General features: G+C 47.0%; 2 protein-coding genes across 3 annotated transcripts in view; one reads left to right on the top strand and one right to left on the bottom strand.

The window, feature by feature from the left end:
• The first annotated feature begins 28244 nt into the window (after positions 1–28244).
• Positions 28245–47448, top strand: HRK (harakiri, BCL2 interacting protein). 2 transcript variants are annotated; one of them, XM_025403400.1, is made up of 5 exons: positions 28245–28693; positions 31099–31185; positions 32839–32948; positions 41424–41566; positions 47225–47358. In XM_025403400.1, exon 1 carries the CDS (start codon positions 28362–28364, stop codon positions 28635–28637), a length of 276 nt encoding a protein of 91 aa, XP_025259185.1. In that variant the 5' UTR covers positions 28245–28361; the 3' UTR covers positions 28638–28693; positions 31099–31185; positions 32839–32948; positions 41424–41566; positions 47225–47358. The 2 variants fall into 2 exon arrangements, with proteins under 2 accessions (XP_025259185.1, XP_025259184.1); XM_025403399.1 differs by lacking the exons at positions 31099–31185; positions 32839–32948; positions 41424–41566 and having other exon boundaries at positions 47225–47448.
• Positions 47449–55299: 7851 nt separating this feature from the next.
• Positions 55300–56862, bottom strand: part of RNFT2 (ring finger protein, transmembrane 2) — a 110227-nt gene continuing 108664 nt past the window's right edge. The window contains exon 12 of the mRNA XM_025402154.1: positions 55300–56592. The gene's annotated coding sequence lies outside the window, so the exon portion shown is untranslated. The remainder of the gene's footprint in view (positions 56593–56862) is intronic.

Below are 56862 nucleotides of genomic sequence, written 5' to 3'. Positions count from 1 at the left end.
AAAATAAAATCCGAAAGAGAAACCAGCCAAGGGAAGGTCAGATCTTAGGAGAGAGATTTCCAGAAGGAAATCCAAGGGCTTTAAGATGGGAAAGAAAGTGACATACGATGGCATTCCACTTAAAAATGTTTTCTTTGCACCTGAATTCCCTCAGCCGGGAAGTTTCCCCCCCCACCTTGACCTAGTTAACTCCTACACATCTTTCATAGCTCAACTCACATTTCACTTAATCTTCCAACCTCCACTCAAGAAACATCAGGTATCCCTGTTATTCATTCTCACAGCATCCTGTACTTCTCATCATAATCCATAACACAATTTGTAATTTTATTTTTATGTGTATATATATATATATATATATATATATATATATATCCCTTCCCTTCTAGATTGGCAACTCTTAGCTTTGAGGCTGGTGATTAATACATGCTCAATAAATGTTTTGTTTTGTTTTGTTTTGTTTTTGAGATGGAGTCTCGCTCTGTCGCCTAGGCTGGAGTGCAGTAGCGCTATCTCGGCTCACTGCAAGCTCCGCCTCCCGGGTTTACGCGATTCTCCTGCCTCAGCCTCCCGAGTAGCTGGGACTACAGGCGCCCGCCACCACGCCCGGCTGATTTTTTTGTATTTTTAGTAGAGACGGGATTTCACTGTGTAAGCCAGGATGGTCTCAATCTCCTGACCTCGTGATCTGCCCGCCTCAGCCTCCCAAAGTGCTGGGATTACAGGCGTGAGTCGCGGTAAATGTTTACTGAATGAATAACAACGCTTTAAGATGAGAACTATTCTTGTCCCCCACTTTACAAATGAGGAAACTGAGGCATAAAAATTTGGCAAACTTGTCCAAAATCACACAGCTGGTAATTTGCAGATCCAGGACTCTATTTTTTTTTTAAACTCTAGACATGACCTGTTAATCATTAAATTATACAGCCCACATGCCTACGCCAGCTAAGAATCACATGGCTGCCTCTAGTTACCATGATTTTTTTTTTCAATGTAGTAATAGTAATGGCATGACCTGGGCTCTACAGTCAAACAGACAGATTCAGGTGGGAATCCCAGCACCCCCATTTATTCACATCTCATTTCTTCTTGCAATGCCACTTCTAGAAATTTACCCTAAGGGAAGAAAATTGAGCATGAGTCCAAAGAATACTTAGGTGAATATTTACTGAAACATTATTTATAGAACTGAAAATCAGAAGCAATCTAATTGCCGACAATAGACAAGACATTGATTAAATAAACTGTGCTCCGTTAGAATGTAAGAAAGATCCTGGCTGGGTGTGGTGGCTCACGTTTGTAATCCCAGCACTTTGGGAGGCCGAGGCTGGTGGATCACCTGAGATCAGGAGTTCAAGACCAACCTGGCCAACATGGTGAAACTCTGTACTAAAAATACAAAAATTAGCTGGGCGTGGTGGCACATACCTGTAAACCCAGCTACTCAGGAGGCTAAGGCAAGAGAATCGCTGGAACCCTAGAGGCGTAGGTTATAGTGAGCCAAGATCATGCCTCTGCACTCCAGCCTGGATGACAGAGCGAGACTCCATCTCAAAAAAAAAAAAAAAAAAAAACGGAAAAGAAAGACAGAAGGAAGGAAGGAAGGAAGGAAGGAAGGAGAAAAAGACCCTATCTAGAATGCCAGCTCCCTAAGAGTAGAGAGCTGATCTATTTTGTTAACTACTATGTTTTCACCACCCAAAACAGTGCCTGGAATATAGTAGCTGCTCAATAAATAATGAATAAATGAACTACTGTGCAGCTATTAAACGTTACATTGGAGAAGAAAATTTTATCACATGAAAAGAATTTCACAATATAGCAAGTGAAAAAAGTCAGGCTATATAATCATATATACAGTATAACCTGTGTTGCATCTTTTTTTTTAAGTGTGTATGTGCATTCTAAAAGGAAGAATATATACCCAAACATGCATGGAAGAAATTTCTAGAGAAGGTAAGATTATGGGTGATTATCATGTTCTTTTTCTTTATCTCTATATTCTAATTTTATTTTCCTTTTTTTTTTTCTCTCTTCCTTTCTTTTGAGACAGGATCTCGCTCTATCACCCGGGCTGGAGTGCAGTAGTGCAACCTCAGCTTACTGCAATCTCCACCTTCCAGGCTCAATCAATCCTCCTGCCTCAGCCTCCCGAGTAGCTGGGACTACAGGCATGCACTAACATGCCCAACGAATTGTTGTTGTTGTTTGTAGAGAGGGTTTCGCCATGTTGTCCAGGCTGGTCTTGAACTCCTGGGCTGAAACAATCTGCCTACCCCGGCCTCCTAAAATGCTGGGATTACAGGTGTGAACCAACATGCGCAACCGTATAGTCTAATTATCTACAGTGAATGTTGTCCAAGCCTGGGTTCTCACAGTAAGCAAGCCTGAGCCCTGGGTTTGTAGGGAGCTAGTTTATTTAGAGAAGTGATTCTAGAGCAGAGGCCTGGGAGACTAAGAAGAGTGAGACAAGGAAGAAGGGACAGTTAATTGAAAGAGCATCTTCGAGCCGGGAGTGGTGGCTCATGCCTGTAATCCCAGCACTTTGGGAGGCTGAGGTGGGCGGATTGCTTGAGATCAGGAGTTTGAGACTAGTCTGACCAACATGGTGAAACCCTGTCTCTACTAAAAATACAAAAATTAGTGGGACATGGTGGCAGGCGCCTGTAATCACAGCTAGTTGGGGTGCTGAGGTAGGAGAATTGCTTGAACCTGGGAGGTGGAGGTTGCAGTGAGCTGAGATCGCACCACTGCACTCCAGCCTGGGCGACAGTGTGAGACTGTCTCAAAAAAACAACAAAAAAAGAAAGAGCATCTTTGAGTTGTCCTACCATGGCAATTTAGGCTCATTCCACTAGCACCTTCTAAGGAGCCTTAGAACACAGCTCAGAATTGTCTTCCCAAGAGATAAGAACCAGAAGAGGGAAGCATTTGTCCAGTGACTCTCATTCCCTGCTAGAGAAAGGCTAAGCCAGGAGCTTTAACAACCTCCCACTTCTAGATTGTGTATAAGTGAATGGATTATCATGGATGTTCCATACCAAGGCAGCAGAGATGCTCTGGGGCAAAAGCAGGAGGTACTCTGTGCAGCTAACAGGAACGACCGTCAGGTTACACGTGTGCAAAGCCAGTTGCTACAGCAACGACTAAGGTAAAAGATCAGTCAAGTGATGCAAGATGGAACATAAGCATCCAATGCAAATAAGCATTCTCTCTCTCTCTTTTTTTTTTTTTTTTTTCTGTAAAGGTTTTATTATACACAGAAGGGGAAGAAGTCTCAGTTCTTCTTGGCAGCCGTTCACTTCCTGGAGGTTAAGCCCAGCCTCAAACTGGAAAATTTTAAACACTAAATTATGCTGGCCGGGCGCGGTGGCTCAAGTCTGTAATCCCAGCACTTTGGGAGGCCGAGGCGGGCGGATCGCGAGGTCAGGAGATCGAGACCATCCTGGCTAACCCGGTGAAACCCCGTCTCTACTAAAAAGTACAAAAAACTAGCCGGGCGAGGTGGCAGGCGCCTGTAGTCCCAGCTGCTCGGGAGGCTGAGGTAGGAGAATGGCGTAAACCCAGGAGACGGAGCTTGCAGTGAGCTGAGATCCGGCCACTGCACTCCAGTCTAGGTGACAGAGCGAGACTCCGTCTCAAAAAAAAAAAAAATTAAAAAAAAAATTATGCTGGTCAAGATCAATGTTTCCTGTTGCCCCTTTGAAAGAATTTTTACAGGGACAGTGCAGGCAGGCTAATGGGACCATTAGTCACCCAGAGAAAATGAAAGAGAGAGAGAAGCACGCTAAAAGGAAGGAAAATATTGTCTTTTTTTTAGTATTGCCTACCATTCCCTGACTATATTTATGTTGATTTTATATCTTTCCAGTAGTAAATTCCTGGACCTCCATTTCCTCAAATGAAAAGTAAGGATAGAAATATCTTTCTTTCAAAATACCTGTAAGGCTGATAAAATGCCTGTAAAACTCTTAGCATCCATAAAACATAATGTAGGCATTCAATAAATGATGTCTATGATCCATATTAATACAGTCTTGGCAGATAAAGATTGCATCTAACCTGTGCTCTGTAAGTCTTGTATTCCACGGGACTCCACCTTTTACCACATTGAGGGTATACTTTGCAAGCTCAATCTGTTAAAGTTCTTTGTCTGCAAGGAACAGACAGCAACTCCTGCTACCTTAAGAAAAAAGGAATTAAACTCAGAGGATGGCTCACCAAGTTAAACGAAAAGAGGAATAACCAGACCCTTAGAATGCCAAGAACCAGATCGGATTCAGGAATTTCATCATGGAAACTGAACCATCCTGTAGGATGGGATCGCTGCCTGTCTTCCATTTCCTAGGATTTGAATTCCCAGAGCAGAGGTTCTCAGAGTGTGGCCCCTGAACCAGCAATACCTGGGAGCTTGTTTGGAATGCAAATTCTCAGCTCAGACCACTAAATTGGAAAGGCTAGGGGTCCGACTCCAGCAATTCGTGTTTTTAACAATCCCTCCCTGTGATTCTGATGTGTAACCCAGTTTGAGAACCACTCTCCTGGAGAACCATCTGATTGGCCTAAGGGAGTCATATTCCCAGCCCTTGGGAGAGCAGGGAGGGGTTTACAATGTCCTGGATTTCCAGGATTTCCATGCCACCATGCCTTGCTAATTTTTAAAATTTTTTTTGTAGAGACGGGGTCTTGCTATGTTGTCCAGGCTGGTCTTGGACTCCTGGCCTCAAGCAATCTTCTCACCTCAGCCTGCTGAGTTGCTGGGATTTCAGGCATGAGCCACCATGCCCAGCCTGCCTCCCTCTTAGAAGAATACTTATGATTACGAAGGGCCCACCTGGCAATCCAGGATAACCTCCCCATCTCAAGATCCTTCATTTAGTGACATTGGCAAAAAACTTTTTTTTTTTTTTTAATTGAGACAGAGTCTCGCTCTGGAGTACAGTGGCACGATCCCAGCTCACTGCAATCTCCGCCACCCGGGTTCAAGCAATTCTCATGCCTCACCCTCCGGAGTAGATGGGATTACTCCGTGCCCACCACCACGCCCAGCTAATTTTTTTGTATTTTTACTAGAGACGGGGTTTCGCCATGTTGGCCAGGCTGGTCTTGAACTCTTAACCTCAAGTGACCCGCCTGCCTCGGTCTCTCAAATTGCTGGGATTACAGGCATGAGCCACCACACCTGGCCAACATTTGCAAAAATCTTTTGCCATTTAAGGTAACATTCACAGGTTCCACGGATTAGTACTTGGATATTTTTGAGGGGCCATTATTCAGCCTACAGCAGATGGACTTCAGTAACCACAGACTCATATGCCTACAGATGACCCCAGGAAACAAAAGTGGCTCAAATGGGCCAGGCGTGGACTGTAACAAGCTGGAGAATGGATGTCCATGTACAGTGCAAAGCCAATTTTTTGTTTGTTTGTTTGTTTGAGATGGAGTTTCGCTCCTGTTGCCCAGGCTGGAGTACAAAGGCACGATCTCAGCTCACTGCAACCTCCACCTCCCGGGTTCAAGAGATTCTCCTGCTTCAACCTCCCTAGTAGCTGGAATTACAGGCATTTGCCACTACGTCCAGCTAATTTTTTGTATTTTTAGTAGAGACGGGGTTTCACCATGTCGGCCAGGCTGGTCTCGAACTCCTGACCTCAGGTGATCCACCCACCTCGGCCTCCCAAAGTGCTGGAATTACAGGTGTGAGCCACCAAGCCCAGCCACACAAAGACAATATTACTCTCCTCTACTCAATTGTTGCATCTTAGCCCACATCTTCCAAAATTCAATGTCTTGATTTTTAATTATGAAAAATTATTATTGTTAGCAACTAATTTCATTTTTTAAACAAAGATGTTTATTTAAAAGTGTACATTGCATTCAGTAGCCTTCAAAGCAACCAGTAGCTGGGCGCAGTGGCTCATACCTATAATCCCAATGCCTTGGGAGACTGAGGCAGGAGAATGGCTTGAGGCCAGGAGTTCAAGACCAGCCTGGGCAACATAGTGAGGCCCCATCTTTACAAAATATTAAAAATTACAATTAACCAGGCATGGTGGTACATGCCTATAGTCCTAGCTACTCGGGAGATTGAGGCAAGAGGATTCTTAGAGCCCAGGAGTCTGAGGTTGCAGTGAGCTGTGATCATTCCATTGCACTCCAACAGAACAAGACCCTCTCTCTTAAAAATAAATAAATAAATAAATAAATAAATAAATAAATAAATAGCGGCCAGGCATGGTGGCTCACGCCTGTAATCCCAGAACTTTGGGAGGCTGAGGTGAGTGGATCACCTGAGGTCAGGAGTTTGAGACCAGCCTGGCCAAGTTGGTGAAACCCCATCTCTACTAAAACTACAAAAAATCAGCTAGGCATGGTGGTGTGTGCCTGTAATCCCAGCTACTCAGGAGGCTGAGGCAGGAGAATCGCTTAAACCCGGGAGGCGGAGGTTACAGTGAGCTGAGATTGCGCCACTGCACTCCAGCCGGGGTGACAGAGCAAGACTCCATCTCAAAAAAAGAAAAAAAAGCAAACAAGCAAAGAGTAGTTTATTCTTGAACAAGCCATGAGTTGAGTCAAAACTCCCTCCAACTTACATTGCTACTTCCTCCCCTCTTGTAAGTAGAGACTGAAGAATCACACCTCATTTGGGATCACTAATGTGTGAACATCAGGAAATTAATATGAAAATGAAAAATAAGAAATGGTGATGATTTCTAAGTACATTGTTTAGAAACATGAACAAAACATCACAATGATGTGAGTGGCCATTCTGAATGTCAGCCTTACCTGGATGCATCCCTTGCTGTAGACATGATTGCTCTGTTGCTGTTTTATGCTTTCATATTAGCAAAATACAAAATTCTGCAAAAAACATTTTTTTAAACTGGGCTTGAAATAAAAGAAAAACGATCTGTAGCAAAAAAAAAAAAAAAAAAATTTCCTTGTTCTTGAGAACTTTCCCATCAATAATTCCGTTTTTTAAAAATGCTGCACAGACGGGATTCAGCGTCAGCTGCCACTTACAGACTTAGTCATTCAAAAGAAGCTTGTCCCATATGGACCCAACTCCCTTCCCACCTCTCTTTCTCTCTCCTCAACCCCCTCTTGCTTTTATTAAAGCCCCTTCCCTTTTCATCTCTCCAGTCTGGTTCCAAAGTCTCTCCCTCTGAAAGTGTTACCCTCCCCCAGAGAAAAAAAACGGGTTCCATCGTCCTTGGGTCTCTCTTTCTCTCTGTCTCACCTCTCCCATCGTTTTATTTGTCTTGAGAATTCAATTCCAGCCTGATGCTCATGAGAGATACTTTGCTCAGTTACTGCTGGCGCCGAAGGAAGAGGCAATGGCTTGGGTCCCCAGGATAAGTGCCCAGACTCCAGCTCAGACCCTGGGACAGCAAAAGCCAGTCTCCTTGCCTGTCTACTTAAGAAGCAAGGCACCAGGACAAGCTTGTGCAGCCATCCTAGTCTGGGCTCACATGAAGCAAAGATATTCTTGTCATTAGCATGACTTTAATTCTCACTCCTATGAAACAAAGAACATCAAAAATTTTTATTGATTATTTATTTATTTATTTGTTTAGAGACAGCATCTCACTCTGTTGCCCAGGCTGGAGAGCAGTGGCGTCATCTTGGCTTACTGCAACCTCCGCCTCCCAGGTTCAAGCAATTGTCCTATCTCAGCCTCCTGAGTAGCTAGGAATACAGTTGCCCCACCAGCCTGCCTGGCTCATTTTTGTATTTTTAGTAGAGACGGGGTTTCACCATATCGGTCAGGCTGGTCTCCAACTCCTGACCTTAGGTGACCCACCCACCTCGGCCTCCCAAAGTGCTGAGATTACAGGCATGAATCACCCCGCCTGGCCTCAAAATTATTTTCTTTATTCCAAGTCATCGCTCCCAATTTATTAAATTCCAAATTATTCCTCTCATCTTATTTCTTTGCAACCCAACTAAGTTTTTCCCATCTCAGCACACGATGCCGCTACATTGATGCTTCAGCCAAGAACTTGAGTTCTTACTCTCCCTCACCTCTCACATCAAGGGCTGAGAATTTTTTTTTTTTTTTTTTTTTTTTAGATGGAGTCTTGCTCTGTCACCCAGGCTGGAGTGTAGTGGCAGAATCTCTGCTTACTGCAACCTCCGCCTTCCGGCTTAAAGCCACTCTTTTACCTCAGCCTCCTGAGTAGCTGGGATTACAGGCGCCCACCACCAGGCCTGGCTAATTTTTGTATTTTTAGTAGAGACTGGGTTTCACCATGTTGGCCAGACTGTCTCAAACTCCTGGTCTCAGGTGATCTGCCCACCTTGGCCTCCCAAAGTGCTGGGATTACAGGCATGAGCCACCATGACTGGCTCAAGTCCTGATAATTCTAACTTCAAAATGTATCTTGAGGCCAGGCAAGGTGGCTCACACTTATAATCCCAGCAATTTGGGAGGCTGAGGCAGGAAGATCGCACGGGCCTTAAGAGTTTGAGAACAGCCTGGGCAACATAGGGCAACCTTGTCTCTAAAAATAATAATTAAAAAAAATTAACTGGGCATAGCGGTGCATGCCTGTAGCCCCAGCTACTAGGGGGGCTGAAGCCAGAGGACTGATTGAACCCAGGAGGTCGAGGCTGCAGTGAGCTGAGATTGCACCACCGCACTCCGGCCTGGAAGACAGAGCAAGACCCTGTCAAAAAAAAAAAAAAGTAAAAAGAAAAGAAAACAAAAGAAAGAAAAACTGTATCTTCAATCTGTTCACTTCTCTTCTCTCTATCTCCCTCACCAACATCCTAGTCCAAGGAGGGTCACCAGGTAAAATGCAAGACACAGTTAAAATGGAATTTCAGATAGACAATGAATTATTTTAGTGTAAGTATACCCATGCAAAATTTAAATTTTAGATAAAGAGTAATTTTGTCCTATGCGATATTTGGGATATATTATACTAAAAATATTCTTGGCTTATCTGAAAGTCAAATTTAACTGGGCATCCTGTATTTCTCTTTGCTAAATCTGAAACCCTAAATCCAAGGCACCATCATGGAGCCTAGCCCACTGCAGAATCTCCCCACTGCTCTCCCCTTCTCAACTGTTGCTCCTGCCAATGAATCACAGAGCTGCCAGAGAGCTTTTGGAAAAGTGAATCAGGTCAGGACATTTTCCTATTCAAAATACCTAAAGGTACCTCCACTGTTCTTAAAATAATAAACGAGATCATATTTACAACAGCTTTATTGAAATATAATACACTTACTGCACCATTCACCCATTTAAAGCATACAATTCAATGTATTTTAGAGTATGCACAGATATATGTCACCATTGCCACAATTTTATAATAGTTTCATCACCCCCCAAAAGAAACCCTACTCACTTTAACCATCACCTCCAGTCCTCCCTTGGCAATCTTCATTATGCTTTCTGTCTCTGTAGATTTCTCTATTCCGGACATTTCATATCGATGGAATCATACAATATGTGACCTTTTGTGTCTAGTCTCTTTCATTTAGTATAATCTTTTCCAGGCTCATCCCATTCCAGCATGTATCAATACTTCATTCCTTTTCATGGCTGAATAATATTCTATTGTGTGAATAGACTAAAATTTGTTTTTCAATTCATCTGTTTAAAAATGATCCCTATTTTACAGACATTGATAGGCACTTGTGTTGCTTCCATCTTTTGGCTATTAAGAATAATGCTTCTGACCAGGTGCTGTGGCTCACGCCTGTAATCCTAGCACTTTGGGTGGATAAATTGCTTGAGCTCAAGAGTTCAAGACCAGCCTGGGCAACATGTCCAAATCCTATCTTTACAAAAAAATACAAAAATTAGCCAGGTGTGGTGGTGCACACCTGTAGTCCCAGCTACTTGGGGGACTGAAATGGGAGGCTAACTTGAGCTTGGGAGGTTGAGGCTGCAGTGAGCCATGTTTGCACCACTGCACTCCAGCCTGGGCAACAAAGTGAGACCCTGTCTTTTAAAAAAAAATTGTTAAACAAAAAAGAATAATGCATCTATGAAGATTCCTGTACAGGTTTTTGTGTAGGCATAGTTTCTTATTTCTCCTGGGTAAATCATTAGGAGCGGAATTGCTAGGTTAAATACTTTTAAAATCATGTTTAATCACTTAAGGACCTGCCATATATCACTTTACATCCCCACCAGCACTGTGTGAGGGTTCCAGTGTGTATTTTATATCTTCCCATTCAAACTTCTCTGTAGTCTGAAAAAAGCTAACTTCTTTTCCACCTTGGGGGCTTTTGAACCTACTTCCCTCTTCCTAAAACACTCTTCCTACATCACTCTTCAGTGAGGTTCCCTCTTCATCCTTCAGCTCTCAGTTCAAACGTGACCCCCCTGACCATCCATCTAAGTAATGCATCCACACACAATTATCCGTATCACTGAAACAGAGCTGTACCTCAATAGATAAGTGGTTTTATTTATTATCTGTTTGTTTTGTGTGTCTCCCCCATCAGGATGTGGGCTCCCTGAGGCTGGGGGCCATGCCTATCTTGTTCATCAGGGCATCCTCATCCCCTTTCATACAGCCTGGTTCCTAGAGTGTCCTAGAGAGTAAATCTTGCTTGGTGGAATGAACGAATCAATGAATGAATGAATGATGGAGCTCAGAGAGAGCAGAAGGTGTTTCTGAGATTTGTGTCCACACACTGCGGATGCTCAATAAATATTTGTGCTGCTAAGCCTGGCGCAGTGGCTCACACCTATAATCCCAGCACTTTGGGAGGCCGTGGCAGGAGGATCACTTGAGCCCGGGAGTTCAAGACCAGCTTGGGCAACATAGCAAGACCTGGTCTCTACAAAAAGAAAAAAATAGCCAGCCATGATAGCACATGCCTGTATTCCCAGCCACTCGGAAGGCTGAGGTGGGAGAATTGTTTGAGCTCAGGAGATGAAGGTTGCAGTGAGCCATGATCATGTCACTGCATTCCAGCCTGGGTGACAGAGTGAGACCCTATCTCAAAAAACAAAAAACAAAACAAAAAAAATGTTTGTGCTGCTGATGATCCTGCAAGTAATAAAGGTAGAGACAACCATACACACATTCACACACACACAGAGTAGGAGAGAGAAAGATAAATTCAGTCCTTTAAGAAAAAACTGAGACGTGTCATTATAAGTCTCATCAATCTCAACACAATTGCCCGTGCAGGTGATGGAAAGAGTTGCCTGTTCCACTTTGCAATCTGCAGAAACGATGAGTCCTCTCTCCCTTCGGTTTTAACAGAAAAATCACCCTGAGCACTTTGGTACACTGAGCACTTTGGAACTCTAATTACAGGTGACAAGCAAATGGAAAGAAAAATAGGAAATCAAACATTTGAGCCAATAAGTTGGGATTTATATGTGCATTTAATAGCAGCAAAGTACCCTAAGCCACTCAGAATGTTCTCAAAGCACTTTGCAGATGGACGTCACTGGGGCCATCCTGAGGATGAAGTCAGGAATGTCTGGAATGCACTTGAGTTCTTTGAGGACCTGTCCATCTGCTTTGTAAATCCTAATGTCCACTTTCATGAGATTTCTCTAAGGCGGATGCCATGTAAAACCTTCTGAGGTCTCTACCCCACATCTATCTGTAGCCTGACCTCTCAACACTCTCCTTAGTCTCCAATCTAATCTAATCATCGCAACCTCTTTTAGCTTTCACTTTGTCATGCTCTCTTGTCCCTGGAACTCGCCTCCTTTCCCACTGGCACCTGCCCAACTCTCACCAGTTTTCATGTTAGAGGTCACCTCCTTCATGAAGCCCTCCCTGCCTTCATTCTCCGGACCGGGTTAGGTTCTGTATCACCTAAGATCCATAGGTTGAAAAAAAAAAGAAACTCAATTGAAAATGACTTTAGCTAAAAAAGAGAATTAATTTTGCTCTGGGAAGTCCAAGGGTAAAAGAGACACTCAGGCCGGGCGTGGTGGCTCATGCCTGTAATCCCAGCAGTTTGGGAGGCCAAGGCAGGCCAATCACTTGAGGCCAGGAATTCAAGATCACCATGGCCAACATGACGAAATCCCATCTCTACTAAAAATACAAAAATTAGCTGGGCATGGGGGAGCACGCCAGTAGTCCCAGCTACTCGGGATGCTGAGGCAGAAGAATAGCTTGAACCAGGAGGCAGAGGTTGCAGTGAGCTGATATGGCACCATTGCACTCCATCCTGGGTGACAGATCAAGACTCTGTCTCAAAAAATAAAAAAAAAACTAAAATTAAAAAAAAAGGAAACTCAGGCTCTGAAACCAGCCTTCAGGCTTCTCTTTCTGATTTGTCTCTCCCCTTCTCTCCCTCTTTTTCTCTGTTGGTCTCACTTTCTTTTATTGCATTTAGGGAAAAAGCATTGCTGTACACAGCTCCAAGCTTCTATTATTCCAGTTTGGTGGCACCAGAGAAAAGAAGATACTTCTCACTCCCAACATCCATAGATAAATATCTCAGGGAAGGACTCTGATTGGTTCATCTTGGTTCACATGCCCACAGTGAGATTCAGGGAAGGTGATACTATGATTGGCTGGGACTGATCACACGTGTGCCCTGTATACACATAGTACCTGTATGACCTATGATTGCTAGTCCCTTCAGAACCATACGCAATGACAGATGGTTATTTCTCTAGAGGAATGGGGATGATGTTACCAATAGATATCACGTCTGTATTCCCAGCACTCTGGGAGGTTGAGGCGGGCAGATCACCTGAGGTCAGGAGCTCGAGACCAGGCTGGCCAACATGGTGAAACCCCCAACGTGGTGAAACCCCGTCTTTACAAAAAATACAAAAGTTAGCCGGGCGTGGTGGCGGGTGCCTATAATCCCAGCTACTAGGGAGGCTGAGGCAGGAGAACGGCTTGAACCTGGGAGGTGGAGGTTGAAGTGAGCCGAGATGGTGGCCACTGCACTCCAACCTGGGTGGCTCGTGAGACTCCGTCTCAAAAAAAAAAAAAAAAAGTAAAAATGCAAAAACTAGCTGGGCGTGGCAGTAAGCCAAGATCGTGCCATTGCACTGCAACCTGGGGGACAGAGCAAGGTTCTGTCTCAAAAAAAAAAAAAAAAAAAAAAATCCTGAAATTGAAGTATGTGGAAAATGCACTTAAACTTCTTTAATTATTAGTTTTGTTTTTGTTTTGCTTTTGTTTTCAGACGGGGTCTTGTTACAGTGCCCAAGTGGGTCCTGAACTCCTGGGCTCAAGTGATCTTCCTGCCTCAGCCTCATAAATAGCTGGGAAAATAGGCGTGTGCTGCTGCACCTGGCTTAAACTCTTAACCAGTGCATGTATATCTTTCCAAAGTCCCCTTTATAAATGACCCCTGTGCTATGTCTACCCTTCCACTCCCACGGGCAAAAGCAAAACCACCATCGTAAATTTCATGTGTATCCTTCCAGCCTATTTTAAAGAAATATGTGTGTGTTCATGAATAATTGATAGTATTGTTTCCTGTGTATTTCAGATTTACATAAACAGTATCAAACTGTACAAATAATTGCCTCATTTTACAAATGCCTTATTTTGCTCAACATTATGTTTTTGAAATACATCTATCTATAAATCTAGTTCATTTCTTGTGATTTGTTACACTGTTCCATAGCATGAATATACCACATTTGTTTACCCAGTCTTCTTTTGGTGGCTATTTTTGTTGCTTCCAAATGTTGGTTATTTCAAACAATGCAGCAGTGAACATCTTTGAGCACCACTGGATGTCTAATACAGCAAAAAAAGTCGTTTCTTCTCTTCTTCCTTGCCAATAAAACCCTGATTGTGTTTGGACAGCCTTGTGCCCAGCCTCCTCAAGGAATAAATCATGATTTGTCTGAGGCAGTGATTGGCAACATTTTTCTATAAAGGGCAAGGATGGTAAATATTTTAGGCTTGCAGACCATATAGTCTCTGTCCTAACTCTGCTGTTGTAGTGTAAATGCAGACAGCAATGATATATAAATGAACAGGTATGTGTTCCAATAAAACTTTATTTACAAAAATAGATGGAGTCACCCAAGAGGATATACAGATAGCAAATATGCACTTGAAAAGACAGTCAACATCATTAACTACTTATTAGGGAAAAGCAAATCAAAACCACAATGAGGCCAGGCTCAGTGGTTCACACCTGTAATCCCAGCATTTTGGGGGACCAAGGTGTGTGGATCACCTGAGGTCAGGAGTTCGAGACCAGCCTGGCCAACAAGGTGAAACCCCATCTCTACTAGAAGTACAAAAAATTAGCCAGGCATGGTGGTGGGCACCTGTAATCCCAGCTACTTGGGAGGCTGAGGCAGGAGAATCACTTGAACCTGGGAGGCGAAGGTTGCAGTGAGCCGAGATTGTGCCATTGCACTCCAGCCTGGACAACAGAGTGAGACTCTGTCTCAAAAAAACAAAACAAGCAAAAAATCCACAATGAGGTACCACTATATACCTATCAGAATGGCTAAAATAAAAAATAGTAACAACATCAAATGCTGGAGAGGATGTGGAGAAACAGGATCATACACATACATTGCTGGTGGGAATGCACAATGGTGCAGCTACTCTGAAAAACAGTTTGGCAGTTTCTTAGAAAACTAAACATGCAACTATCATATGACCCAACAATTGCATTCCTGGGCATTTATCCCAGAAAAAGAAAAACTTATGTTCACACAAAAACCTGTAAGCAAATGTTCACAGCAGTTTTATTTCTCATAGCCAAAAACTGTAAATGATTCAGACATTCTACAATGGGTGAATGGTTGAACAAACTATGATGCAGCCGTACCATGGAATCAGCATCTTTACTGTGGGAGTGGATACATGAATCTATGTAGGCAATAAAAGGGTATGGAACTGAACATACACACACCCCCAAGAGTATAAGTGAAAGTGGGAAATCTGCATAAGATCAGTAGAGCAATATCCTGGTTATGATATTATAACACAGTTTTGTAAAATATTACCACTGGGAAAACTGGGCAATGTGTAGAAGGAGTCTCTCCATATTACTTCTAAAATTGCACATAAATCTATAATTACAGTAGTCCCCCTTTACCCATGGTTTCACTTTCCAAGATTTCAGTTATCCACCATCAACTGACTTCTGGAAATATTAAATGGAAAATTCCAGAAATAAAAAATTAATGGCCAGGAACAGTGGCTCACACCTGTAATCCCAGCACTTTGGGAGGCCAAAGCAGGTGAATCACTTGAGGTCAGGAGTTTGAGACCAGCCTGGCCAACATGGTGAAAATCCGTCTCTACTGAAAACACAAAAATTAGCCAGGCATGGTGGCAAGCACCTGAAATCCTAGCTACTTGGGAGGCTGAGGCAGGGGAATCACTTGAACTTGGGAGGCGGAGGTTGCAGTGAGCTGAGAATGCACCACTGCACTCCAGTCTAGACGACAAGAATGAAACTTCGTCTCAAAAAAAAAATTTATAAGTTTTAAATTGTGCAGTATTCTGAATAGTGATGAAATCTCTCGTCATCCTGCTCCATTGCTCCATCCTACCTAGGTTGTGAGTCATCCCTCTTTCCAGCACATCCACGCCATAGATGCTACCAGTCCATTAGTCACTTAGCCGCCATCTTGGTTATCAGGTTGACTGTTGATGTATTGCAGTGCTTGTGTTCAAGTAATCCTTATTTTCCTTAATAATGTCCCCAAATCACATAAGCGGTGATGTGGCATTTTGCTATAATTGTTCTATTTTATTATTGTCATTATCTTTTACTGTGACTAATTTATAAATTAAACTTTATCATGGTGTAAACCGAAAAGTATCTGAGACATGTCTCAATCCATTTAGAAGTGTATTTTGCCAAGGTTAAGGACATCCCAGGAAGCAATAAACATGGAATCACAGAAACAGTCTGTGGTCTGTGCCTTTCTCCAAAGATGACTTTGAAGGCTTTGATATTGAAAGGGGAGAAGTGGGCTGGAAGGGAAAGAGGGAGGATAAGGTCATCCACAGGTTATAAGACCAAAGGAGCAGGTAGGGGGATAGTCAATTATGTGATGTCTCGTGCTTAGTAAATCGGCACTTTACATAGATAAGGTGAACATAGAGTACCGACCAGGGGGATATTTAACCTTTTATCTGTAGCTCTCTGCTTAGGAACTAACAGAAAGGCAGCTTCTTGCATGACTCAGCTTCCAGTTTTTTTTTTTTTTCTTTTGGCATAGTGACTTGGGGTCCCAAGTTTTTATTTTCCTTCACAATAGGCATGTATGTATAGGAAAAACATAGTATAGATATATATAGGGCTTGGTACTATCCTCAGTTTCTGCACCCACTGGGGTCTTGGCACATATCTCCCTTGGATTAGGGGGGGACTACTGTATCTCAATAAAAATTCCAATTAAAAACAAACAAACAGATGGAAGTATGAATTTGGCCATAGCCCACAGTTTGTCAGTCTCTGATTTGAGGCCATGATGGTGAAGCAGAGACCTTCTGTTCTTCCCTTCCCTTTTAATAACAGACCTCCTGTATATATTAGGTAGGCACATTGACGTCTTGCCAAAAGACTACATTTCCCAGCGGTCCATGCAGCTAGGTGTGGCCACATGACTAAGTTCTGACATATGAAGTCTACATCAAAGTGTTAAATGATAATTCTGGGAATGTAAAAGTGTGGCAGGCATTCAAGCAGCCATCTCAGATCAGGAGACAGTGTGGAATGCTGGAGGAAGAACAAGATCGAAGGACCCTGTTTCCCTGATATCTAAGTAGCTACACCACCTTCCTCACTCTTGGTATATATGAGAGGGAAAAACATCCTATCTCGTTTAAGCCACTGTGGTTTTGGGGTAGGAGGTAAGACTGAAGTCCAGAGGCAGGGCTTGGACACTGGACCAAATTGAGGACTAGCCAACACAGGGATGGGGTGGAAGCTGCTTTCCATGAGAAACACCACGAGGATGCCATGTCAGTTACCATTGCCATGGCAACACCCAGGAGTTACTGCCCCTTTCCATGGCAATGACCCAAAGACTCAAAAGCTGCCACCTTTTTCTTAGAAATTACTGCATAAACTGCCCCTTAGTCCACATGTAATTAAAAGCAGGTATAAATCTGATTGCAGAGCTGCCCTGATCTGCTGCTGTCAGCACACTGCCTATGGGGTGGCCGTGCTCTGCAGGAGCAGTCACGGAGCTGTAACCCTGTCAGGGCGGTAACAGTGCTGCTTCAATAAAGCTGTTTTCTTCTACCCTACAACTAGCTTGCCCTTGAATTCCTTCCTGAGTGAAGCCAAGAACCCTTGCAGGCTAAGCCCCACTTTGGGACTTGCCCGGCCTGCATCAATTTGAGTGGTTTTGGCTATTCATAGCCTAATTCTTCTTTTGTTTTGTTTTTGAGACACAGTTTCACTTGGTCACCCAGGCTGGAGTGCAGTGGTGTGAGCTGGCTCAATGCAACCTATGCCTCCTGGGTTCAAGTGATTCTTGTGCCTTAGCCTCTGGAGTAGCTGGGATTACAGGCACACACCACCACACCTGGCTATTTTTGTATAGTAGAGACAGGGTTTCACCATGTCAGCTAGGCTGGTCTTGAACTCCTGAGCTCAAGTGATCTGCCTGCCTCAACCTCCCAAAGTGCTGGGTTACAGGTGTGAGCTACTGTGTCCGGCCAGCCTAACTAATTCTAACTAGATTTTTTTTTTTCTCCAGATTTCACATCCTCAATGCAAAAGTAGAGAAAAGGAAAATGAAAAGATTTCCTGGTGTAGGTCTCTTGTCCAGGGGAAAAATCCTTTCTTAGAAGCCTCTCAGCAGATTTTTCTTAATCTCATTGACCAGCGGTAGGTCACATGCTCACCTCCAGATCAATGGCTAATTTTTGCCATTACTTTTAATGGTAAAAACCGCAATTACTTTTGCACCAGCCTAATACATATGGTATATTCACGTTCGAGGCTGCTGTAACAAATTACCAACAACTGGGTGGCTTAAAACAACAGAAACAGTGTATATCTGTGTCCAAATTCCCCTCTTCTTATAAGGACACTAGTCAGGGCCTAAGACCCATAGTAATCCAGCGTGACCTCATATTAACTTGATTACACCTGCAAAGACCCGATTTCCAAATAAGGTTACACTCACAGGTGGAGAAGAACTTTTGGAGGAGACACTATTCGATCTAGTACACCTGCCAAGTACATTACCTTTTGCCAGCCATTTGTCTGGAAGTGAGCATGAGATTTACTGCTGGTCAATGAGATTAAGAAAAATCTGCTGGGAGGCTTCTAAGAAAGGTTTTTCCCCTGAACAAGAGACCTACACAAGATCTTTTCCTCTTCCTTCTCTCTCCTTTTGCATTGAGGATGCGATAGCTGGAGCTGTGGCAGCCATCTTGCTGCCATGAGGAAATAAGCCTGAAGACTAAAACCGACATACTAAGGGTGACGGAGTGGAAGCACAGGCACAGCCTGATCTATGATGAGATACTTGCACCACAAACCCAAACTTGAAAGGCCATGCCTTCCCCTGGAGCAGGGATCAGCACACGTTTTCTGTAAAGGGCCAGATAGTAACTATTTTAGGCTTTGCAGGCCATATAATCTCTATTGAAACTATTCAATTCCACTGTTGTAGCAGAAAAGCATCCAAAAATAATATGTAAATGAAAAAGCATAACTGTGTTTCAACACAACCATTACAACTGGGTGCAGTGGCTCATGTCTGTAATCCCAACACTTTGGGAGGTTTACGTGGAAGGATCGCTTGAGCCCAGAAGTTTGAGACCAGCTTGGGCAACATAGAAAGAACCTATGTCTACAAAAAATAAAAATCAATTAGTCTGGTGTTGTGGTGCATGCCTGTGGTCCCAGCTACTCAGAAGGTCAAGGTGGGAGGATCGTTTGAACCCAGGAGGTTGAGGCTGCAGTGAACCGTGATTGTGCCACTACACTCCAGGCTGAGTGACAGAACAAGACCCCATCAATCAATCAATAATCGATCTATCTATTACAAAAGCAGGTAGCAGACCAGATTGGCCCATAGGCTACAGTTTGCCAACCCCTGTTCTGGACTTATCGAGTGACCAATAAAAATTCCTTTTTTTTTTTTTTTTTGAGACGGAGTCTCGCTCTGTCGCCCAGGCTGGAGTGCAGTGGCCGGATCTCAGCTCACTGCAAGCTCCGCCTCCCGGGTTTGCGCCATTCTCCTGCCTCAGCCTCCCGAGTAGCTGGGACTACAGGCGCCCGCCACCTCGCCCGGCTAGTTTTTTGTATTTTTTTTTAGTAGAGACGGGGTTTCACCGCGTTAGCCAGGATGGTCTCGATCTCCTGATCTCGTGATCCACCCGTCTCGGCCTCCCAAAGTGCTGGGATTACAGGCTTGAGCCACCGTGCCCGGCCAATAAAAATTCTTATAATTTAAGGCTCTACCAGTTGCATTGTCTGTTACTTTCGCCAAATACATACTAGCTAATATATCTGGGGCAGGGTTTCTCACACTCAGCACTATCTTTTTTTTTTTTTTTCTTAGATGGAGTTTCACTCTTGTTGCCCAGGCTGGAGTGCAATGGCGAGATCTCGGCTCATAGCAATCTGCCTCCCAGGTTCAAGTGATTCTCCCGCCTCAGCCTCCTGAGAGCTGGGATTACAGGCATGCACCACCATGCCTGGTTAATTTTATATTTTTAGTAGAAACGGGGTTTCTCCATGTTGGTCAGGCTGGTATTGAACTCTTGACCTCAGGTGATCCACCCTCCTCGGCCTCCCAAAGTGTTGGGATTACAAGCGTGAGCCACTGCACCTGACTTCACACTCGGCACTATTGACATTGTCAATGTAAATAACAAACAGAGAGAGGCTTTCTAGAAGAAACGATGTTTTTTGGGAGCAATGCATTGCAATGAAAATATGCATGGCATAGTAAAGTATGTGTGCATGCACAGAGGTAAAAGAAGACAAGGGTTCTTCAAGGAAAAAAACATGAGGAGGATTACATAATTGCTTAGAAATAATTATCCTTGGCTACAAAGATCAATAACAAGAGTGACACCAGTCCAGAGTTGTACAGGCAGTTGCTGGGCAGATGTCCCTGCAGGAGTCTTTTTTGTGTAAGGCTGTGATGGTCTTACACAAAAGGCCTTGTGCAAGGCTGTGATTTTTGCAGGCTTCTGTGATCATTTTTGTTATCAGGCATACAAGCACAAGAACCTTCTCTGCATGGCCTTTCCTGGCTCTATCTGTCAAGGTTTTCTTTTTTTAACTTTTATGTTAGGTTCAGGGGTACACGTGCAGTTTTGTTATACAGGTAAACTCGTGTCACGGGGGTTTGTTGTACAGACTATTTCATCGCCCAGATACTAAGCCTAGTACCTAATAGTTATTTTTTCGGATCCTCTCCCTCCTCCCAACCTCCACCCTCAAGTAACCCTGTAAGGGTCTTCTTTTCTTTTCTTTTCTCTTTTCTTTTCTCTTTTCTTTTATTTTCTTTTCTTTTTTCTTTCTCTCCCTCTCTCTCTCTTCTTTCTTTCTTTCTCTTTCTTTCTTTCTTTCTTTCTTTCTTTCTTTCTTTCTTTCTTTCTTTCTTTCTTTCTTTCTTTCTTTTTCTTTCTTTCTCTTTCCTTCTTTCTCTCTCTCTCTTTTTCTTTCTTTCTTTCTTTTTTTTTTGACAGAATCTCACTTTGTCACCCAGGCTGGAGTGTCATGGCATGACCTTGGCTCACCGCAACCTCCACCTCCTGGATTTAAGCGATTCTCCTGTCTCAGCCTCCCCAGTAGCTGGGATTACAGGCGTGCACCACCATGTCCTGCTAATTTTTGTATTTTTAGTAGAGATGGGTTTCCATGTTGGCAAGGCTGGTCTTGAACTCCTGATCTCAAGTGATCCACCCACCTTGGCCTCTCAAAGATGGCTCACAGGCATGAGCCATCGCACCTGGCCCTGTCAGGGTTTTCTTAACATTAGCAACTCCATTTTTATTCTGACAACTGTCACAACATTTTGGGCCAGGTAATTTTTGGTTATCTGTGCCCTGTAAGATTTTAGCAGCATCCCTGGCTTCTACCCACTAGATGTCAACATCCCTCAGTTTTGACAATCAAAAATGTCTCTAGAGATTGCCAAATGTCTCCTGAGGAGCAAAGTTGTCCTCAGTTGAGAACCACTGACCTAGAGTAAATAGCTGAAAGTGGAATCACCAGGTCATAGGGCATGTGCATTTTCAGTTTTTCCAGCTCTGCCAAAATGTTCTCCAGCATTTATCCTCATTTACACTCTCATTAGTATAATTTCAAGTCTAGTGACTAGCGTGTTTAAACTGAGCTCAGCTGCCTTCAATAAAGTGATTATTGCCTGAGCGAAGGACAGTATGACTGGATTTTCACAGCAGGGGTGCACGTTTAATCAACCCTATCTCTTGTGACTCTGGTAATCAAGGAATTAGGTTTTATTTAAGTGAGATTTACCCTTTACACTTAAAGTATTGATGAGACTATAATTATGGGCTGGTTAATTTTTTCTCCCCTGCTGTGGACATTCATCTGCTCTTCTCCATTCACTTACAACAACAAGATCCTTAAGGGAGAGGTATCAAATGAATTACGAGGAGGTCCCCGGAGAAGGGATTGCCCCATTTTTTTTTTTCAGGTATGGGCGGATTAAATAGGGTAAATGTGAGAAATTAGTGCTGTTCTGATCTGGGTCTATTGGATGGACAGAAACTTTCCTGGGAATAGCTATGATGTAATTGAATAAGGTACTCACTGAAATCTGAATCCTCTTGTTTTCCCAGTGGGCTTGGGTGAGGGTACCTGTTCTGTTTCTTAAGCGGCTGCTTAATAATCCTGAGATATCAACAAAGACCATAACTAATATTTATAGAGTGCCAACTACTTAAACACTTGACAGACATTCTTTCTTTTTATTTTTTTTATTTTTATTTATTTATTTATTTATTTTTTTTTTTTTGAGACGGAGTCTTGCTCTGTCACCCAGGCTGGAGTGCTGTGGCCGGATCTCAGCTCACTGCAAGCTCCGCCTCCCGGGTTCACGCCATTCTCCTGCCTCAGCCTCCGGAGTAGCTGGGACTACAGGCGCCCGCCACCTCGCCCGGCTAGTTTTTTTGTATTTTTTAGTAGAGACGGGGTTTCACCGTGTTCGCCAGGATGGTCTCGATCTCCTGACCTCGTGATCCGCCCGTCTCGGCCTCCCAAAGTGCTGGGATTACAGGCTTGAGCCACCGCGCCCGGCCCATTCTTTCTTTTTAATCCTCCTCACAACACAATGAGGAAGGTACTAGGATTATCAGTCCCACTTTGCAGATGGGAAAGTGGAGGCTCAGAGAGGTGGAAAATATGCCCCAGGTACCCAACTATTGCATAGTGGGACTAGGGTTCAAACCCAGGTCTCTCTGGCCCCAAGTGTCAAACCACTCTGCTATATCTCTGACTTCAATTCAAGAACTCTGTTGTTCACCAAGCAGGCTCCTGGCATTGAGTCAGTCCCTGGCTTTAATACATGGCTTCAGGAAACACAGCTGTTTGGAGGAGGCAACAGCTGTTCATTCATTTACCACTCCACCAAGCCACACAAATTAAAACACCATAAGGTAAGGTTCACTCAGTCTCAAACACCAGGATAGGTAATTATTGTTTTAATTAAAGAAAGGAAATGCCCAACCCCTTCCTGTTCAATACACTTGAGTACTGATTTCTGTAGGAGTTAAGATAATACTTTGGGGAAAGAATCCACACACGTGCGCACACACACGGACACACACACACACACACTTGATTGTAACGATTGTACATATATGACTGCATATGTCTGAAAGAGAGAAAGACAGGTCAGGAGTGGCGGCTCATGCCTATAATCCCAGCACTTTGGGAGGCCGAGGCAGGTGGATCACTTGAGTTTGAGACCAGCCTGGGCAACATGGTGAAACCCCGTCTCTATTAAAATAGCTGGGCATGGTGGAGCACACCTGTAATGCTAGCTACTCGGGTGGCTGAGGCAGGAGGATCACTTGAGCCTGGGAGGCAGAGGTTGCAGGGAGCTGAGATCATGCCACTGCACTTGAGCCTGGGCAACAGAGTGAGACTCCATCTCAAAAAAAAAAGGAAGACAGAAAGACAAATCATGATGCTTACTATTGTTCATTCATTCGTTGAGTCTTTATTTCTTTTTAAAAAAATTTTTTTTTGAGACAGAGTCTTATTCTATTCCCCAGGCTAGAGTGAAGTGGTGCAATCTCGGCTCACTGCAACCTCAGCCTCCCAAGTTTAAGCAATCCTTGTGCCTCTGCCTCAGCCTCCTGGGTAGCTGGTACTACAGGCACATACCACCACGCTTGGCTACTTTTTTGTATTTTTAGTAGAGATAGGGTTTTGCCATGTTGCCCAGGCTGGTCTCGAACTCCTGAGCTCAGGCAATCTGCCCACCTCAGCCTCCCAAAATGCTAGGATTACAGGTGTAAGTCACTGAGTCCGGCCTGAGTCTTCATTTCAAAAAAAGTCTGAGTGCCTGCTGGGTGCCCAGTTTTAAGCCAGGAGACCACAGAAAATATTCATGGACTAGAAAGCCTTTCCCATTTCTTTACTTCATGACAGAGAGGTTGCCTTTTTTGCAACCGGTAGAAAAGTTTTCCCTGTATGATCAACTGGATTTCCGCAAACTGTTTTCCAAAATAATCTCCTAAAACTCTTCCTCCCTTAAAGATCTCCAACAGGACACCAATGAAGAAGAAGAGGAACAGGCAGGGGCCAGGCATGGTGGCTGATGCCTGTAATCCCAGCACGTTGGGAGGCTGAGGTGGGTGGATCACAAGGTCAGGAGTTTGAGACCAGCCTGGCCAAGATGGTGAAACCCCGTGTCTACTAAAAATACAAAAATTAGCCAGGCGTGGTGGTGGGCACCCGTAACCCCAGATACTTGGGAGGTTGAGGCAGGAGAATCGCTTGAACCCAGGAGGTGGAGGTTGCAATGAGCTGAGATCGTATCACTGCTCTCCAGCCTGGGAGACAGAGCAAGACTCTGTCTCAAAAAAAAAAAAAAAAAAAAAAGGAACAGGCAACAGTTCTAGAACCCACCCTTCCCAAGAACACAGAAAAATGTCCACGCACGTGCCCCACAGTAAAAGCAGCCACAGTCTGGTGAAATATGTGCTTCTAGCTTCCCGTTTAGGACATTGTTCCTCTCTGTACTTGTTTGCTAGGGATGCCGTAGCAACATGCCACAGTCTCGGGGGCTTAAACAACAAAAATTTATTTTCTCACAGTTCTAGAGGCTAGAAGTTCAAGATCAGTGAGTCCACAGGGTTGGTTCCTTTTTTTTTTTTTTTTTTTTTGAGACAGGGCCTCACTCTGTCACCCAGGATGGAACACAGTGGCATGATCTCGGCTCACTGCAGCCTTGGCTTCCTGGGCTCAAGCAATCCTTCCACCTCAGCCGCCTGAGTAGCTGGGACCACAGGTGCACACCACCACGCCAGCTTTTTTTTTTTTTTTTTTTGTAGAGACAGGGTTTCACCACGTTGCCCAGGCTAGTCTTGAACTCCTGTGCTCAAACAATCTACCTGCCTGTGTCTCCCAAAGTGCTGGGATTACAGGTGTGAGCCACCAGGCCTGGCCAGGGTTAGTTCCTTCTGAGGGCTGTGAAGGAAACACCTGTTCTAGGCTCTCTCCTTGGCTGGTAGATGCCTTCTTCCTCTGTCTTCACATGGTCTTCCTCCTGTGTGTCTGGGTCTGTGTCCTAATTTCCTCTTCTTATGAGGACACCAGTCATAATGGATTCAGCTCCATCCTAATGACCTCATTTTAACTTAATTATTTAAAGGTGCTATCTCCAAATATAGTCACATTTTGAAGTTCCAGGGGTTATCAATTTGGGGTGGAACGGCGGGGACAGAATTCACCCCACAACAGCCTCCCTCCCTCTTCCCAAGTCCCCAGTCACCATGTCACTCTAATTCTAAAGGGCTCAAACTCTGGGGCGTGGCAGATGTGTGACTTTGGATAAGTTAGTTAACCCCTCTGCCTTGGTTTGCGCATACATAACACTGGGCTAACAATAGTAGCTGTCTCATAGGGTTATTAGGGGAATTAAAGGAGTTATATGTCTAGAGAACTTGAACAGCACCTGGCACAGAGCAAGCACTAGATAAGTGTTTATTAAATTAAACATTGAAATCAACAACTCATTTTTACTAAACTGTTAGGAGAAGCTTGGCATGGTGGTGCACGCCTCTAGTTCTAGCCACTCGAGAGGCTGTGGTGGGAGGATTACTTGAGCCCAGGAGTTCAAGACCAGCCTAGGCAACATAGCAAGACCCAAAAATTCTCTAATTTTTTTTTTTAAATTAGCCAGGTGTGGTGGTGTGTGTCTGTGGTCCCAGCTACTACTCCAGAGGCTGAGACGGGAGGATTCCTTGAGCCCAGGAGTTGGAGGCTGCAGTGAGTTATGATCTCATCACTGCACTCCAACCTGGGCCACAGAGAGAGACACCATCTTTTAAAAAAATGTTTTTAAATAAAAATTAAGACAATTTAAAAAGTGCTAGGAGACTGTTATGTCACCCTCCCAAAGAATTCGCTTTCTCTGGGCAATGCTTAATATCAGCAATGGAATCACCAATTCACCATAGGGGAACCATATATATTTGAGGGTGAGGATCCCCAACATTCTTCAAAGTACTATTTGACAACTACATGATCCACTCTGAAATATTAGCAGTACTCAACATTTATTAAATGCTAATGATGGGGCCAGGCATGGTGGCTCATGCCTGTAATCCCAGCACTTTGGGAAGCCAAAGTGGAAGGATCACTGAAGGTTGGGAGTTTGAGACCAGCCCGGCCAACGTGGCGCAACCCCATTTCTACTAACAATACAAAAATAAGCTGGGCATGGTGGCGGGTGCCTGTAGGCTCAGTTACTAGGGAGGCCAAAGCAGAGGATTGGTTGAACCCTGAGGCGGAGGTTGCAGTGAGCCATGATCATGCCACTGCACTCTAGTCTAGCGACAGAGCAAGACTCTGTCTCAAAAACAAAAACAAAACAAAACAGAACTAATGATGGGCCAGGCACTGTGCTAAGTAAGGGCTTTCCTGGTATTTAGGCTGTGAGGTGGGTACTATTATTATTCCCACTTTACAATTGAGAGAATGGAGGCTCCAAAAAGCCGCGTCTCAAGGCCATGCCCCCCAGTTAGTAAGTGGTCCAATAGTTTGTGCAAATTAAGGACTGCCAGACTTAGAGTGCCAGGGAGAAAGAGGTTTCTCCTTCTCTCCCACTTTTTCACCATCCCCTTCTCTTCCCCCTCCGCTGAACGTTGCATCCCCACGGCCAAGACTGCACCCCCTCTTCTACAGACAACATCCAAGCTGCTGGGACCCGACCCAGCGCCACCTTGCGAGCCCAGCATTTCGAGGGGCAGGCTTCCAAACAGGGTAATAATCGTCCCATTAAAATTAATGTCCATGAAGTGAGCCGTTAAAAGCGTGCAGATTAAAAAGTGGGGGGAGGGAATTGTTCAATTTAAATCCAAAGGGCTTTTTAAATAGACACTGTGTCTTCGTTCTTGGAACGCTACACCCGGGCAGTGGATCAGGTCCCCTCTGCAAAGACTAAGGGGGATTAAGGAGGTGAGTCCCAGGAGAATGGGAAGTGGTTCTGGCCAGAAGCAAAGGGAACTAAGGTCTATCCAGGGCCCACTGCGTGCCAGGTGCTTGGCACACACTTCTCTCATTTAATCTCTGCCCCAATCCTGGGATGGAGGTATTATTATTCCCAGATTACAGGGGGCAGTATAAAACCGTGGTTAAGAGCTTAGAGCCTGCGGCATACTGCCCTAGTTCAGATGCCGGTTTCATTCTTAGCTACTCTGTGAGCTAGGGCAAGAGGCCTCATCTACCTGTGCCTCAGCTTCCTCATCTTTGAAATATTATAGTAATTGCATGTAGAATAGTTGGGAGATTTACCTTTAGGCAGCAGAGGCAAGAGCGCCCAAAGCCTACAGGTGCCAGACATAGAAGGTGCGCAGTAAGTCTTGGCCATTATGAAGCCTAGGATAATTGGAGCTGGGTGCGGGAAAAGGCCACCAGAATCACACAGTGTTGTGAACTCTGACCCCTGACTTTGTTGTCATTTCAACACGCTGTAGGCCAAAAGGGACATTTCTCCTCCTGATCAATTCAGACCAAAACTAAGTTCACAGACTTGAAGAATCTTGGTTATACTCTGCGGTGGGAAGGAAAGAATGGAAGCTTCCTCAGCAGGTTCCAGACTCCCAACTTGGAGCCACCTCTGGACTCATCCCGATCGTCTGAATCCTAAAGTTGTCTGAATCCCAGTCGATTTAAGATCGCAGGTTTCATTCTCCCCCCACAGAATGCTGAGAGCCGCCCAGCCCCTCTGAACCGTCACTGGCTGTGACAACTCCAGACGCTCCAGTCTGGAGGTGCACAGGAGTGGCTGTCGGGTTGAAAAAGGAGGAATTAAAGTCCCCCGCGCCCCTCCTCTCGCCGACTCCTTAGGGTATTCACTGCGCATTAAATTGGGATCGTCGCAGAAAACCGTAACCCCATCAGGAAAATAATATTCACAAAGAAAGCAGACAAGAAGTTTCCCTTTAGAAAGCCCCTTGTGAGGGTCTTTTGGGTGTGGGTGCTGGGCAGCGAGAATGCCTCCATCCACGCCCCTCGCGAGCTCAGGACCGACCCATTCAGCCCCCTATCACGCCTACGTCAGGGTTTCTAGCCAGGCGCTGGGGCCGCGTTAGGGTCAGGCTAAATGCCTACAGGTGCCAAGTCAGACCTGAAACGAGGCAAGTTAGGTGTAATCTGGCTCTTCCGTAAGATTTTGAATCCACCCACCTCCCCCAAACAAAACAACAGCCTCGGAATATTTTTGAATAATGCAGCCGAATTCAGTATCAGCTTCATCCAAAACGGCAAACAAGCCTTCTTCCCTCGCCAAATCGGAACTCGAGCTGAATTCAGGAAAAGGGGAAGAACAACCTTCCCTCGCGCTCCTCGCCTCCGCGGGGGTCCCCTGAGACCCCCAAAGCCCGGGACCTCCGCTGCGGGGCGCCTTCTCGCGTCGCCCCGCGCCGCGCTCCGGGTCTTCCAAACCTCGCGCCCCCTCGCTGCCGGCGCCGCTAGGGTTAAAAGTTACCTCTCGGTTTCTTCTGCCTGCAGCCCCCCCCACCCCCGGGGGCCGGATGATGTAACCCCCCTCCCCGCCCCCCTCCACCATGTGACACTTTAATTAATAATAGCGCCGTCAGCACAACAAACGCACAACACAAGGAGAAACTTGGTGTCCAGGGGAGGCCCCCGGCGGCTGGAGCGCGGCGGCAGCGGGCGCTGAGGCCGGAGGGAGAGGAGGCGAGGGGCGGCCCGAGCGCGGGGCGGGAGCGAGGCCAGCGGTCATGTGCCCGTGCCCCCTGCACCGCGGCCGCGGCCCCCCGGCCGTGTGCGCCTGCAGCGCGGGTCGTTTGGGGCTGCGCTCGTCCGCCGCGCAGCTCACCGCCGCCCGGCTCAAGGCGCTTGGCGACGAGCTGCACCAGCGCACCATGTGGCGGCGCCGCGCGCGGAGCCGGAGGGCGCCGGCGCCCGGCGCGCTCCCCACCTACTGGCCCTGGCTGTGCGCGGCCGCGCAGGTGGCGGCGCTGGCGGCCTGGCTGCTCGGCAGGCGGAACTTGTAGGAACGCGGGGCTTCTTGGTGGGGCCGGAGCCGAGACCCAGCCGGAGCAAGCAACAGGTACGCGAGCGAGCGACCGAGAGCCAGGGCGCGGCAGCTGGGCACTGGCCCGGGAGCGGCAGAGTGGCAAGTTTGGCTTTTTTCTCTTCCCTTCTCCTTCTTCCTCCGTTCTTTTCTCTTGCAACCATCTCCGGCCCCCCTCTCCTACCCAGTCCCCAGTCTTTCCTTCCAAGTGTCAGGTCCACCATTTCTGCCCCTATCTCTCCGAGTCCTTAAGCGCATCTTGCTACTCACTTATAGCTCGGTGGCTTGAGGAGGACTTCAACCTCCATAATCCCCACCAGCCCCACAAATAAACACACAATGCAAATAAAAAGTGTGCCTGCGATGAGAATATAGTTGTAAGCCACGCCAAATACTTAAAGTCTATCGCAGTTCCAAGAAAGGTCCTCGGTCCCCTTCCAAGCCTCTTGCTGTTCCTGAGTCGCCACCGTCTCCATCACCTTTGCTCCCAACCTCTTCTCCCTAAGTGTCACTTCTCCAATCTCTGATCCCCATTCTCTGGCACCCCAAGCGCATCTCGAGACTTCCTCCCCTTCCAGGTTTCTGGCTGGCCCAATCTTTCTTCCCAAGCTCCGCGCATTTGCAGTTTTCTTCTGCCCTGCCAACGTCGCTCCTTCTCCAGTGAGGTGTCCTGTTTAAGGAGTTTGGCTTCCTTCTCTCCAGACGGTTGTAGCTGCGATGGGAAGGAGACGCCTTCGGAGTGGGCTGGAATAGAAGGCTTTCAGGCAAACTCCAATGGGAAGCCTTAAGGAAGGAACATTTATTGAGCTCCTTCGGGGTGCTGGGCACTGTTTAGGGGGGTAATGCTTTGAGAACTTAGGACGGGAAGTGGGTATTGAGCGCCTAGTGTGGTCGGTATCAGTGGGAGGAAGATACTAGGTTCTTGGGGTGGGGGAATTATTGTGCCCTAGCTGTGCGCCTGACACTGTGCTAGGCGCTTTGAGGAAGCGCACAGTGTAAGCATCGTCTTACTACTCTGGATCCTGGAGTAGCGAGGAGCGCTGCAGAAAATGAGGGAGAATCAGGCTGAGCCCACCATAGATGAGTCTAGGGCCAGAAGGTGAATATCAAAGGTGACATAGCCAGCCGCCATTGGGTCCCCGCCGCCGAGCCCCGCCGCGCGCCGCAGACACCCTGGGAAGTTGGAGCGGCGCCTGAAGGCGAGGCCCGAGCGTCTGCGCCCGCGGGGAAAGGCGGCAGCCGGAGCGTGGGGGGTGGCAGCGCCCAGGGAGCTGCGGGGGTGCGCGGGGTGTGAGCCGGGACCGCAGGCGACAGATGTCGCGTGGGCCCGCGCAGCCCGGGCGCTGGCAAAGAGAAGTGCGCACTTCGGAGCGCTCTCCGCTCGGCTCCCGGGCGTCGGGGGTCCCATCCACTTCTCCCCGCCTTCTCCCTCTCCTGTTGGAGAGGCTGGGGGCTCCCGCGACTGAAAGGGGTCAGGCTGAGGCTGCCCAGTTCCAGGGACGGGAAAAACATTTTAGATGTATCGCGGGGAGCAGAAAAAGGAAGTTGAGCGACAGACGCGAAGTCCAAAGCGTGGAATTTGGGAAGAGGCAGAAAAAAAAGTGGGTGAAGAGGGAGAGAAAAAACAGGCGACGAGATGGGGAGGGACAAGAAGTTTGGGGAGGATAGAGAAAAAGAGAAACTGCCTGGAAAACAAGTTGCAAGACAATTGAAAAGTGAATGAGAAGGAAAGAGAGGAAGGGAGTAAAATCAAATAGCACTGTGGAGAGGGCTGGGACACGTCTTTCTCTGGTTTTGTTGTCCAGGAGACTGGATAAGCGCTCCCCTCCTGGGACCAGGCGTGCGGGATGTCGGGTGCACCCTCCCGGGAGGCAGAGGACTCGAGCCGGAGCCTGACTGTGTTCCCGTTTACCGGTGTGTTAGTGTCAGGGATGGGACCGCTCCCGGGGCCTGGAAGGGGAGGCTGCGGGAGGGGCGGGCAGAGTGCGCCGCTCTGCGCGGGAGCGCAGGGGAGGAGTTGGGTAACTGGGGCCTGCGCTGCAGGGGAGGGCGTCGGCCAGGAGTTTCGCTGTTTTGCATCGGTGTTGGGAGGGCAGCAGCAGGTTAGGGTCTCCGTGGAGTTTATTTCCGCCCTCTCCCCCACCCCCCGGCTTCTACCCCACAGTTATTCCCGTGCTGCGCCCTGACTCTGCGACACCCTCTTCCCACACCTCTGGGTTCTTCTCCTACCTGCCTTGTCCCGCCCGGGCGTCCCCTCCAGGGTTCTGCAGCCTCTGGCGCCCTGACCTCAGGATGCCCCGCCCGGCTTCCCTCCAGCGCTGCCCCTCATACCCTCGGGACACCCGGAGAATTACTCACCACCTGCCTTCCTGCGCTCCCAGGCCGGGTTCCCCCCTGCTCGGGCTCCCTGCACTGGCCCGGATGAAGTTCTCTCTCTGCAGCCTACATCTGACCTCAGAATACCAGCAGCTCCGGCCTTTATTGTGCTTTTGGTTTAATTTGGGGAAACCCGTTTTTTCTCAGCTCTGGTAAGTTAAGTAGAAGGGAAAGAAAATTCACTGGAGGAAAATAGTTTGTTGTGTTCTATGCTGGATATGGGGTGCTCTCCACTTTCCCTACCCTAATAGAGAAAGGGGAATGTTCACAGCTGTACCTTAGGTGTTTGAGGGAGGCCTGTGCCAGCCATATAGGGTAGGAACTACCACTTTCAATTCCCGTAGGTTTTAAGGGTGTGCTCAGCTATATACAGAATCAATATTTTCTACATACAGGCCAGGCAGCGTGGCTCACCCCTGTAATCCCAGCACTTTGGTAGGCCGAGGCAGGCGGATCACCTTAGGTCAAGAGTTTGAGACCAGCATGGCGAACGTGGTGAAACCCCAACTCTACTAAAAATACAAAAATTAGCTGGGCGTGATTGTGCACACCTGTAATCTCAGCTACTCAGGAGGCTGAGGCAGGAGAATCGCTTGAACCCAGGAGGCGGAGGTTGCAGTCAGCCAAGAAGAGCCGAGATCACACCACTGCACTCCAGCCTGGGCGACAGAGCGAGACTCCATCTCAATAATAATTTAAGACGTGTGTGTGTGTGTGTGTGTGTGTGTATCCAGTATGTTTGTTTTGAGTCTCTACTGCGAGCCAGCAATACTTTTCTCAGAAGTCATCCTTTAAAAAAAATAAACAGAAACAAAAACCCAAGACTCAGTTTTCCCATATGTAAAATGGGGACAATAATAGTACTTAATGTATAGGCACATTATTAAGAGGGTTAAATGAATTCATACATGGAAAGTTCTAGAACAGTGGATATACATGTGAGCTATCATGATTATTATAGTGCATTTACTATCATTCTTTCCCAAGGTAGTCAACATTTTACCATTATTATTGCTGGCCATTCCACACCACTCCTACCTGCCCTCCTGGGAAATCAGTGCCAGAAGGGTCAGGAGAGAATAATGGTTGAGAGACTCTTAAGCGCCCAGCCACTTGCTGACAGCATGACCTTGAGAAAGAACCATTACCTCTGTACCTTTATCTGTAAACTGGAGCTGTATCCTTCCAGGGTTATTGGGAGAATGATAAGAGAATATTTATTGAAAGTGTCCAGTGCAGGCTGGGCCAGTGGTTCCATCCTGTAATCCCAGCACTTTGGGAGGCCAAGGTGGGCGGATCACTTGAGTCCAGGAGTTGAAGACCAGCCTGGGCAACATGGTGAAACCTTGTCTGTACCCAAAAAAAAAAAAAAAATAGCATGGTGGTGTGCACCTGTAGTCTCAGCTACTTGGGAGGCTGAGGTGGGAGGATCACTTGAGTCCCAAAGGCAGAGGTTGCAGCAAGCTGAGATCACACCACTGCACTCCAGCCTAGGTGACAGAGTGAGACTCTGTCTCAAAAAAAAAAAAAAAAAAAAAAAAAAAGTCCAGTGTAGTGTCTGTCTGTTAACTTCACTCAACAGAGGATGTCATGAAATGGTCAGTGCCATTCCTTTTATTTCAAAGGGGAAGCCGAGGCAGAGAGCATCCACCTAAGTGATCCCCAGCGGAATTGGAGCTTCTGTCTTTGAAGTCACACAGCGCCCCCCACCCCATGACTTGCAGGGGAAGAGGAGATAGGGGCAGTAAGCAGACCGGGTTGGCGCACAGTGAATTCCTGCACAAGTGCAATTCCCTTTCTTCCAGAGCCCCAGGGGAGGCTCCTCTGAGGCTGGGGAGGCCGGGAGGAGGACGGGTATGATTTAACCAGTCAATACTCAAAGATACAGGAGAGAGGGAACAAAAGACGCTTTATGGTGAGCGCTGGCTGGCGGAGGCATGGGAGGGAGGGAGGGAGAAGCGTGCCTGCGGAGGGGGCAGGGAGGGAGAGAGAATGGAGCCGAGGAATCTGCCTGGGAGTGGAGGCCAGGGCTGGGTAGAATTCTGCCTTGGGAGCAGGGGAAGGGGAGAGAGGGGGACTCTGCAGGCCCATAAGGCGACGTGGTCAGTGGCAAGGAAGATAATGGGCCAGCGGGAGCCTGCTTTAATGAATTAATGACGGCCTGGCCGGCCAACCAGACTTGCTAACTGGTTCTTGGCAGGTACTTTGGGGATTAAGTGGTTAAACCTGGAGGAGCATCCCGCAGGCCTCCCTCCCAGCCCGCAGCACCCCTGCCAGAATTACTTTTAGAGCTTGAAAGCTTGGCCTTCTGCTTGGCGAGGGAACCCGAGGAGGACAGCTGTTGGGGAGGAACCCCCCGGGAAGGGGCCAGATGTGCAGAACCAGGCAGCCTTCCTGCCACATGGTCCCTGTCTGGAGTCATCCGCTCACCTAGTGAGAGGCCAGAGTACAAGTGACTGAGCTGTGGATGGAAAAGAGCCACACCTGGGAATAATTAAATATACCCCCAGATGTGGGCTGGCTGGATTTGGCAATCATAACTCGAGTTTTTGAAAAGTCAGCCTTTTAGACAGGCAGATAACGAGAGGTGTGGAGGGGGCTTCTGTTTCTTTGGTGGTCCTCACTAGTGTCCCTGTGATAGGATTTCACAGGAACAGAAAGCTAACCCACAGTGTCCCTAGTCCCTGGCAACTTGCTTGTCACATGGTAGGTGTACAGTAACTATGTGCTTTGTTAAATGAATCAGAAACTATGCAACATCAGCCGGGTACGCTGGCTTACACCTGTAATCCCAGCACTTTGAGAGGCTGAGGCGGGTGGATCCCTTGAGGTCAGCAGTTCGAGACCTGCCTGGCCAATGTAGTGAAACCCTGTCTCCACTAAAAATACCAAAATTAGCCAGGCATGATGGTGTGTGCCTGTATTCAGCTACTCGGGAAGTTGAGACAGGAAAATTGCATGAACCCAGGAGGCGGAGGATGCAGTGAGCCGAGATCGTGCCACTGTACTCCAGCCTGGGCAACAGAATGAGTGAGACTCAGTCACAAAAAAAAAATTAAAAAAAGAAACTATGCAACATAGTCACTATTGTTTCCCAAATTCAGGTTCTTCCACTTATACAACTGCTAATTATTATCTTCTGTGTATCTGTATTGAGTATTGAGTATCTCCTGTGGCTACAGGAAGGACCAAGACGTAGAGTTCCCTGCTTTCATGGAGCCCACATTTTAGTGGCAAGAGACAGACAATACGTAAATATTGTTCTTGTTACTACTTCTCTGTAACAAATTACTCCAAAACTACTAAATTTTGCTTCAAACAACTAGAGCCATCCCTCTGTCTCTGGGGGGAAGTGGTTCCAGGATCCCATCTTGGATCCCAAAATCCGAGGATGCCGAGTCCTTGATATGAAATGGTGTGGTGTTTGCATGTAACCCACACACTGTGTGCTTTAAATCATGTCCAGATTACTTGTAATACCCAATACAATGTAAATGCTATGTAAATAATTATACTGTATTGTTTTTATGTGTGTTTTTAAAAATTGTTATTTTTTAATTTTATTTTTTTCCAATAGTTTTGATCTGAGGCTGGTTGCATCCTTGGATGTGGAACCCACCTATATGGGAGGCTGACATATTTGACCATGCTCACACATTCTGTGGGTGAGGAATTTGGTCAGGGAGTAGTGGGGGTGACTTGTCTCTGCTCCAGGATGGCTGAGGACTGGAGTCATGGTTGGGGAAGCAACCTTATTTACATGTCTGGCTGTTAATACTGGGAGTCAGCTGGGGCTGTTAATGGGAGCAGCTATACTCAGCCTCTTCGTGTGGCTTGGGCTTCCTCACAGCATGGCAGCTGGATTCTGACACAGTGACTGGGAGCTCCAAAAGCAAGTATCCTGGGGAACTAGGTGGAGGCTGCTTTGCTTTATCTGACCCAGTTCCGAAGTCACTTTGGTTAGAAGTCAGAAGCTGATGCAGATTCAAGGTGGGGCAGAATTAGACTCCACCTCATGGGGGAGTGGTGAGGTTCTGGAATAGCATGGGGAATGGGAGACATTATAGTGGCCACCTTTGGATTATGCAGTCTAACACAGAGATAATTTCAGAAAGTGCTCAGGGCCCCGAAGGTAATACACAAAGGTAAAACAATAAAGAGTGCCCCAGGGACTCCTCACCTGTGGTGATGAGGGAAGGAAGGCCACTTTGAAGAGGAACCAGGGGAATAGCAGATTTGAATGACACAAAGGAGCCAGCCATATGAAGACATTCAAGAAAGGTGTTTTGGGAAGAGAGAGAGCAAGTCCAGTGGCCTGGAGGTGAGACTGCATAGTACATTTCAGGAAAGAGAAACAAGCAGTGTAGCTTGGTGCCGGGGCTGGATGCCCAGGTGCAGGGATGCAGAAATGAACGAGTCCCAACTGCAGCCCTCAGGTGACCCCAGACTCTTTCGGAGACAGGAGACCGAGGCTCTGCCCCTGCCCTCGCCTCTTAGTAGAAGTAAACCAGTTCACCTCCTGCCAAGGTCTGAGAGGTCGTGATCCCTGAACCAACTCACTCACACCCACCCCCCTCAGTGCCAGGGGAACACTGTGGGCATCGATTGGGTCTCCATCACCCTTAGAACTCTCACCATCCAACTCAGCACTGGCTCCCCTCTTCCTTTCCTGCCCTAAACTGGTGCCCCTGCTGTTGGGTGGGGGATTTCTGATTTAGCCCACATCAATAAGATGCACCCTTTTATGACTCTGGTTGGCCAGGCAAGGAGGAAGTTCCTTCCTCTTCCTGTGAGGAGGCAACTGGCTTATCCAAGATGGCTGCTTCCCGCAGAGCTTTCCCACACTGAACCTTTGCTCCATGGGCCAGAGACTTGGGCAGGGTGGAATTTAATTGCTCTGGGAAACTTGATATAATATTCCTTTTTTAAACAAGTAGCTGGATGTGGTGGCTCATGCCTGTAATGCCAGCACTTGGGGATGCTGAGGTGGGAAGATTGCTTGAGCCCAGGAACTTGAGACTAGCCTGGGCAACATAGTGAGACCCCATCTCTACATAAAATAAGAAATTGGTGAGGTATGGTGGTCCACACCTGTGTTGCCAACTACTCGGGAGGCTGAGATGGGAGGATTGCTGAACCCAGGAGGCTGAGGCTGTAGTGAGCTGCAGTCGTACCGTTGCGTCCAGGCTGGGCAACAGAATGAGACCCTGTCTCAGAAAAATAAATAACGTTTTCTTGGTGACAAAAAAATATTACAATAGTTCATTGGCAACTATTTGGAAAATGCTGAATAAAAGAAAATTGTAGCCAGGCGTGGTGGCATGCACCTGTATTCCCAGCTACTGGGGAGGCTGAGGCGGGATGATTGCTTGAGCCCAGGACTTTGTCGCTGCAGTGAGCTGTGATTGTGCCACTGCACTCCATCCTGGGTGACACAATGAGTCCTTGTCTCAAAAAAAAAAAAAAGAAAGAAAGAAAGAACGAAAATTAGAGTCTTGCCTCTGGAGATAGGAGGTTCAGCTTTGAGCAGAAGGTCTGAGTAGCAAAAGATTGCAGTCCTTTCCCATGTAAAGACCAGACAGCTTCTAAGCCTTTCTACCTTTCCGTTGCATTAGATTTGACCCTTTCGTCATGTGATTTTCTTTCTTTCCTCCGTTTCTCTTTCCTTCCTTCCTTTCTTCCTTTCTTTCTCTTTTTTTATTTCCCTCCCTCCCTCCTTCCTTCCTTCCTTCCTTCCGTCTCTCTCTCTCTTCCTTTCTCTCTCTCTCTCTCTCTTTTTTTGAGACAGGGTCTTACTCTGTCACCCAGGCTGGAGTGCAGTGGCAGGATCATAGCTCACTGCAGCCTCAACCTCCTGGGCTCCAGTGACTCTCCCACCCCAGCCTTCCAAGTAGCTGAGACTACAGGTGCATGCCACCACACCTGGCTAATTTTTGTATTTTTTGTAGAGACAGGGTTTTGCTCTGTTGCCCAGGCTGGTCTTGAACTCCTGAGCTCAGGACCTCCTGCCTTGGCTTCCCAAAGTGTTGGGATTATAGGTGTGCACTACCATGCCTGGGTGGATGGGTACTTTAACACATGGAATCACTCTAAATATATTATCTGTAACCTGACCTTTTCCATATATCACAGGCATTTGTTCAACCTTTTAGTATTTTTCTATGAGACATTTCTTTCTTTCTTTTTTTTTTTTTTGGGATGGAGTCCCACACTGTTGCCTGGGCTGGAGTGCAGTGGTGCGATTTTGGCTCACTGCAACCTCCACCTCCTGGGTTCAAGAGATTCTCCTGCCTCAGCCTCCCAAGTAGCTGGGATTACAGGTGCCTGCCACCACACCTGGCCTAATTTTTGTATTTTTAGTAGAGATGGGGTTTCACTACATTGGGCATCTTTGTCTCGAACTCCTGACCTTGTGATCTGCCCACCTTGGCCTCCCAAAGTGCTGGGATTACAGGCGCGAGCCACCACACTTAGAAGTTGGTTAGTATTGCTTTATTTAGTTAGTCCATCATTTACATTCCCCATCCATCATGGTGAAGGAACAGTGAAGGATCACTTGAGCCCAGGAGTTCAAAGCTGCAGTTAGCTACAATTACACCACTGTACTCCAACCCGGGCAGACAGCAGAGTGAGACCTTCATCTCAGAGAAAAAAAGAAAAAAAACTAATTAAAATTTTTTTTTAATGCTCACAGGTGAGAGGATTGCTTGAAGCCAGGAGTTTGATACTAGCCTGGGCAACAAAGTGAGCCCCAATCTAAAAAAAGAAAAAGGAAAAATTAGCCAAGCATGGTGACATGCACCTGTAGTCCCGCTACTCGGGAGGCTGAGATGGGAGGATCGCTTGAGCCTAGGGAGGTTGAGGCTGCAGTGAGCTGTGATCATGCTACCACACTTCAACCTGCCCGTGTCTCAAAAAAAATAAAAAGTAATTTTTTTTTTTTTGGCCAGGCACGGTGACTCACACCTGTAATCCCATCACTTTGGGAGGCCGAGGTGGGTGGATCATTTGAGGTCAGGAGTTCGAGACCAGCCTGACCAACATGATGAAACACATCTCTACTAAAAATAGAAACAAATTAGCCTGGTGTGGTGGCACATGCCTGTAGTTCCAGCTACTGGGGAGGCTGAGACAGGAGAATCACTTGAACCCAGGAGGCAGAGGTTGCAGTGAGCTGAGATCATGCCATTGCACTCCAGCCTGAGTGACAGAGCGAGACTCTGTCTCAAATACAAACAAACAAAAAACATAATGAGCATTCTTGTGTTATAAAGGCCATCTAGAGCATAAAATCATGTGGTCAAGATCTGCAAACACTGCCATTGGCTCCCATGTCTCATTCATGTCATTGGCCTTTCTTTATTTGAGACAGGGTCTCTCTGTTGCCTAGGCTGGGGTGCAGTGGTGCAATCAGGTCTCACTGCACTCTCGACCTGGGCTCAAGTGATCCTCCCACCTTTGCCTCTCCAGTAGCTGAGACTACTGGTGTATGCCACTAATTTTTTATTTTATTTTTTTAGAGATGGGGTCTCGCCATGTTGCCCAGTCTGGTCTGGAACTCCTGGGCTCAAGCAGTCTTTCTTTCTGCCTTGGCCTTCCAAAGTGCTGAGATTCCAAGCGTGAGCCACTGGGCCCAGCCCATGTCACTGGCCTTTATATGTCAAGTATCTGTTGGCTCTTAAGCTGGCTGTGACTGGCCTCAGATGAATCTCTGTTGCCTTGCTGTGGACTTTTCTTCATGGACCACACCTTTAGCCAGTGTGGGAGTGTGGATGACGCCTAGCATGCCTGTCCCCACTTCAGGGAAAGGTTCCCAGTCTCATCAATGTCACTAATCTGGAAAGCTGCTCTGTCTGCCTGGCTGTACCTGTCATCCTGGGGGCAGGAATCATGTTCATCTAATAATCTTGGAGCTACCGCATGGTACTTAATAAACCCTGTAAAATGCTAACATACTGATGCTGGAGCAACTAAGACAAAGTGACTTGCATGGGTGGAGAGGGAGGTCTTCCAGGAGTGGGGATGTGTCAGAGTTACTGGAATGGATTCAAGAAGACGTATCATTTTCTCGTTTTGTTTTTTTTTAAGACAGAGTCTTGCTCTGTTGCCCAGGCTGGAGCACAGTGGCACGATCTTGGCTCACTGCAACCCCTGCTCCCAGGTTCAAGCGATTCTTCTGCCTCAGCCTCCCTAGTAGGTTAGGTATTACAAGGTGCCCACCACCACGCCCAGCTAATTTTTGTATTTTTAGTAGAGAAGGGGTTTCACCATGTTGGCCAGGTTGGTGCTCGAACTCCTGACCTCAAGTGATCCAGATATGCCTGCCTTGGCCTCCCAGAGTGCTGGGATTACAGGTGTGAGCCACCACACCCGGCCAAAGTACCATTTTTCAAAGATGGCTCAGACTTAGAATATTTGAGACTGTTGGCAGACCAAAAAGCCTAAGACTTGATTCAGAAAATGTAACCCTGGTAACTGTTTATCATCCTCACCAATACTTTGTGCTGAGGCAGGGAAGCTTCACGGAAAGGGACATGAATTTTGGAGTCAGGCCGACTTTCAGATAACTTTCTCCATCTCCCATTTGCCAGTTGTGTGACCTTAGGCCGATCCCATTACCTTCTGAGCCTTGGTTTCCTCCTCTGTAAACTGGGAAGAATAATAGCATCTGCACTGGAGGAGCACTATATATTAAGCGGCTGGCACAGATTCAGCCCCTCTATGTGTGAGTGGCTGGGAGAACCAATGCTGTTTTACCTCCGTAATGAGCTCCTAGCATGAAGGAAGCATGCTGTAATCTACTCCGGCGCAGTACAAGGCATGTCACTGGTGTTCCGAAAATGGTGAATGACAGCCTATGATATATATTGTTCTTATTTGGTGTAAAATGGAGTCCATAGTCTGGGTGCGGTGGCTCACACCTGTAATCCCAGCACTTTGGGGGACCGAGGTGGGTAGAGCACTTGAGGTCAGGAGTTCAAGACCAGCCTGGCCAACATGGCGAAATCCCACCTCTATTTAAAAACAAACAAACAAACAACAACAACAACAAAATTAGCCAGGTATTGTGGCACACACCTGTAGTCCCAGCTACTCGGGAGGCTGAGGTGGGAGGATCGCTTGAGCCCAGGAGGTAAAGTCTGCAGTGATTGTGCCACTGCACTCCAGCCCGGGCAACATAGCAAGACCCTGTCTTTGGAAAAAAAAAAAGAAGAAGAAGTTTAGTCCCCGGGCCCATCTTTGTGGTATGCGTGGGAGGTCTCAGAACTTTCTGAGCCTTTTGCTTAAGGCGGTTGCTATCTGCTTTAATCCTACCTTCCCCAACCTGGGACTCACCAAGGGCCTACTTAGGCCACTCTGACAGGGCTGGGAGAACCACTAGACCAGGACTTTCCAGCCCAGGCAACACTGGCCTTCAGGTCTCAGAAAGATGCAAACCGCCATGCCTATTTTGCCCATTACTGTATCCCAGCACCCGGGCATGGCGGCATTCACTAACTGGTGAATGAATGAATGAATGCATGAATGAATGAATGTAGGGGAGGCCTCAGGAAATTTGTGAACACCCAGTAATTAAGCTAATAACACTGGCTGATTTCATCCTCCTCTTCTACTTCCCCCTACTTGGGACAGAAAACATAGTTTGGATCCGATTCTCAAAAGATCTGTGAGCCAAAAGGGTCTGTGTTCTGGAAACATAGCCAGAGCCAGACAGGCCATTAGAGACATCTAACCCATCTCCCTCATTGTACAGTGGCGAACCTGGGGCCCAGAGATAGCTACTGAGGGTTAAGATGAGGTGAACTTAAATGCCAGGTAATAGTAGGAGTGTCTGAGTATCTCAGGCAGGGGTGAAAATGGGTGGTCTCCTAGCTGAATTTGGCTTGCAGTTGAGTTCTGTTTGACCTGCGTGGGTTTTCCCCCAACACTTAAAAGTCAGGCATTTTAGGCAGGCATGGTGGCATGTGCCTGTAGTGCCCATTGCTCAGGAAGCTGGGGCAGGAGGATCACTGGAGCCCAGCAGTTCGAGACCAGCCTGGGCAACAAAGTGAGACCCCATCAAAAAAAAAAAAAAAATCAGGCATTTTCAGGTAGAAGCCTGTATTTCCAATTTTTCTTGAAAAATGAAAAGATCTAACAATGTGGCAGAAACAGGCTGGAGATGAGTGTCAGAAACCCCTTTAGAAAGGACAAACACACTCCAGTGTCCCTAGCCCCTCCTGGGTACCTTTACTGGGTCCAGTGCATTTCAGTTCGTGACCCCTGATTTCAGGGAGCCCCCATGCTCTTCCCTTGATGCATATACACCCACACACGCATCCTATTTTAAATACATGAGCTCATACTGTTCATGCTGTTTTGTAACCTGCTTTTTCCTCACTAAAAATAGGTGGTTGAGATCTTCCCATGTCAACACACAAAGGTTTTCCTCATCCTTTTTAATGGCTGCATGATGTTCTGTTGCTTGGATGAAGCAGGGTTTCCTTATATGGTCACTTCCTTGGGAACATTTGCATTGTTTCCTGTTTTCTGGTAGGGTAAACAAGGTTGTTAGGAACTTTTTTTGTTGTTTTAGAAACAGGGTCTTTCTGTGTCACCCAGGCTGACATGCAGTGGCATGATCATAGGCCACTGTAACTTCAAACTCCTGGGCTTATGTGATCTTCCTACCTCAGCTTCCTGAGTAGCTGGGACTATAGACGTGCACCACCACACTTGGCTAATTAAAATTTTTTTGTGGCCAAGTGCAGTGGCTCATGCCTGTAATCCCAGCACTTTGGGAGGCCAAGGCGGGTGGATCACCTGAGGTCAGGAGTTCGAGACCAGCCTGGCCAACCTGGTGAAACTCCGTCTCTACTAAAAATACAAAAAAATTAGCCGGGCGTGGTGGTGCATGCCTGTAATCCCAGCTACTCGGGAGGCTGAGGCAGGAGAATAGCTTGAACCAGGGTGGCGGAGGTTGCAGTGAGCCAAGATTGCGCCATTGCACTCCAGCCTGGGCAATAATTGTGAAATTCTATCTCAAAAAAGAAAAAAATTTGCGTGTGTGCAGATGGAGTCTCATTATGTGGCTCAGGCTGGTCTGGAACTCCTGGGCTCAAGTGATCCTCCCATTTTGGCCTCCCAAAGTGCTGGGATTACAGGTGTGAGCCACCGTGCATGGCAGGGGACATTCACATTTGGACACCTTTGCAAAGAAAAAGGGAAGTTCCTGAAGGTGAAATTGTTAGGTCAAAGAATGTGCATAGTATAACATGGGGGCCATGGGCCATGGGCAACGTTGTCTGGTAGGCCTCAGTTTGCTTTGAGAAGAATCTGTATTTTTGTTTGTTTGTTTGTTTGTTTTGGTGTTGATTCTGTGCTGAGCTGAACTACTTCCCAACTCTCACTGCTTACCCTTCTGAAAGTCAAGCGAACTGGGCTTCCAAGGCCCACCTGCCATAACTTCCTAGTGGGTAGGAGCTCAGGTCTCTCTTCATAGACTTTAGATAATTAGTATCTAGTAGCTGATGGCATTGATAACTGTTCACTGATAGAAGAAGGCTGGGCCAGGGACAGCAAATATTTCTTCCAGAGGCTGCCAAGTGACCTCTTCCTTCCTCACACATCACAACCTAGCCAGCTTTTCAGCTTCCTTTCCACAGCCTCCTGTGTGCGCAGCTTCCTACCTGGCCGACATGAACTCTACAGATGGAGATTTAGGGGATAATGTGGACCGGAGCAATCTTCTTTGCAAGAGGATTCTGCATGGAGAGCTTCTCCTCCAAGTTTTGTTTTTTTTTTTTGAGACAGGTTCTTGCTATATTGCCCAGGCTGGTCTTGAACTCCTGGGCTCAAGCAATCCTCCTGCCTCAGCCACCTGAGTAGCAGAGATTAGCGGCACATGCCACCATGCCCAGCCCTTCCTTCAAGTCTTAGGGACTAGGACTATTGGTACCATTGAAACTCCTTCGTCAGAATCAACCTGCTGAAACCAAAGATGGAGGATCCGAGAAACTGCTTTTTTTTTTTTTTTTTTTGAGATGGAGTCTTGCTCTGTCTCCAAGGCTGGAGTGCAGTGGTGCCACCTCAGTTTACTGCATCCTCTGCCTCCCAGGTTTAAGTGATTCTCCTGTCTCAGCCTCCTGACTAGCTGGGATTACAGGTGTGCGCCACTGCACCCAGCCGATTTTTGCATTTTTAGTAGAGACGGGGTTTCATCGTGTTGGCCAGGCTGGTCTCAAACTCCTGACCTCAAGTGATCCACCTGTCTCGGCCACCCAAAGTGCTGGGATTACAGTCGTGAGCCACCACACCCAGCCTGTCATCTTTATTTGTTTGTCACTTATTTACCCTCCTCAATAGATAATGAATTGGACACCCACTATATGCTGGGCATTGTGCTGGGCTCTGGGAACATAATGGTAGGAAAAGAATAAAAAAGAGACATGGCGTCTACAAATGCACAGAAAATACTCTGGGAGGCTGCACAACCGGCCGGTGATACCGGCTGCCTCTGGGAAAGGGAGTGGGGCTTAAGGGTTGGGTTGAAGGGGCTTTCCTTTTATTTTTATATTCTTCTCCACTGTTTGAATTTGTAACTTATCATTTGTGCAAATAGCAAGGGCAAAAAAGGTATTTTTTAAATTTTATTTATTTATTTACTTATTGAGACAGGGTCTGGCTCTGTTGCTCAGGATGGAGTGCAGTGGCATGATCTTAGCTCACTGCAATCGCCACTTCCTGGGTTCAAGAGATTCTCATGCCTCAGCCTCCTGAGTAGCTGGGATTACAGGTGTGCACCACCACACCTGGCTATTTTTTGTATGTTTAGTAGAGATGAGCTTTTGCCATGTTGCCCAGGCTAGTCTCAAACTTCTGGCCTCCTTGGCTTCCCAAAGTGCTGGAATTATAGGCAAGAGCCACCATGCCTGGCCAAGGTATTTTTTTTTAATGAGGGGGCCTCTTAGGAGGGAATCCAAGAGTCCTAATTCTTTGCTGACATCAGAAAAAGGGAATAAGCCTCTTACCCCATCTAATGCTGCAGTGGGGTTCACTGTTCTCAGCTTTCACCTTCCGTGCCCAAAGCGGCACAACATCACCGCAGCCCAGGGAGGCAGAACCTTATGGGTTCAAATTCTCCCTCTCTGCCTGCCTCCCCCCTCCATGTGGTGGATGAAAAATGGAAACAGGGACATTTCTTCAAAGGTATTTCATGAATCAAATCCCGGGTCCACTCTGAAGCTTCCCTAGTGATTGTAACCCCATCCTGACTTTTAGGCTGTCGGTTCACCTCCGGATATTGGTCATTTACAGTACTGTCCTCTGGCATTGCATATTTTTCCTGTAAGCCTAGAGGCAAATTTCAAGCAGGCACCTGGCCTTATCTGGTGCAGATAACCAAGCTTAGCACGAAGTCCACACACTCAGTAGCATAGTAGGTACTTACTAAGTGTTCCTAGCTCTCCTTCTGTCCCACCTGTGCTTAAAGCAGCATAATTATTTTAGGCTAATGCTGCAGGTTTACACTGACTTTCATTCTGTAGATTTATGAGTAGACACCAACGGAGATGTTTAGGGGTTACAAAAGCTGGTTTCATTAAATTGAGTGTATTTATCAATTGAGTTGATTGAGGACTCTAATCCCATATTCTAAGAAAATATATGGTGGCTGCATAACAACGCAGAGCTCCTACTGTGTGTGTGCCCTCATGAGATAGAAGGGGAATTGGCCTGGCGTGGTGGCTCACACCTGTAATCCTAGCACTTTGGGAGGCCAAGGTGGGAGGATTACTTGAGGCCAGCCTGGGCAACATAGCAAGACCCTGTCTCTAAAAGAAAAAATAAAAATAATAAATTAGCCAGATGTGGTGTTGCATGCCTGTAGTCCCAGCTAGAGGCTGAGGTGGGAGGATCGCTTGAGCTCAGAAGGTCGAGGGTGCAGTGAGCTATGATGGCGCTACTGCCCTCATGCCTGGGTGGCAGAGCGAGACCCAGTTTCTTTAAAAAAGAAAAAAAAGCAAAAGGTTTGAAGTCACTGATTTGGATCCTTGTGACTGTCAGCTGACGTAGACTGTGGGGTCCATGTGTTTATGACTCATCTCTTTCATGCAGTCAGATGTATCCACTAGGGCCCAAGTAACAGCAGATAGTGTCTCCAGACTCAGTCATCAGAGGAGAATTTAGGAAAGGTTCAACAGCAAAGGCGTGGGCAGGGTTTGGGAAACCAGCGAGAGTGAATGCAGTACCCTAGGTTTGGCCATAGAGGGGAGCTGTTCCCACCCTGGCCTGAAGGTTCCAGGGAAAGGAATGGGACCTGGAGTCCCCAGAAGGGTGTCACTGTACCATGAGTCCAGGCAGCGGCTGTGACCAACCTCTGACCAGCGGGCGGGGAACTGGGGAACAAACATCTGATTTTACTTTCCCATGAGTGCTTCCTTTCCTGTTGGTCAAACCCAGAAGAAAGCCAGAAGTCAAGGGTACCAGCTGGTACATACAAGTCAACATCTCAGACTTTTTCAAACCCAGAAGTCATAAAGTGATCTCCCTCCTCCTATACCACTTGGTGTGTATTACCCACATGCTCGTTCTTATGCCACCTGCTTCAGAGTAACATGTGATACGTTCTTATCTCCCCTGCTAACTTATAGCCATCAAATCTATCCTTTTAAGTCCGGGCACAGTGGCTCATGCCTGTAATCACAGCACTTTGGGAGGCCAAGGTGGGTGGCTCACTTGAAGTCAGGAGTGCAAGACCAGTCTGGCCAACATGGCAAAACTCAGTCTCTACTGAAAATACAAAAATTAGATGGGCGTGGTGGCGTGCACCTATAGTCCCAGCCATTTTGGAGGCTGAAGCAGGAGAGTCACTTGAACCCAGGAGGCAGAGGTTGCAGTGAGCTGAGATCGCACCACTGCACTCCAGCCTGGGCAACAGAGCGAGACCTTGTCTCAAAAACAAACAAACAAATAAACAACCCTACCTGTTTAAGGTGTACAAGTCAATGATGAGGAGTATATATAGAATTTTGCAGCCATCTTCACAGTCAACTTTGGAATATTTTCGTTTCCCTGAAAGAAACCCTGTGCTCATGAGCACCACTCCCCAATTCCTCCCACCCGCCCTGGCCCTAGGCAACCACCGTTCTCCTTTCTGTCACAGAAGATCTGCCTGTTGTGGACATTTCATATAAATGGAATCACACAATATGTGTCCCTTTGTGTCTGGCTTCTTTGACTTAGCATGATGTCTTCAAGGTTCATCCATCTTCAAGTATCAACACTTCATTCCTTTTTGATGGCTGACTAATAGTCCATTGTATGGGGAGACCACATTTTCTTTATTCATCAGTTGATGGACATTTGGGTTGTTTCCACACTGTGCTATTATGGATAATTCTGCCGTGAGCATTTGTGCACACATTTTGTGCGTTCTGTTGTGGATACTCTTGGGTATGGGCTGTTTTTTTCTGCCCTGCCTAGGATGCCTCATTTTCTTATCCTGGTTCATTTCCTGGCACTCTTCAATAGTCAACAGGGGCCTGCCAGTCTCTCTGAGGAGTCTCCTTTGTCTCCCTTATGAGCTGCCTCCCCTGGGCTCCCATAGACCACGTTTCCCCAGATTGCATATGCTCTTTACATGTGACTTTCATTATCCATTTCTTCCCATCTCCCTGTTGGCTCTGAGCCCCTCAAGGGCAAGAATTATGTCATTGAATCTGTAGCCGCGAGTATGGCACTTGGCATATTTGGGAAGAAATGAATGGATGAATGAACGGACAAACAAACAGAAGAGAACAGAGACTATCCCACAACTCTCTCCTGAATCTGGATCTATGAAATGAATCGAGGAAGGTCCTGTTCTGAATTTGGAGAAGCAAAAAGTTCGTGTGTCTCTAGATTCTTCTTTTTTTAAAAATCTCTGAAGATGACTACGTAAATATCTAGGTCTAAAAGCAGAGAGGGGAGTGTGTGTGCGCTCACAAATGTCTATTTGGGGATGGCTGCCACATAGACAGAGACTCTGGTAAGGGGAAGAGTGCCAAGACTAGCTTTTGAGGCATCCTTCCTCCAAAACCAGAGCTTTGCATCCAGTAGCTCTCCCCTTCCCCACCCCCTCCCGACATCCGGGGCTGAGTGTGCAGAGGCCCACTGCACTGACGTCACCCCCAGCAGCTGCACTGATCAAAATACCAATCTTTATTTCTGCAGGTTGGTGAAAACCCTGTGTCCTTGGAGAAAGCTGGTTCCCGTTTTCCAGAGGGGGAGCCCAGAGCTTGAAAGGCCGCGGTTGGCACTTCGAGAAGGAAGTGGAGAGTAAAGACAGCGCCTGGAGCGATCGTAGAAACACAGAATGGGACTGGGGAAGCTCTTTGGAAACCCAGCTGCAGAAACAGACACCCCAATGCTATTTACATACAGCTCTATATATATAACAAAAATATGAATATTACGTATCAGTGCATGCCTTGTCGAGGACGTGGTTGCCTTCCTTTTCTGCACCTTGCGATGTGAACTTTGATATTCTGTAATGTCTGGGGCGCCAGAAGAGAGATGCCTGCTGTGTACTTAGAAACTGTTTGCAAAGACTGGTGGGAATTAGCCCTAGCATCGGACAACTGCCTGGGGATAGATGCTGGTGGAATAAGAGGTAACAGTGCAAAAGGCATGATAGGAAAAAAAAAAAAAAAAGGGGGAGGACTTGGGGCCAATTGTGTAGGGGCAGACGGGGGTGGAACAAGAGGTAACAGTGCAAAAGGCATGACAGGAAAAAAAAAAAAAAAAAGGGTGAGGACTTGGGGCCAATTGTGTAGGGGCAGTCTGGGGTGCCTCCATTTCTTGACTTGTCCTAGCCTCTCCCTCTGTACTTACCTAGGTCGATCGCTAGATCCCACTGTCATGTCGAGAGAAATGGGATTTTTGTGTCTCTGGTGCTTCACTTAAAATTTTGCTGGTGCTAAGTGCGTTCCTGCTGGTGCTGCTGTGGTATTCTTTTGACAGACTTGTTGGAAGGCCAGGGGACAAGAGAGATTTCTATTTTGCTGTTTCAGATTCTTTTTTTTTTTTTTTAAGGGACAAGTTGCAAAAGTGCCACTTGAGAGTCTCTTCTCTTTCTCTACGTGGGGACAAATATCCAGAGGTGTTTTGGAGCAAACCTTGGGGTCTAAGAGGGAGGATGGCATTGAGAGGCTTGCTGGTTATGAGGCAGAAAGCTGACCTCATGCATGACTTGGTTGCTATCTCCTCCACCCCCACAAAAGTGTCCTCGGAGTTCATCCCACAGCCTCCTCCACTCCCCAAGGGGATTTCAGGGTTTAGGTTTTATGGATTAAAGAGCCAAGAAATGGCTACATTCTGGTCAAAGATGATTTATAACCAGGGGACGTTGGGGGAGGGAGTGGGCCATTTAAATGAAATGCACCAGCATCTCACTGATTGACAGAGGTCTGATTTTTTTCCCCCCAAGGATAAGCTACTATTTTCAGAAGTTTCTAGAAGGGCTAAAAAAAAGATGTGTGCTGGACGGAGACTTGGCTGCAAAGACTCTTCAGGGAGCAGTGATTATTTTTTGCTTTCATTTTCGAAAAATCCAACATAAGCACGTATTCTTCCTCTGCGCAGGATACCACACACTGCCATTTTCAAAGCCGAGGTGGCGAGGTGTCAGCCTGCAGATTCGGACAGTCATTCTCCAAGGCTCGATTTGCAAGTCACCACCTGGTACCTATAGACAGAGGGTCCAGCAGGCTGGTTAGCGGACACCGCTCCAGTTCTAAGAAGCCAGCAGTGGGATCCACGTTTGTTAAGGTGGATGCGGCTGAAATGGGAATTATCCCCCCATAGGCTTTGCTGTAAATGACCAGGTCCTTTAGAATGTACAACCTCTCAGTGCTGCTGCAAGCTGGGAGCTGGATTTCTTTCTGTCTTCTTTTTAAAATCCATTCCTTGTGTTTTCCTAAATAGCCCTTTAAAGACAAATGTAACCCCAGGGCTGCTGAATGTGAGGGAAGGCTCCCCGACCCCGCAGCTTTGAACTCAGCAAGGCAAAAAAAAAAAAAAAAATAATAATAATAATAACGCTTATTTTGGGGGAGCCTGCTTCTCCTCATTACTCATGCCCTCCCCCTAGTTGATGTTTGCAGGGGACCCTCGCTTAGCTGGGGGTTGCAGAGAGCAGCAGGCGATATTCCCACCAAGCCACGAACTTGGAGAAGGCAAATTCATCAGAATAATATGAAATACAGTCTCTGCTTCTATTTAATCACTTTCTTAGCCACAGACTAGGGTCTTTCCAGCTCACCCCGTTTTCTGGGGAGAGGCTTCCATTACTACACAGTTGTACCCAATCACGGTTCTCTGCTTCTTTAAGGCTGTATCTTCAAGGTCGTAGTGGGGGCATGCTGACCACGTAGACACAGGAGAAGATGAAAGGTGAGAGGATCCCTTTTTCAACCCCGACTTGCCTGCTGGCTTTTGATGTTTCCCCTGGAGGATCCAAACTCCAAACGCTGGGGTTGGCATCTTGGGTGATTTTGATTTCAATGAAGCCACTTTGCTGAGAGAACTGGGGCACCCATGACCTCCTGGTAGAGCTTCCCAGCCAAGTCCCTTGTAGATATTCTCCTGTTTTATTAGAGACCATGTATTTATCAAATCCTGGCCTTTTCTTGCACATCATTCATTGGAGTGCACTTCTCGACTGCCCCGATTTTTGACAAGGGGTTGTTTTTAATGCTTGTTTTTATATGAGATTTGACTTCTTGATGGACATTTGTATTAGGAAATTGAAGCATGATATATATGTATATATTGTCTCCACCATCTCTCCTGTTGTATTGCTTGGATTGCATGAGATAGTGGGGTGGTTCTTGTTTTTTAAAAAATATTTCCACAGCGTGCAAAGTGCTGGCAACATCCCTCCCTCCCTCCACCCCCCCGCTTTTCTCTGGCTGCCAAGGAGTCATTGATTTTGATTAGCTTCACTGCAGAGCGTCTGTGAAGAGAGAGAGAGAGAGAGAGAAAGGGAGGGAGGCTTTGAAATGAATTTTAAAAAAGACCTCATATCGGGTTTCAGCAGACAGCAGTGTGTGTGTGTGTGTGTGTGAGAGAGAGAGAGAGAGAGACTGTACAAGCAGAGGGAGGCCTCTGAGATCATCGTTTAGGTAACTTGCTGCATAATGAGATGAAGAGACTTTTGCCTCTTCATTTCTGATGGTGCTGCTTGCTCTCAGAGAGTGGGGAGCCAGGAACCTCAGGGACTGGAGCCCCCGGGACTTCAACACTCTGAATGAGATCCAGTCCTTTCTGGAAGCTTCTCACCCCTACCTGATACCCCACAAACAAATACAATCTCTTCAAATTTGGGGGTCTGTTTCCTGTTCTCTTTGTTATTGGTGTAGCTTGAGTAGGAAGTTTCTCTGGGGAGCCCATTAGCCCCACTGGCTGCTGTCCGTGGTCCTAGGCCGTGCGCATCTCCTAGAGCCCAGTTCCTGTTTTTTGTTTGTTTTCGGTTTTATTTTGGCCGTGCACACCTCTTAGAGCCTAGTTCCTGTTTTTTGTTTGTTTGTTTTTATATTTTTAGCCACCTTCATTTGGATACTGGGGACTTCTTTTCCACTTCTTCTTTATTTTGAGACAGAGTCTCGCTGTGTCGCCCAGGCTGGAGTGCAGTGGTGCAAGCTTGGCTCACTGTAACCTCCACCTCCCAGGTTCAAGCGATTCTCCTGCTTCAGCCTCCCGAGTAGCTGGGATTACAGGCACATGCCACTATGTTCAGCTAATTTTTCTATTTTTAATAGAGACGGGGTTTTACCATGTTGGCCAGACTGGTTTTGAACTCCTGGCCTTAAGTGATCCACCTGCCTTGGCCTCCCAAAGTGCTGGGATTACAGGTGTGAGGCACCGTGCTCAGCCTCCACTTCTTATTTTGATTCTTTTCTGTTTTGATGATGAGAGGAAAGGGTGATTTAAACAATATCGTCACAGAAAAATGAAACTGTGACTGGTTTTCACAATGTATGTAGCTGATCTCATGCTCTCCTATTATGATGTTTCTGACAGTGATAAAATATCACTCTCCCTCCCTGGGGAATCAGGGGAGTCCTCACCCACCCACCTCCTACGCAAGTATCTTTTAGGGACACCAGCTCACCACTGTGGACTTTATGAGTGTCCACCTGATACTACAAGTTGCATTGACCAGAACACAGATTTCGTTCTTCTGTGTCAATACCCGTTTCTTTTCTGAAGGTCAGAAGTTGGTTAAGGGTTTGGGGGACTGGCTAGACACTCTTCTCATCCCATGGAGCTGATTGGAAGTTCCATGAGGGGAGGAAATTGATGTCAAAGTGTCATTTTAAAGCTTAAGCTGAAAGTTTATTTTTAAAATTTTCATTCATTCATTTAGCATATATTTATTGAGCATCTACAATGTGCCAGGTTGTAGAATTCCATCTCAGAAGAGACTTGACTTATGGATGATGGAGGGGACAGTCCTGCTCGGAAGCAGATGATGTGAAATGTCCCTTTCCAGTCTGGTTCACGACATTTAACAGATTTTTCAGGTCACCACTGTGACCCCAAGCCTTGCTGGCAGATTGTTATATAGTATTGACTGAGAGCCCCGCCCTCTGGTAAAGGCAGTTAAAAAGCCTGCAATCTCGACTCATTTCCAGCATGGACAGACTGGTCCTTGCTGCTTTACACAATAGTCAAAGCTACCTTTGATGGCGCGCTCGCCACTCCCAAGCCCTGGGCGAAGTGCTTTACCATCTTCCCCTCTGCGATGCCTCATGCCCACTTTAGCAGATAGTACTGTTATCATTCCCATTTAATAGTGGAGGAAGCTGAGGCTCAGAGAGGTTGAGCAACTTAGCTGAAGGCCACACCACCAGCGAAGTGCCTGAGCCAAGATTTGGACTCGAGTCCATGGGACCCCCACGCTCACGAGCTGACTGCTCTGCTCCACTGGTTCCCGGCATGAGGTCACCCACAGCACTGCTAGTTCCAGGGCGAGTGCCAGCACATGGCCCCGCTGGGAGCCGGGGGCCTGACTTAGGTCCACTGGAAAAAGTGTCACCTTTGGGGACACTCAAGGACAGGCTGGTTGGATTCGTTGTGGATTTTATATACTCATGCCCTCCTCCTGTGTTCCTGGTTTCTATAAGGTCCCAGGGAAGGTGCATGGAATTTGCAAATAGGGCCTGTATGACTTATTTCCTAGGACACAGGAAGCTTTTCTTACCTCCTTCCTACCCTCTTCTCCAACCTGAACTCCCAAGTTCCTTCTCCCGAAGGTCTTTTGCACTATAAGCGCCAAGGAAGCTGTGCGCGTGGCAGGGACGGCTGGGAGGGTATCTGGAGAACCGTAGCCAGAGCGGCAATCAGCTTGGGGATGTTCCGTTCTGGGTTCTGACGTTGTTGGTTCTGACGTCGTTGTGCTCTTTTGTAAGAGGAATTTCATACCTTGGAGACGCTTTGTACATATTTGTAATGACTTTATTAAAAAATTGGTTGTGCACTTCTAGCCAAAGACATTTGTGTTTTCATTTCCTTTTGGAAGGCTGGCCCTCAGAGACTCTAGGAGTACCCAGCCGCATAACAGGGACAGGATCCCTGCCCCTGGCTCCTGCATGCCCCAGCGCTCCCTCTGGCAGAAGGCCAGCCACTTCCTTCCCTCCTCTAATTCCTAAGATCCGCCACCCCACCGACCCCCGAAGGGAAGGACTGGCCTCAAGAATGCCCTTGGGTTGGGCAACAGGTTTGGGAAACTTGCCCAAGAGTTCAAGGTCAGTGCACACAACCATAATTTATGCATGGTATCCTGTGGACAAGCCAATGAGCCTGCAGATGAATGTCTCCAACTGCGGACAACTCAGGTTCTAGTCTCATCCTAAGAATGGGAAGTTGAGTATAGATACCATTTTTTTGGAGACGGAGTTTCGCTCTGATTGCCCAGGCTGGAGTGCAGTGGCGTGATACTGGTTCACCGCAACCTCTGCTTCCTGGGTTCAAGCTATTCTCCTGCCTCGGCCTCCCGCGTAGCGAGGATTATGGGCATGTGTCACCATGCCTGGCTAATTTTTGTATTTTTAGTAGAGATGGGGTTTTACCATGTTGCCCAGACTGGTCTCAAACTCCTGACCTCAGGTGATCCACCTGCCTCGACCTCCCAAAGTGCTGGGATTGCAGGCATGAGCCACCACGCCTGGCCCAGGTTGTTTTTTTAGAGACCGGACCTTCTCTTTTCCTTTGAACACCCACCCCTGCCCCGCTTTCAGTCTACGTGACTTAGAGGGGCTGACTCCTTCCTCTCACTACCTCAAGAGTTCAACAGCTGACCCAGGCCTGGCCAGTGCGCCACATCTCACCGGCTAAAGTAACTGGTTTGGGACAAACAAATGAGAGTCAGTCTTAGGACTTTTGGTGGAGCTTTCGGGATGCAGGGGTTGTTAAGCTGCTAGAACATAAGCACAGAACTGCTGCGGGCTGTCTTACCACCACATGGGTCCAGCTGCCTGAAAATCAAACTGTTTCAAAGGAAAACAGAATTGAGGGATAGCTGAGACACAATTCTTTTTTTTTTTTTTTTCAGAGATAGGGTCTCAGGCTGGAATGCAGTGGCGCGATCTCGGCTCACTGCAACCTCCACCTCCCAGGTTTAAGCAATTCCCGTGCTTCAGCCTCCTGAGTAGCTGGGACTACAGGTATGGGCCACCACGTCTGGCTAGTATTTTTTTTTTTTAAGTAGAGAGGGGGTCAGGCTGGTCTCCAACTCCTGAGCTCAAGTGATCCGCCTGCCTCAGCCTCCCAAAGTGCTGGGATTACAGGCGTGAGCCACTGCGCCTGACCGAGAGACACAATTCTGTATCAACATTGGGAGTCTCTGAATCCAACTGTATCTGAAGCCCATACAGTTATGTAAACCAAATAAAGTCTTTCTTTTACTTAAGCCATATTTGAATTGTTTTTCTTTTCTTGGCTTTTTTTTTTTTTTTCTTTTTTGAGATAGGGTCTAGCTCTGTCGCCCAGGCTGGAGTGCAGTGGCGTGATCATGGCTCACTGTAGCCTCCACCTCCTGGGCTCAGGTGATCCTCCCACCTCAGAGTAGCTGGGACCACAGGAGCCTATCACCATGCCTAGCAAATTTTTTAAGTTTTTGTAGAAATGGGGGTCTCACAATGTTGCCCAGGCTGGTCTCAAACTCCTGGCTCAAGCGATCCTCCCACTTTGGCCTTCCAAAATGCTGCGATTACAGGCATGAGCCACCACGCCCAGCCTTGATGGCAACCCAAAAATTTGGCCTGATGATGTTTTCATGCCTGGTGTCATAATGTTGCCCTAAGAGGCATGTACTGTCACCTTGTGCTATTTTTTTTTTTTTTTTTTTTTGAGACGTGGTCTCGCTCTGTCGCCCAGGCTGGAGTGCAGTGGCGCGATCTCGGCTCACTGCAAGCTCCGCCTCCCGGGTTCACGCCATTCTCCTGCCTCAGCCTCCCAAGTAGCTGGGACTACAGGCGCCCACCACCACACCCAGCTCATTTTTTGTATTTTTAGTGGAGTCGGGGTTTCACCGTGTTAGCCAGGATGGTCTCGATCTCCTGACCTCGTGATCCACCCGCCTCGGCCTCCCAAAGTGCTGGGATTACAGGTGTGAGCCACCGTGCCTGGCCCTCTTGTGCTATTAATCTACATTTAAATATCTATCATAATCTGGAGCCCTGGAGAACCCTTCTTGAACCAGCCTATACATTTTTGGCCCACACAACCTCTAGCTAGCCCCTGTAGTGAGTACTGTAAGTGCCCCATGGAGGCTCTTTCTGATCCCTTTTGCCAGGTTCCTATCCTGCAGTTTCATGTGCTTTGCTGGTCTCTGGGGCCTTCAGAGGCTTACCCTTAGACACTGGGGCCTCCTTAGGGGAGAGTCTGAAGTGCAGGAAGTCCCTCCATTAGCCCAGAGCCAAGAATTAGTTGATGTGTATTTTGTGGGACAGGACAAACTCTGAGATGAAACTTAGGCTCCCGAGCTCCCTGGGAGATCCAGCTAAGCCTGGGACTTCGCCAGAGCCTGACTTCTTTCCCTTCTCTGTTCTATTTCACTCATGATTCCCTTACTGGTTTCTCATGGGAGCACTTCTGTAATAAATCACGTGCACCTGAACACGATCTGCTTTGGGGAAACCAACATAAGACAACCACCCACTCCGCAAAGGGCTTCTCCTCCTTTGATCTAAAACGGTTGCACTTGGCTTTAAGAGGTGAAAGGAAAATCAAGACCACAAACACGCTGCACCAACAGATGGTATTTATTGGCTGAAGGGTACTTCGGGAGATGTCAAAAACACCAAAGGCAGCTGTTTGTCTTGCAGCAAAAGTCCTAAAAGATTCCAGGACCCACTTTATTTACCTCTCCTTCTTCTAATCCCGAGTCTCAGCAGCCCAGATGTCTTCCTAACACTCTGCACATCCTTCTTCTCTTTCGAAGCTGATGCACCTATCATATCTGGGTCCAAAGCTTGCCTTTCTTATTCCCTCATGTTTATTATTCTCAAGATATTTACATGAAGAGGACCATTTCTAAGGACTTCATGGAACTTGAGTCAGTGAATCATAAAATATTAAGGGCAGGATACTGTGAACCTGACACTCGATTAATGCTACTTACAACAAATGAGTTGCAGAACCAAGACACATAAAAGAGAGTGGCATTGTTCTTTTCCAACGGGGACTCCTGGCTGCTTTCGCACTGGTATTGGGGAATTCATGCAGCCTGTGTTGGAAACACTCCTCGTCAGACACTGTTTTCCCTAGGACAGGACTTAAATCCTCCCACCCAGAAGAAAACCTCAGATGGGATGTTCCCCCAGAGGGCAGGGCACGCAATAAAAAAATCCTAAATTAAACCATCCCACCTGCTCCTGTGTGTCCCCCACATGTTGCATTCTTTACAGTGTTAACAGGCATGGCTCATTCTTTGCAGTGTTAGAGAATTTTATTTTATTGTTTTGGTGGCATGGGCATAACTGGAGAAACCATTGGGGTATTCACTAGTAACCTACATTGTTAGTTTCCTTGGTTCCAGCAGGTAATACACTGGGTTCCGTCACCCTGGAGATGGCTACAGGGAAGCCGAGTGGCTTCCCAAAGTAATAAAGAGTTTGGAATCAGAATTCCAGGTCTGACTCCCAGAAGACTGTTCTGTTTCCTTACACAACTGCACTTCCATCAATCTTCTCCAGCTCCCATTTCTTGTGCCCCTTTGACATCATCCGCAGGCAGGATGATCTTTCTGATAAAAACCAGTTGCAGAAGTTCCTGTTGCTTCCGTTTGGTTCTTCCTCAGGGTAGGGAGAACAGAGCAGCTGCATTCACGTGGCCCCATTTCCCTCTGCTTCCCCTTCCCACTTGATTATTCAGGCAAGTGGGATTGTAACATCATGACCATCGCCATAGTAACAGAGCTTGAAAGATGCTACATTGCCCTGGAACAGACGTCTTGCTGGGTACCAGGAGAGAGCCAGGGATGCCAAGCCAAGGGGAAAGTCCTGGCTTGGTGGCACACAGGGGTGAATGTCCTGAATCTATGGCGGGGGTGGGGGCAGGGGACATGTTAATACAGGCTGACAGCGAGGTGGCTGCAAAGCTCCTCCATTTCTCCTGGGGCTTGCACGCTAATCTGCCCACTGGCCACACAGATTGCTTTCTCTGCAATGCCATTGGTGCCAGCCTGTTGTGCTGAGGTTGACAATAAGAGAACAGAGTTGGGAGAGGAATAGGGCAGGCAAGATTCCGGTGGCTTCTGCGTGGTCACCTGTGCCATCTCATCCCAGATTTCAGAGCAGGGAGCATTT

Source organism: Theropithecus gelada, chromosome 11 (genome assembly GCF_003255815.1).
Source record: "Theropithecus gelada isolate Dixy chromosome 11, Tgel_1.0, whole genome shotgun sequence".
Classification (NCBI taxonomy): Eukaryota; Metazoa; Chordata; class Mammalia; order Primates; family Cercopithecidae; genus Theropithecus; species Theropithecus gelada.
This window is presented reverse-complemented; position numbering and strand designations above follow the sequence as displayed.

Bases quoted from the DNA above. Each gene is read 5' to 3' on its own strand.
- HRK (XM_025403399.1), top strand. From the start codon at position 28,362: ATGTGCCCGTGCCCCCTGCACCGCGGCCGCGGCCCCCCGGCCGTGTGC.